The sequence below is a fragment of the Epargyreus clarus genome, unplaced genomic scaffold, assembly GCF_041222505.1.
Source record: "Epargyreus clarus isolate Ecla_fem2 unplaced genomic scaffold, WU_Ecla_fem_2.2 ptg000002l, whole genome shotgun sequence".
NCBI classification, from domain to species: Eukaryota; Metazoa; Arthropoda; class Insecta; order Lepidoptera; family Hesperiidae; genus Epargyreus; species Epargyreus clarus.
In genome coordinates, this window is record NW_027332210.1 from 6,054,770 (window position 1) to 6,118,030 (window position 63,261).

Consider the following 63,261-nt stretch of genomic DNA (forward strand, 5'->3'; position numbering starts at 1 on the left):
TTATAAATTATTATATAAAAATAAGATATTTTAGTCCACATAGAAAACACAAAGGAAACACAATATTCAATTTGATAATTCCTTTAGATTAGAATAAAACAATGTATGAAAATACAGCACCCTTTGTATGAGTTGTTACGTTTTGACAAAAATGACTGTTTTTGACTATGTTTACGTATTTCCCATAAATTTTCCATCAGTTCTGATACAATCCGCCTGGGGCGCTGATTGGAAATGTTTGGGCAAATACGTAAACAAATACCAAAACAGTCATTTTTGTAAAAACGTAAAAACTCATACTAAGGGTAGGTACAGAAATGCAAGGTTTCCGACAACGCAAATATAGAGTTGAAATGTTATGTACGAAAATGACGGCAACATTAATATTTTTATCATTTTCACGTGTTATGTTTTAGTTAATCTACAAACGTAGTTTAGTTACGACGAAAATAGTTACTGAGGCACCCACTACTGTGCAATTTTTTCTCATTTAGTTACCGAGTGTCATCGCTTAAAAATATAGTGAAATTCTTGAATGTGTCACCGAATGTTTTGACTCAACCGGCTGATTTAGCAGTTAGTAATTTGAGATCTATAATATTCATATTCTTGATTTAATTTACTTACTATGTATTTTTATAATGTTGATACCATAAAGTACACATATTTTGATACCTTTATTTCTTCTATTGTTTTTTTAATTACCTCCCATCGCAAAAAATCAGTCCTCTTCCGGCAATTTATCTCCTAAATTGACTTTCTTTTTTTTAGATTTTCAGGTACAATCCCTGGCCTTAATATGATACATTTATATGTCATATTTTTAATTTGGGTGCTCTTGTGTTCGATTTGTCCGTTCCAGGTGTTATGTTACAACAAAGGGAGCCCAAGATGTGGCTTTGAGTTAAGGGTCTTATTGTGAGTAAGCGAGTCACTTTTTACACTTTCATTTTTCATTGGGGTTCCTCAAATTGAAACCTCACGAAAATGACTTCAGGGAAAGCTCGTTAAAAAGCTGTGTCAACGCTTATTCAAGTTCATCGGAATCAGAGGCCGATGTCCTTCAGTTTCATCGCTGAAAATACTTTACGCGGATTTTCCATTACCACACTTTTCGCAGAAAAAAATATTCATAAAAATATATTTCAATTCGTTCACGGAAATTGTTTTTTTGTTTTAGCCGTATTGTTTATTGAGGTTTTGAGGTTATAATGACTTTTTTAGAAATTGCCTATGCTTTAAGGACGATCGAAAACATTGTGAGGAAATCTACGTACTTGAGAGTTCTTATAAAGGTCTCAAATGTGTGTGAAGTCTATCAGTCCACACTTACCCTGCGTGATGGACTATGGTCTGACTATCATTCTGAGAAGAGATCCGTGCCCAGCAGTGATGCTGTATTATGATTTCATGATGTTTAACTTTTTTATGCAATGGAGTTGTTAACTTAACGATAAGGTAGACGGGCTATCTGGTGAAAAGCCGTCGCCTATGGACATTTGCAACACCAGAAAAGTCGCCAATGCAAGACTTTGCCAAGTTCTTTTTTGGTGCACTTGGTCAGAGTTTTAATAATATCAGAAATCCGCCTAGGTTGGATATTGATCATCGAGCTTGGAGTACTATTGTTTTATTATTTATTGTGGATAGTTAAAGTAATTACTTTAAAGTAATTAGGTACCTACTCTCAATTGAGACGCCATTTATTTTGCGGAACTATAAGATATAGAGAAGTAGATATGTTAAATGTAGATATATAGAGATATCTTAACGCAGAATATCTTAATATCTTTATCATCATATTTATCAAAGTTTTAGTAAAAGTAAGTACCCAGGTAAAAGCTTTTTGGTGAGTTAATTTTAGTTACACCTTTAGTCACTCTATTAAGTATATATTCCTGTCACATTGGAAGGAGGGATCCAAAACATCTTTTGTCGTCGGGCTCTTAACGCCCCCTGGTACGTCAGGAATGCCGACCTACACCGTGACCTGGAGCTCGCTCCGATTCAACAAGTCCTCAAACAATTCTCTGAAGCGTTCTTCACTCGCTCAGAAAACCATCCTAACCCTTTTATTAAAAGACTACGCTGCCCCTCTTCCTACACGCTATAACTGCCGCCGGCCAAGAAATATCTTGACCGACGCTCCTAACAAACTCTCCTCGGATCTGGAGAACCTACTGGCCGTCCATAGGGGTGAAAAACTTTCCGTTAATAGTCGTCTCCCGAACGACGTTTGTCTTAGTCATGATCCGTTGACACCTTCAGTCTTGTTGACACCGAAGGTGTCAACGGATCATGACCTAGCGGTCGCTCCCTATGGAGCACCGCTAGCGCCTCTCGTTTCCAGAATGAGAAGTCGCTATCCGATGTGAGCTGTACGGTCCCCTAGGACGTAGCTTGAAAGGAGGTTTTTAGTAGGTTGATCACCCTTCAGGAGGTCCCTTCAGGAGCCCCACACAACCCAGGTACCGTCGTCGCGGCCTGGGAGTGCTTGGATGCATTTTTCCCTCCGCAAAGGGTTAGCCCAGATTTCCACCTACTCATCTGGGCGCAAAAAAAAATGGAAGGAGGGTCGACCTGTTGTTTTGTCTACTCTGTGTTTATTATAATTCTAATTTTAAATACAAACTAAATTAATAAACCAATTAAAAGTATTTACAAATCCTTATTAATTTAGTTTGTATTTAAAGTTCTTATAATGTATAATTAATATCATTTGCATCTGAAGACAATTAAATAGGTTCGTTGAATTTTAATTGTATTGTAATGTATAATTGTGAACTTAAGTTTGTGTATTTTTTTCCTGTTTAAATAAAAAAAGATCATTATCCAAAATAGCAGTTTTTGTATATGTTTCTCACTCGAACATTATTCAAAACGAAAGAGAAGTGTATAGAAATCTCCACATTTTTTATTACACTTTTCACTGAATCAAAAAAATTATCTCGAATAAATGTAGGTGGTAGGTATATAGTAGGCATCGCATGTTTACTCAGTCGGTTGCATGTCTGCAAAAGTAAACTGTTGATGAAGAATAAAAGCAAAGATTTCTGCACTCGATCATGATTTTAGAGAAAACAAACAACACGGAATTAATTTGAAAATAGGTTAGATTCTAAATATATTCTGAAATCGCATCACTGCGCCAAGGAAAGCCCCATTTATATCTACAGGGATTCAACATATCGTGTCAAAAAAACATGCTAGTCCGCTCTGAACATAGAAACGAGTCGCGTCGCAATAGCAAATTGCAGATATTAGCGGGACGAAGACAGTGCGGGACCCCACCGGCACCCGTCTGCTACCCGCTCTCCCCCACGGGTGCATAGCTGCGTTATTGTGCCCTTACATTACGGAGTATATCTATGCTAAATAAACGAGCGCAACAGAGCGGACTAGAAGTTTGGCGCGGACTATACTATTCTTCACAAGCACGGCCCGTGTCAGCACGGTCGCGTTACGGAAAATATAAATATATGATTTTATATTGCCACGGACCGTGTCTAAAATGAATAAAACAATAATAGTCTATAGATATTAGTCGACAAAAACAAAAAAGGGTCCTCCTGTTTAAAGAATTTATCTGTTCCCACCTTCGATCACTAATAAGAACTAGATACACAATCCCATACAAAAATGAACTTAAAAAGTGGCGTCAAATTGACGCTAAAAACAAAGAAAAAAAAATTGACGACCGTGGTTTGTCACTTGGACAAGGAATTAGTGGAGACGAACTGTCATTACTTTTAATATTTTTATTAGGTCGAAGTAATTAATTTTAATGAACATAATAATAATTTATCAATGAAAGTAAGTAATATCCAGTCACAATTTATTATAATAAAAATATAATAAGTTTAAAATTAAAATATAACCAAATACAAGTAATTTAATTAAAAAATCAACAAGCTGTTTACGCCGTTATCCAAAGAAATATATTGCCCACGACTAAATAAATATGTAGTAAACCAACATTTATTTCAATTATTTTTACCTGACTGCCAAGGAAGGGTTATGTTTTTCGCGCGTATCTTGTATGTTTGTGTTTATTTATTTGATCGGATCTAACAAACGGCTGGATAAATGTCGACAATTAAGGTGTCATTATATTCGTCTCAATGACCCGAGTGTCCTTAGATAGGTGTTAGAAAAAAAAAATCAAGATGGCGGATTTTTGGCGCGAAATAGTAATATTTCAAAAAAAGTTAACCGAACCTATCGAGTATGATATCAAATGAAAGGAAATTAAACGGAGATTATAAAAACATATAATTTGTATATATATAAAATAGCAAGGTGACTGACTGATTGACTGACTAAATGATTTTTTCATTTTTCAGAAATCAACGTACAGCCAAAACCGCTTAATTTAGAGTTCTGAAATTTTGCACATGGGTTCGCTATATAGCGTAAATAAGTATTAAGAAAGGCCTTTTGGAAATTCTACCCCTAAGAGGGTAAAACAGGGGATGACAGTTTTTTTCAAATCCTTTAATTTTGAAGCAACTACTGTAAAATTTAGTATTTGGCTTTCTGGATAGGAATAAAGACACACCTATTTATCCCTTTCCGAAAAATCAACCCCATAGAGGGCAAAATAAGGGTTAAAAGTTAATTTGAACAACCGTCAATTTTGACGCAAACACTATGAAATTTTGTATCTGGCTTGTTGGATAAAAATAATGAAATTCTACCCCTAACGATATAAAATAATTACTAGAACTTTGAATTACTGAAGTTATATATTCTATAAATCGTAAATGGTGGATGTTTTTCCGAAATAGTAACACGTTTTAAAAAAGTTAACCAAAACTATGGAGTGGGGTATCAAAATAAAGGAAATTAAAAGGTGATTACACTCATATTATATGATATATACATGTGTATAACACATCGAGGTGACTGTCTGACTAAATGCGTAAGTTGCTGCGCCAGACACCAACGTAAAGGGAAACCGCGGATCTTTAGCGTGCTGGAATTTTACACATAGGTTCTTTATATAGCGTAAATGAGCCCTACGAAGATAAAATAGGATAATATTGTTTGAACATCTTTTGTTTTTGAAGCAGATACCTATTATAAAACTTTTTTTTGGCTTTCTTGCTAAAAAATGATGAAACGCCTATTTCACTGTTTTTGAAAATTCTACTTCAGCCTTTATAGTGCAGTCGGGTTTTTGATTATTTTAATTAAATTACTTGCTTACTTTGTAGTGACAGAAATCCGTTGTATATTTCTTCTTAAATTTAGAGTTTTTTCCAACACCTATCTAAGGACATTTAGATATTTGAGACGAATATAATGACACCTTAACTGTCGAAATTCACCCAGCCATATGTTAGATCCGAGGGAATAAAATGCAGTGCAGCTAAAGTCCGCTTATAAAGATACATACAAGATACGTGCAAAAAACATAACCCTTCCTTGGCAGTCGAGTAAAAATAAAAATATGGAATCAACAGGATGCCATTAATTCCCTTGAATAAAGTGAGTTTATTGGAAAACAGTCTTTTCGATGGATTTTTATTTTTTTTCTGTATCTTTTTTGGCTATGTTAAGCAATCTTATTTTAGTGTATCTTTCGACAATAGACTTTATTATAATAATTCTATGACTATTGTCGCGGCAGTTGGATGAAAAGACATCATAAATATATTAAATAATAATTTACTTAATAATTTAATTTCACTCATTTACTATTTACTCATTGCCTATGTTTAATTATTATACAAAACAAATATTTTTATATAACAAAAAAAAGAAAAATAAAATAATTAAATTAAAGAAAAAAATATAAAACAATAGCGTCTCCATTCAAGTTAGAACAGAGTCACCATGTAACCCGAACAAATCAAGTGGGCTTGCAATAGTAAGAATTGTACGTTTAGTAACAGACTTTACAATTTAAATGGTTTATACATTCTGTTGATTTTTGTTGATAATTTTTAAAACTTAAAAATAAATTATTTACGAACGAAATAGCAGTATTTATAATTGAGTGATAGCAATTACCTACTTATAATAATAATACTTACCGAAAATACGATATTCCATCATTTGTTAGCGTACTAGACGTGTGATTTTTGCAGTTTTGAACGAGCACTGAGGCATGTTTATTCTCCGAACGTTCAAACACTACTAACCTAAAAGCGCACCCAAATGTCTATTTGGGTGCTCTTTTCGTCGCGCCATTTTTTTGTCGCTGATTGTGTATCTAGTTCTTATTAGTGATCGAAGGTTCCCACCTATGCTAAGGAAGGGTGCCGCCTAAATACCTACTTATGCCCTTATTATAAATCAATAGCATAAAAAAAATTACGCTCTAAATGTTTGCTAATTCCTCACTAAATAAACTAATTTAAATTGGCGCTAAACGATAAAATCTTTCACTGCTAAACCATAAAGTATACCAAGATAGATCGTAGAATAATCTCTAATATACGTCTGAGTCTAGATTGGTAATGGTTTTCTGTCAATCAACATTATCAACGCCGCACATCTTAACTGCCTAAGTTCTAAATGTGATCGCTATCTAACATTCGGAAATTAGGAGAACATCGGTACCTATTTTAGGAAATATGAGAGTTTATTTGATGGAGTTTCATACGTCAGTCACCAATAATATTACGGAATACATTAGTTGTTGAAACATACATAGAGACGTGTGTAGTTCGACTACGTAGCCACTACCGCTACACCTTTTTATGCATGGAGAAACCCATCACGGATACCACTTGTCACAGGGACGATGAAGTGGTTAAATCCCCAAGGTGTCCATCGCTACACCTAGTTCTATCTTATAACAACAGTGTTGAGTTGAACAGTTGAGCTCATAGCTGCACAGAGAACAGTTGAGCAGCTATGTTTTGTTTTCAGGTATGTAGGTAAAGGCAGATACACTACCGATCCAATATAGACCTCAGGGGTCGCACCCGTAACTATCTTTATTATAATATTTGGCAACGCTTGACAGATGAATTAGATAAAATCTGTAATATCTGTTAAGCCTATCGTAACAAATAAATAAATAAATCTCAATTAGGACTTCACTCCAAGTTGGGGACATGAGGTGATATGGTGACAAGATCAGATGGATAAAGTCGCTCCTTACACAGTAACTTAAATTTGATAAAAAATATATTTAATCAATAATTAGGTTTTAATTATTTTTACAATATTATAAAGCATTTTTATCATTAGTCGTATCATCGTATGCATAGACGAGTAGGTAATCAAAAATCGTGTGGTATAAAAGCTTAGGTACCTAACACTTATTCGAAATAGTTTCCTAAACTTCTTAAGCTAGTTACCATTTAAGTAGGTAATTACCATTGATTCCGGTTAATGGCAGAGTTTCTTTGTATAGGTACGTGAGCCCATTGCGATTGGAATAAGGAAGCGAGCCAGAGAAATCCCTAACATTACCTACTTTAGTTTTAGTTCTTACGATTTATAGAACTACCGTGTAAAAAGTTGCGCACTGAAGTTGAAAAATGGACTAAATAAATACTCAACTTCGTCTAACAATGGAGTGCGGAATAAGTTAATACGTAAGTACATAAGGTAGGCATATAAATACGTGTTTATTATATTTATTATCAACATGCTACACATACCCCCATGCTACCCGAGGCAGTCAGTAGATTCCGTAGTCCTCATCTGCTCCCGGATCTAAAGGGACAAGTACCCATGCTCCTATGGACTCGGAAAGTATTTGAGGTCATGTATCATTCATTACTCCTATAAAATTGCAGTCATTAAAATTGAAACAATACACACAATGACAAAATAACAGTGTGATATCATGATTTACTTCGAGGAAACATCACAGGGAACGCCAGTTTTATAGCAGCCATCTGTTAAAATAATGTGATCGATAATGAGATATTTATGATTCTCATCGCGATGTTGTAGTTTCAATTACAGGTCATGATTTTTTCAAAAACACTAAGGATTATTTATCTATAAGGTAAATCATTATTTAATAGGTATGTAAGTAAGTAATCAAAAAGAAAATCATAAAAAAAAGAAAAAACATGCCTTCTAACCTCATAGCCCCACACTAGGTTCCGTGTGTCATGGGTGTCATGGATACACAAACACCCATACCCAGAAACAGACACCTAAATTCATCATTTAGATATCTGTCTGGCCGGGGATCGAACCCGGAACCCACCGCGCGTCAGACCGGTATGGTGACTGCTCCGCCACGCGGATCGTACCTCACGAAATATTACGAAACTGTTACTTAAATGTCATTCTACTTAATTGCATTAATAAAATGTATAATATTACCTACTCGTAATGGGTAACACTCAAATAATAGCCTGATACAATAGCAGAATGGTAGAAACTTTGCATATTTTATTGTAGGTATAGGTAGTCGTTTTAATCGTTTATGTAACTTTAGATGTCAGGCGAAACTTGATCACCCGTCTACCAACCATAACCTTGTCCACTTATGAAAAGCTCCATATAATAAAGTCATTAGGCGTTCGAGACCATTTGACCAAGGTTTGTGACTGCCGTGACCATACGTCAAGTAAATCTAGTCAATGAGTTATCTCATCGTAAACCTTAGTTTTGGGTTAGTTTAAAAACATTTGTTCTAAAAAAGTAATGTTATAAAAACACGCCGATCTAAGAGCCGATCTCAAACCTATTATTATTGAAGTTCATTGCGTTTATTTTGAATCTTAGAAAAATCACAGACAAGAATCACAAAGATCTTATAATTTATTGTTATTTATTCAATATTTACTCTATATTTTAAATTTTAAATTTGAAAGTTTTATAACGGCATTTTAATTATAATATATAATAGTACCTATATTAGTTTAGTATTTGCTACTCATTTACTACAAATAAACTCTCTTACACAATATACGTAGATGTTATCCCTAAGTAGTCTGTGATTACATATTACATAGACTACTGGTTAATCTATTGCATAGTCTGTGACAAATGACATAAGTCACTTTGACGTTAATAGTAATATAACAACGTCGACCGCTATCCCTAGTTGACAATTTGACATTGTCAAACCATAGTCAATTTCATTAGGCGTTTTCAATTTCCTTGCTTCAGTTTAATAATATTCCATTTTAAGTAATTATAAATAAAGTAGGAAAATATAAACCGTATTATGAAACGTGTGTACATTTACAAGGACAAATCAGAAGAAGATGGAAAACTTATGGCCGTGGAAGACTCGATGGAAGCGCTAAAAACAAAAATTGCTGCAAGTTTTCTATTGGAAAAAGATACTGTTACGTTGTTTACAGCGAATGGTTGTGAAATTGAGGATGTGAGAGTTATCAGAGATGACGAAAATGTGTATTTATCTCCTGTATGTGAGCATGAGTGTCATGATTATGATAGTGTTCGAAATTCAAGTTTGGGCACAGATGAAGAACGGTCCGTAAAGGGTGTTTCAGACTGGATAACATTGAATGTCGGCGGAAAGCATTTTACAACATCACGTTCCACACTGCTTGTGAAAGAGCCTTTATCGATGTTGGCGCGAATGTTTGCAGATGATAATAATGTTTACTTAATGAATCCTAGTGCTGTGGATTCTACAGGTGCCTACTTAATAGATAGGAGTCCAGAGTATTTTGAGCCTATCCTGAACTATTTGAGGCATGGCGTGGTCATATTGGATAAACATGTTAATCCCAAGGGTGTGTTAGAGGAGGCTGTGTTTTATGGTAAGAATAAAAATTATATTTTTATTATTTACTATCATCATATAACTAACTAACCCTGGACCCCCAGATAAAAAGCTGAATTTAAAGAATATAAAAAATAAGCATGTCTACAAGATCATAGGAGAAAACTTTATATTAATTCATGTAAGATGAACACAGTTGCATTTCATACATAATTTGCAACATTGCCTTAACATGCTACCGTAATTTCACCTTAAATTAGCCTTGGCATCCATTATATTCAAATGGCGAGATCTACAAAGACAATAATGGCACTAAAGTACTCTGAAATCGAATTTTCAGATATAATACTGTGCCATACATATTATGGTTCAGTCTGTGGTATACAGATTATGGTTATCCGTTTAATGTTTTCAATATACTCTAAAATTGCTTCCATAAGTACAATAGAGTCAAAAATGCCCGAAAATCTCAGGCCAGCTATGGAATTTTTGCATACTGAATTTTAAAATGATCATTTTACAAAGACTAAAATGGTATTACAATATAACACATGTTTCAAACAATAGGTTAATTCTATAGTCACTAATATATTTATACAACATCACTTCTAGGTATCGACTCCATGATACCACAATTGAACATTCTGATAGATGAAGCCGAGACCAGTAATAGGAACAGTCAGTCTCTGTCAAGAATGGATGTGGTTAGGTCTATCATCACTACATCTACTAACTCTGAGCTAAGGTTCCAGGGTGTCAACTTAGCTGGTGCAGACTTAAATAGGCTGGACCTAAGGCATATCAATTTTAAGGTAATGATGATTGAATTTTACATTACTTTAAGTTAACTAACACCTATTTCTGCCTAATAATAGCAGTGTTAAGTGTTGCTGTGTTTCAGTTTAAAGGATGTGGTAAGGGAGACATTTGTCTGAGCCCCAACTTAGTTCTTCCGAGTAACTAGGCATCTGTTGCCAACCTCAGATAAGATTGTAATCTTATCTGGGGTTGATTACAGATATTCATAGGTGGCAGCAGCTACTTACATTTAGGTTGACTGCAAGCTCATTTACTACTGCCATGTTATACAAGAACAAAGCCAAAGACTGCTATTACCAATTCCAAAGAGGAATTTAAAAATGATAAAATAGGTGAAATTACAGATGTGTTGTCACAGTAGTTGTTTAACCCATCTGAGCTCTTTCTACTCAATCGTTCACTCTAAAATTTCTTATATGTAACCTCAAAGTGACCCTCATATGAAGAAAACATTGTCTCACAAAGATTACACCATAAAATACAATACTTATCTAATATAATTGTCTTTCCTGATTTCAGTATGCATGCCTGTCTCGATGTAATCTGAGTGGAGCCAACCTGTCCCATTGTTGCTTGGAGAGAGCTGACTTGTCACATGCCAATCTGGAGGGTGCACAGCTACTCGGAGTCAAAGCCTTATGTGCTAATATGGAAGGTATGCAATGGATATATTCTATACAAACAAAGTTAAAAAAACCATGATATGTAATAGACGCAGGAATAGAATTTTGAAAACTTCTTCAGGGCCAACTTTGGCTTTAAAGGTAGCAACACATGTGCTGTCAATCTGAGGTAAGAATTGAATCTTATGGGGCGTTGATTACAGATATCCTTGGGAGGTAGTAGTCACTTACCAGGTGGACTGCATGCTCGTTACACCATATATTTACTAAAATTGTTGTTTTCCCATCTTTATTATTAGTAGGCTTTGCAGAAAGCTTATGCACACAAACGGATTTCAAGTGTCCATAGCACTGTCTCTTGTTGCCAAAATTGGGTATTTTGTGTACAATGTTTTTGAGGCATATATCACAATTTGTCACAATATTTTACAGTCTTATTTCTCTCTATTTTGGAGCTTTCTCTAGACATCTAGTACTATTGCTTATTGAACCTGTGCCCATCATTCATTATAAAAAATCTCCATGCAATGAGTATCTAAATTCAAGGCTATATTTGCTGCACTGAAAATAAAAACCTATGTAAAATGATTCTTAATTATTCATGTATAATATTTTCAGGTGCTAATTTGAAAGGATGTAATATGGAAGACCCTGTAGGGTCTAGAGCTGTGATGGAAGGTGTAAATCTGAAAGGTACTAGTTATGTTGTTATTTAAATTTAAGCAGTTTTCCTATTATGCTATTCAGGTATTATATCTAGTTATTTACAATCTATAATTTATATAAAATGAGTAACCCTATGCATTACAAGTTTAAGCCCAATATTAGTACAGCTAATAATAATGGCAACTTTGGGAATTAAATTAAGATTTGCATATTAAGAATTATCTTATATTAGTAGATGTTAAGTTAGAATTAGTAGATTACATACTATACTGCAATGGAAATAAACTTAAAATAAATATTAATAATCACCAGTAAACACATAAAAGAGGTGGATATTCTAAAGACATGTCACATAAGACATAGTTCTATTAAAATTGGCTTAAAATTATTTCGTTTTTTTTACAGGTGCTAATTTGGAGGGTAGCAATATGGGGGGTGTGAATTTGCGTGTAGCAACACTGAAAAATGCAAACTTACAAAACTGTGATCTCAGGACGGCTGTGTTAGCGGGAGCGGACTTGGAGGTACATTTATTTGAAGTATATGTAAAGAAACTCAAAACAATTTTATTTTTTTAATCACTATATAATTTTATTGTGTCTAATGAAATACTATTTTTGACGTAGTGCAAGATTGATTTAAGATATTGATAAGAATTGACAGTGATAAAGCATTATAAGATTTCGATTAAAGGTTTTTTCTTATTAGACTAGTATAGTGTTTTGGCTGCTAGGTTTAACCAACATTTTTTAAAAATAGTAAACGCCTAAAATATATTTTTAAATTCACCATTTACATATCTAATCTACTAAAACAGGCATGTCTGACCATCAAAGTAGGTAACATATTACTATTTTATGTACTAAGTCTTTATAACATTATTTGTTTTGTTTTTCAGTGCTGTGATTTATCGGGAAGCGATCTACATGAGGCCAATTTGAGAGGTGCCAACTTAAAAGATGCGGCATTCGAACTTATGTTGACACCACTTCATATGTCGCAAACTATACGATAGATTATGAGGCCTATGAGGCGAAGATATTTAAATTATTTATGACATATAATATATTAAATGTTAAACTTGTAGCAAAGCACAAGTAGTTGTATCTCTAAGAAAAGTATTAATGCTCACAAAGTAACATAAGTGACAAAAAATATTCATATAAATGTCCTTACTGTTGGTACTGGTATAGCTTATTTTAATTCCGTACTGAAGGTTTATTGAAGAATTATACTAATAAAGGTATAGAATAATAAATATGTTAAAAATTATGACTTTTATTTATCCACTCCTATCTCAGAACATAAGGAAATGTTTGTTTTCCGATTTTAAATTTAATTTTTATTACATATTTCACCTTATAACATTTTTTTCAATACAATAGACATTGTAAATGAAATAAAGCGCTTTTAAAAGTCAATGCCATCTTGCGGGATCTCTTACACTTACGAAATGTCATTTTTGGGAAAGAAGAGGTATCTGGATGAGGGCAAGCCAAGTTATGCCAAGATTATAAAATACTAAATACTCATAAATGTTACATTGAATAGTTTTTATCAGAATTTATTGAGATAGAGCTCATAAATAAGTTTTAATTTTTTTTACTTGACATTTTTGGTAGAAATGTCAACCAGTCAGTTGTCAATTTTAATGTTGCCAGCTAAATAACTTTTCCGTATTATTTTGCATTGCAAATAATATCAACTCTGTCTCCAATTACTTCCTATTATTTAATATTACGTAATTAGATAAAATTACGTTTCTAAAAATATTGTCTAAATATATCTCACTATCTAATTCTGAGCGATCACTGTATAAAATGTCATAAGATCTGTCTAATTCAATTCTAATAAGTATTTGCCAACAATGATTATTTAGTTTATTTCCTACCAAGTTAGTTGTAGAATAATCGCCAAGTTTAAATGTATGCATTAAGAAATGGGCGGCTAACTATGCATGAACGGATCCTAATATTATAATAACAAATGTATAGTTATACATTTGTTGACTATTAAGTTATTGTAAGTTTGAAAATAAGAATTATATTATTAGAATCTATTTCTAAGTGAAGCAGACATTAATTTATTCCCTAATTAATACATTACATTTGAGTTATTGGAATTTAATACAGTGTAAAATCTTTGTAACGTCATTCTCTATAACGAAAAACTCTCTATAACGTAGAAATAAGTTCAACTGATTGGTTTACATTAAAACCCATACATTGATTCACTCTTTATAACGCAACAGTCACTCTCTATTACGAAGAAATACGTTCATATTTAGACGAGAACAATATCTTTACACTGGAATTGTTTTATAAGCAGCTAAAAAAGTAACCTTTTGAGGTGCCGAAAGTTTTAAGAAAGATTACGGGGTTCATAAACGGACGTTTCGCTTTTGTTCTTGTTATTTGCCTTAACACGTGTGCCATTATTCTTAGATTACATTGTCTGCAGGAATTTATCTGTCTAAGTTACTATACATACCATGGTGACCTATCGCGTATTATCAGTTGTAAATCAACTTTGAAATTGTCAAGATGGCCAGTAAGCATTAAAGAAACGAAAAAGTGTGACAGAAATGATTGCAATTGGTTTTGGGTTGATTTTTTCTCCTCCCTCCCTATAACGAAAACTCTCTATAACGAATAAATATGCTCGGTCCCTTGAAATTCGTTATAAAGAGTTTACACTGTAATATAACATGGCAACTAGTTTAATGTGTCACTAATGTCATGTAACGCAATGACAAAGGTTAGATCATCATCGTACATTCACAGTTACGATGAAGGTTATAAATTATGCTAATTACTTTTTGTACTCATATTCAAAAGACAAATGAATATATAAAAGCAATGCTATTGTTAAAACATTATTAAAATTTACACATGCAATAAAATAGTAAACTAATTGTAAATTTCTTTATAAACTCATTTATATTCAATACAAAAACGTTTCGTTATAACCAATTGAACTCCTTTTTCTTTTTAAGTTTGCATCACTGCGTACTGCGTCGCGAAGTTGGTTGCATTTGTTTTTTATTCGCGTTCTATTTTTGTGTGTGACGGTTCTGTCCGGCGAAAGATTTTATTTTGCAAAGATTTGATGATTTTCGTTTAAATTGCCGTTTATTTTGTTATTTTCCTCCCGATTGCGTTGAGTACCAAGATGCAGAACGGAGACGAAGTGGCAGCGGCGGCCGACGCAAGTGAGTTATGTATTTGTTGTGGAAAAATAATGAAAATAACAATCGGTTACGCTGTTTTCTTTTCTATTTTCGCGTGGAAAATCGGGGTTTTACTGCGAAAAAGGATTGTAAGACGGGTTAACAAGCGTGTATTATTTATTTGCGCTTACCCGCAATATTTTAGCGGATGTAAAAACGGGTAGTGCACGGTCTAGGCTGATTAATGTTTATAATTCGGTCGTACGTAATTTCACCTGCATTTGGTAGTTTCGTGCATTGTTTGCGAATTGGGTGGTTTCCTCGCTTATAATTATTGCTACTGTGGGCAGCTTAATTGGAGTGTGAAACATGACTCACAATCTCGCATTCCACGGCCACTACAGCCCACCTATTATAAAAATGTATTTGATTTAGCGCCTAAGAAGTCTGGTTTCGAAAGCACTTTTTTTAAGACATTCTCGCAACTTATACCAGCACTATGATTCCCGTAATTTTAGCAAAAGAAAGTAATTTTCAATGTACCCTCATTACAAAAAAAAAATGTACAGGTATTTTTAAAAATTAAAATTTTTAATTTTAGAATTTTATCATCTTTCAATTGTTAAAAATTCAAGTTATGCAAGCACTTTCGAATTGAATGCACAAGATACATGTAATTGGTATTATATAAATCACTCTGTAATGTAGTTATAGAGTAATTAGTTTCAACTTCAAATCAATAACATAATAATGAAAATTGTTATGCCAACTTAGTATACAGTTTATTAGAATCCTATTTATCACTTATGAGAATCAATTTAAACTGATTCTAATAAGATTAATTTGAAGGTAGATAAAAATTTAAGATGGTAGAACTTATAGTGTCATTGCTTTTGCACTATATGCTCCTTATTAGTAACCAATGTATCAAATTTTTGCTTACCAAAGAATGAAAATTGACAATTTCTGGCTATTAGAAATTTTGATTATTGATAGGCATTACATTGGATATACTTTCAAGCATTATTTGTACAGCTGTATTCTGATTTGAAAAGTAATAAGGCAGACAAGGGTTTTTTAATTGTATGTGTTGCTATCCTGATGATTAAGTTAGAACCCTTTGCAAGTGCCTTAATCTTCCCGCTCCCTAGAACCTGAGTGGCAGCACAACAGCACTTGGCACTGTACATAAGTGCAACAGTGGTATAGTTCACGCTAGCCTGCTAGTCCGCTCTGAAATTGTTGCAAGCAGGTGTAGTCATACAATTTGCTATGGGTATACCATTTATTTCTATGTTCAGACGGACTATACCTCTAGTGTCAACATTTTGGAGGAGCATTTGTAATAATATGCAGCATTTCAATTTATAAAATGGGTACAAAAATTTGTTACTTAAGTGTCCACTATTATTGCTCTAATTGAAAGAATTGTAATGTAGTTGAGTTCTTGTTTGATATGTACTATAAATCAACAAATGTGACAATGATAGAGCATGTTCCCTTAATAAATTATCTAGTTAAAGGAAACATTTATTTCAAACAAATAAAATAGTAATCAACAAATAATGTAGTTCTTAGATAAGTGCAAATAAAAGTGCTAAAAATATTGTATTGGTAATGAAACCTTTATGTTACTGACCCTTCAAAATTGGAAAAAAATACTGTATTGTAGGGGCTCCTCTCTTGTGGACGCTCCGAGGCAGTAGCCCTGCTTGCATTTGCCCATTGGCCTTGGATAATGCTTGATGTCATGTGAACAATATTACATACCCTTATAATATTTTGTTCTCATCTAATATTTGTCTGCACTTTGTATAGTCAGAGAGTGAGTCAATAATTTGCAGCCTAATATACATAATACTTATTACCTCATACACCTTAGATAATTAAAGAACAGACAAACCTATTATATCTTTAACTAGTTTGCGCTCATGGTTTTACCTGTGTTTGAAATTAGATGTAGCTTTTGGCTAGTAAGTTAGCTTGCGTGGTTGGATAGACTATTTTTTTTTGTATTTGCCGCGTTTTCTGTTAGTCGCATTTTAATATCTTGTAAAATAATTAAAGGTGGTATTCTTACATTCTTACTCATCTACACATAAAATACATGTATTTTACTCATTTATGGTGTTATGGTAATTGTTTGGAAGTGATTCTTGGTTTTTTTTAATAATTAAGTTTTCGTAATAAATATGTCAAGTAAGTGAAGACATGAACGTCAATACTACATACGGACGCGTAATTTTTTTTTTATAAGTATACAATTTCAACTTGTTACTGTGCTTTATGATGTCATAATTTGGATGAGGTAATAATTAAAATGGAATTTACTTGCATCTTGTAAGAATATCCGATTTATTTTTCTCGAAACAAATGACGACATGTATAGTAGAGTATGTCAACATATAAGTTTTACACGTAGGGTTTTGGGTTCGATCTCCGATTAGGTAGGTACCTAAATTATGATTTTAGCTTTTTTATGCTGGGTCCGGGTTTTTATATATTTGTGTGTTTATGGGAACCACGGTAGGAATCATACTGGGAGGCTATGAGAGTAGGAAACATTGATTGAAAGGGTAAACATCCCTCGTGCGTGCCGTTATTGATAATCGATCTCTCCTATGTTTTGCTTATTAAACATCGAAATTACTAATAAATTACGCCCGTTATAAGCTGTTAATTGTTTTCAATCTTTGATATGCAAAAAAAAATATAGATCGATATTTAATAACGGCCGTTAATCGAATTTCAAATATCGTTGTCTCAGTTATGTCAGTGTAAATGAGTATAACGTAATTTGTCGTAGGTACAGCAGCTATTATGTACCCAGCTGTTAATTTATGTATAGAAATGTGAATATGCTAAATGACATGTATTTGTATATTTATAGCAACTTGCCTGTATGTAATAAATAATTGTAATTACAAAGAGATAGAATTGAATTTTAATTAAGTACGTATTTTCCATGGGGCATTCCATATGAGTCCACATGACTTATAATGTATTTGTGATTGGCTCCAGCTAAAACATTTTTTGAAATTACTGACTTGTTTAAGATCACTTACTGATTTCCCTCAAATGAATTTAGCTGGAAAAAACTTAATCAGTAACAATTTCACCCATACTAATTAATATGTAATATAATATGCCTTGTTCTAGGATTCGCCGGTACCCTTCCTTAGTACGTTACATAGTTTTTACGTGTGATTTCGAGGCTATCCTCGATACCGAGTTCATCCATACATCTACATGCAACGCCTCTGGTGGATAATTAAGTAACTAAAATTTATCATTGTAATGTAACGAAAATCGAGTTGTTAAGCTTCCGATTCGATTGATTAAGTACTCGACTTAACACTCATGCTAAGGGTTCTGAACATATAAAATACCCAGAATAGAGAACCGATCAGAGAAACCAAACTAAACTCCGCTATTAAAATGTTTACTTGGCCGGGGATTGAATACGAACCTTATCGCAAACCAGACCGGCACGTAGGACGCGGGATTAGCAGCAGCTTCGAAACCATTTTCAAAGTTGTAATTCCGTTTATTTATTTTTAATTTACTTTAATTAAATTATAGGTTAAGGTAATGTTATAATTGTGTAAAACTATAACAATGTTATTATATTCAATACACATTGTATAAAATAACATTAATAACATTGTTATAGCAAGTTTCTCCGCTATTGTAAAAAGAAACTGGAGCGCGCTGAAAAAATATATTTCACGTCAAATTCCTTTGTATGACGAAATCTGCACGCGACTGGATTGGTGCAATTCGGACCGTTTGTAAATAATTGTTGGTATTCATTGCACTCTGTTTAGTTTGCAGCAGCATAAGCATCACTTGTATATACTTAGTATTTTTTTATAACATAGGGGTAGTAGACGAGCATGCAGGCCACCTGATGGTAAGTGGCTACTGCCGCCCATGGATCTGTAATCAACTTCAGATAGGATAGATCCTACCTGAGGTCGGCCACAGATGCGTCGCTACCCCTGAGGTCTAAGCTAGACGCCACGGAAAAGTATGTCTCCCTTACCACACCCTTCAAACCATAATACAGCAGCGCTTAACACTGCTGTTATGATGTATTAATAGGTGTGGCGTACTTGTATGTAGTATACTATGGAGGACAATGTTTTTCTGCATGTTTTATTTTTGGCACGCCATGCAGCCTAAACTGCTTGACGAATTTTGACATATGAGGTGTCGTTGGTTTCGTTAAATTGTTAGATATAAGCATATTTTTAGCCATCGGGTTTTATGATTGTGTAATTATTCTCTAGTTTCAAATGTGGCCATCATAGTGGAAAATTCATTTTTTATATGGTTACAAAAATACAGTTATACAAAAAGGTCATAATCGTATGTTAAGTTCTATTGTTACTATTTTTTATCTTTTATAATTAAATGTATGCCTTATAATAGCATCGCTTAACGCTGCCCAAAAATGTGTGGTGTCTCCGGAGTCCAACCACAAGTAAAGGGTTATACCACTTTCAAAAAGTTCAGACCTTAGTGATGACAAATTTCCAACATGCCGATAATTTAATCGATTATCCATACAATACATAGTAGTGTTAACTGCATTCACCTATTCATTAGAAAATATTTATTTCGTCTCGGCGCATATTTTCATTTTCATCGCAAGAATTTCATTTAGAAAATGAAATCAATGTGTGACACAAAGATATTATGTTATTTCTTATTATTATATTTTATTATAGTAGAAATAGAATTATTAAAACCTGTCGTTATTTTCTTTATATCTAGGTATATCTAAAGTATAGATTTAATGAATATACGAATGTCCCTATTTCGCAATATGTCCTTATTTCATCTACACTTTAGTATAATCTAGCCTTTACCCTCGACTTCACTCGCGGTCAGAGGTCGATGTTTTTTTATTTATCCCTTGGGAATAGTATTTCGTTTTCCGTATAATATGTATATCTATGTCCTTTTCTAGACCTGATAACGTATCTACAAAGTTTCATGTCAATCGGTTTGGTAGGATATCATAGGAATCAAACAAATAAACTTCACTTTCGCATTTATAATATTAGGAAAACACGATAATTTAGAGATGTGCAAATAAAATATTAGACAGGATATAGTCTTTAAAATAATCCGCAATCAAGACGTGGGATCGTCTAATTAAAAACAGAAAATGTAATGTTAATATGAAATTGATAACCGTGAACATAAAACACAACTTGGCGATGGATAAATTTTATTACTTTAAGAATTGAAATAATATCCAAGCATAACTTTCACGGCATTACGAGCGCGGCTGGTGAAAACTGGCTCGTTCGACACAATTCGGCTCATTTGCCGCGTTACGTTATGAGTGCAGGTTCGGGAAAATGCTGGTTGCACGTAACCAGCTAGATTGTCGGCGAATATTCAGGCTGGTACGATTACTGTGTTTGGTCGACTGAATGTTTGACGGACGAATGTTTGTTAATTAGATTTTGTTTATACATTGTAGGTAAATCATTTGTTTTGTTCTAAAAGAAAATGATTTAAACGCAAACTTTTAAAGTCCTCAGGGGTAGCGGAGCATATGTGGCCGACTTCAGTTGCGTATGTAGGGTTGGTTACAGATGTCCATGGACGGCAGTAGCAACTTATTGTTAGGTGGGAAGCCTGCTCGTCTGCTTCTTCTTTGATAAAATAACAACTTTAAATGACGCCAATCTATCTTAGTTTCCAGGATACCAACGTATCTGTAACTAACTACTTTTTTGAGGATGTTACCTCCGAAGAAGAGTGGTCTTAATCATTTGTTTTTACTCTGTGAAAACCAAGATTATTTTTGAATGTCAAATTACCTTCGGTTTGGGAGGTTTTCGCAATGAAAAAAAATCAGTACTACAAATGGTGCCTCAAAACTTTATAACAATACTTTAAAATACATGTGAAACCCGAATATTTTGTTTGGCTAATTTAGTATCTCATTAAATTCCAGCGAAGACTCCAATCCCGGAAGAGGTGACAAAACAGTCCTTTCGCGTGAAGGTATGGCGACACTTGGAGAAGAATGGGCTGGCTCTCTTCCCGCGTCCAGTCTACAACAGGATCCCAAACTTCAAGGGGGCACAGGAGGCCGCGGCCAACCTGGCGAAACTCGACGTGTTCAAGAACGCGAATAGTGTTAAGGTTAACCCGGATAAACCACAGGAACCAGTCAGGTTAGTTATTTGAAGGTAGTTTGTGACACAGTTTGTAGATTGTGGGCTTGGTTAATAGATTTTCGGAGGTTTTTATATGTTGTTTTTATATTTTTATATTTGATAGGTACCATAATCGAGACTGACAATAGGTAGAGTAGGTGCAGTGCAGTATAATGTAGTGAATTTAGTAGAATTAATATTTTTGTTGAAGATTTAGTGGGATACATTTTCGGGCTATAACGTTAATGGTATTTCATAGTTCGAATTTTGGTAGGACAATGGTAAAATTTCATGACAATCGGTTTTATTGTTAAGACGTCAAAGTGTAGTTAGTAAACAAACAAACAAACTTATATTCGGATTTATAATATTAGTTAGGATGTAATAGTAGGTAAATAAGCATTCATAAAGTCCATCTGGTATCAAATAAATTCTTCAACATCTATATAATCGGTATACTGAGTTAGTCATACCTGACATTGGTCATAGTTGCATTTGTATCCTAGAGCATTAAGTTGGAATCTAAATTGGTATACTATCTCTCTAAATTGAAACACAAGCGCATACGATGCTGTTATAAGTTACTTGCGGCGCACTAAAATTAAACAAAGTAAAGAGACCGTCGATAACTCTTAATTTACAAATTGATACGACTGTATAAACAGAATGCACTCGCATAATAATAATGTTATGTCATTAATCAAGACGATAACCTCGGTAACGCCGCTCGACATGGTGATGCTGTTTTAGGCTTTGATCACATATACAGATATTGTATATGGCAGACAATAAAGACGCAAGTTTGTTACCTACTTTAGCGATAGACACATAGTGAAGGTTAGAAACTGGAGAAAATTGGTGGTTCGAGGTCCGAATCACAGGCACACTTCTACTAATTCTACCATTGAATTTTACGAAACGATTGTATAGATCCCCTATACTGATACGATAGGTGTAAAATTTATTGAAAACCATTTCAAATTAAATCCCTTTTTTAACAGACTTCAAAAAGGAGTTACTGTATTCAACCGTTATGTATGTATGTAAGCTTATACGTATATCCGCGATGTTTGAATAGGTTTTTGGTTGAATGTTTATCTTACAAAACAGGTTTTAGTATATAATAAATTAGGATTTTTTGACAATTTCCGTGGAAAACCAGAAAAACACCATTTCTTAAAATCTTGAACTCGAGTATTTCTAGTCAAATTTCAATTTTATTTTTAACGTTTAAAAACAGGCGCATTTGGACCACTGCGACGGGCGCATAGTAATCTATACTAATACTATAAAGAGGTAAACTTTGTAACTTTGATTGTTTGTTTGTAAGGGCTAATCTTAAAAAATACTGAACCGATGATGAAAATTCTTTCACAATCACAAAGCTACACTATTCAGGAGTGCTATAGGCTATATTTTATTATAATTGAACAAAAAGTAGGCGAAACCGCGGGTACTGCTAGTGTTTAATATCAGCGTCACATTGGCATCGTACATTTGTCGTAGATGTAAATACAGCTTTATTTGTCTCGATAACGCCACGTGGGCACCGTGTATTTGTTTTGACATAATCACAGCTATTTGGTAACTGACGTCGCTATGCTTCTAGGAAGTGGCTGACTATTTGTTCGCTCCGTCCATTGAATAGAATAAGTTTTTGCTTTGGGCGTTTTTTCTTGGTTTAATAACTATAACATTCCTTTAGTATGACCGTTGGAAGTTTCTTTAGGGTTTTTACACGGCTTTTTACAGCGCTATACGGTATTATTGCTGTGTGGAGATTTGTCTGATGCTGGCTGCATTAAAATTGTCTGCAAAGAACATCGTGACTAAAAGTTACTCTTCAAACCATAATACAGTAGTACTTGTACTCTTTGCTTGAAATATAGACTAGGAGCGGTGGTGACATATTCAAAATAGCAATATTGTAAACGTGGTTGAATACCTCGTGATTCGGCCTCCAAAAGCATGAACATATTTCTTATACTACGAATGTTAAGCGCTGCTATGCTCTGTTTTGTAGCAAGACATCTTACATAAGTTAAGTAGGACTCCAATCCCAGTAGCCACTTAACATCAGTTGGATTACATGCTCATTTATTAATTCTGTTGCATAATATTTCGTTTTTATAATATAGCACTAGCAGACGAGCATGCTGTCTACCTGATGGTATGTGGCTACTGCCGCCTATGGACTAGGATTAGATTCCTACCTGAGGTCAGCCACAGATGCGCCGATACCCCTGAGGACTAAGCTTGAATGCCTCGGAAAAATATGTCCCTTACCAAACCAGAACACAGCAGCGCTTAACACTGCTGTTATTAGGAAGAAATAGGTGTGACGGTGGTGTTGCCGCAGTCGAACCACAAAGAGGTCTCTCTTAAAAAAATATCTTAATATCTGCATATCGACCTTAAGGTCACGGCTTAGTTTATAACACTGTAATTCAGATCTCATCATTAAGTAACATGTTCACTTAAAATGCGCCTTTATTTGTCGACAATTGCACCTGATACATGGTATTTCATGTAAAGAAGCGTCAATATAAACATAGTTATTGCTCAATAAGTTAAGGTTATTCGCATGATTGTGGAAGGTGTTTTGTACCTTATTTGTTCAAATGTACACCCACCTGTTTATCAAGGTCTACTTTCTATTGTAACTTTAAGTTTATTCGGCGAATATGCCGCCCACATTGTCAACACAAATTATGATAGCGATTGACGATCATATGATAAATATCTATTATTTCTCATTTAATAGTAGTGATAGCCTAGTGGTTAAGAAACTCGGCCTCTTGGTCGAAGGGGTCCGAGGTTCAAATCCCAGGCACGCACGCACGTCTGAATTTTCAAAGTTATGTGCGTATTAGATATTAATTATCACTTGCTTAAAACGGGGAAGGAAATCATCGTGAGGAAACCTGCATACCTGAGAAATCTTAAGGTTATGTGAAGTCTATCAATACACACTTGGCCAGCGCGGTGTACAATGACCTGATCCTTCTCGTTCTGAGAGGAGACCCGTGCCCAGCAGTGTGACAGTAATGGGTTGATCTAGAATGTTGATTGTAGAATTATGCGTGGTGTCTCTGGGAGTCCACAAAGGATTCTACCACCTTCAAACTATCCTGTCTATCCAATCCTGTAATTCTACCTGTGGTTGATTAATGATATTATAGTACGCGTAAAACTGCTAGTCAGCTCTGCATATAGAAATGAATCACATCGCCATAGCAAATTGTATGATTACACCTGCGCGCAACAACTTCAGAGCGGACTAGCAGTTTGCCGCGGACTATAATGAACAGCCGTTGTCACTCACTATCCGAAGCTATATATTTATTCTAAAAAGCTACATCGATATATTAAAAATTCCATCTTTCCACTTCTTTATTTACAGAGTAATGTGTCTGGAACAGCAGAAAACTCTCTACGTGCCAGTGCCGCGCCTCCAGACCGGATTCCTGAACCGTCTGGTTCTTCCCGAGGGTGAGACAGGGAATGCTGCTATCGCGAAGGCCGTCTCTCGAAATGGCATGGAGACATTTGGAAAATCCATTAGTAAGAGACTAATAAATATCTTTTTTTTATAATATAGAAGTAGCAGACGAGCATACAATCCACCTGATGGTAAGTAGCTACGGCCGTCCATGGACATCTCTAATCAACCACAGATAGGGTTAGATATTCCTATACCTGAGGCCGGCCACAGATACGCCGCTATCCCTGAGGACTAAGCTGGAACTCCTGGGAAAATAATTTATCACTTACACCCTTCAAACCAGAACACAGCAGCGCTTGACATTGCTGTTGTTAGGCAGAAATAGGTATGACGGTGGAGCCAGCGGAGTCGAACCACAAAGGGTTCTACCACCTGTCTATATTATCCTTTTTTTTTTTAAACCTTTACAAGGTATCTGATGCCGTGTGATCGACATTAGACTTATGTGATATTTATGTCAACTAAAGGCCCCAAAGGATCTTATTTAAACTAAACTCTTAAACTAGCACAAACCCGCAAGATAGTAAAAGATATTTATATTATGTATCGTTAAAAAATCCGAAAATCTGTTTACTTTGACTTTAAATAGGATATACTTTAATGAAATTTATTAAAAATGTGTTTGTTTCAGGCATTGAAGACCCTGTTTCCTTGGATTTGGTTGTGATGGGCTCCGTGGCGGTTTCCAAAGAGGGATATCGCATTGGCAAAGGAAAAGGTGAAATACTTTTGTTTTTTTTTCGAGTTATACTTAACGAACTGTAATAAAAAGGTAAGAAAGTGATCTCACTTGGAATACCTTTTTAAAGGTTTTTCTTTGTATAATGTGTATCTAATGTAGAATCACTTAATTAGTTCATTACAACAACTGTGACCAATATTTCAAAAAAACATTTTATTCTCTTACTCTTCTAATTTAAATAGAGCTACTATGCTAAATGCTTTGAAATAGTTAAACATTATGTTTAATATGTTTTTTCTAGGCTATGGGGATTTGGAATTTGGTCTGATGATGCACATGAAGGCGATCAAACCGAGTACGCTGGTCGTGACCACCGTTCACGATTGTCAGGTGGGCGCAACTGTTTTCATAATTCTTATATAATAATAAATTATTGGGTTAATTACTATTTTATTTGGTGTGAAATAATTTTAATTATTTTTTTACAACAAAATGAGAAAACAGTACTGTCAATTTACATGGTCAGGATTACAATGCAAAATTACTTTCAAGAAGGATCTATTTATTTTTTTACTGAAAAACCTGTGTATGTTCCTTTGTGCAATATGGACAGATGCAAAACTTGAAATATTGCCTACTTTTTTACTTTAAATATTACTTTAAAAACAGTTTTATAGATTTTGTGCACTGTTTAAAATTGTGTTCTTAAAAGTTCCTTTTATGTTTATTTTCTAATTACAAACAGTACATAAATAAAATTTTATGTGTGTCAAACTTTATTTACTTGCAATATTTTTATCGATTAAAAAATTGACAAAATGAAGAATATGACAGTCATTAATAATATGTGTTGTATGTTACAGGTGTTCGACACGCTACCAGCTGAACTGTTCGGACCGCATGACGTCCCAATCGATATTATTGTCACGCCAACACAGGTTTGTTTATTCTATATGTTTTATTAAACGACTGCCACATGGGAACGAATGTTTATGAGAGTGTGTGTATGCGTGCGTTTGCGTGGATGAATGTGTGAGTATGTATGGAGATTCACAAGAATAAGAGAAAATAGGAACAGAAATAATAATTCGCTCATGAAATTGACGCCTTATAAATATTGTATGCTTTTCTGTATGGACATTTTTCATGAAATCTTCCTACTCGAGATCAACCACGGATATATTAAAGTAAATTTGTTTAACCATATTAATTAAACTAGAACACATCAGTTTTGATATTGTTTTCATAAGGCAAAACTATTAAGGGTTTATTGTCATAGTCAAATAACTACCAAATTTAAAATACCAAATTGTTCTACATCACTTTATTCCATACCAATAAAACTACGAACATAATATCAATCAATTATTATTTTATAATTGATACTGAACTATGTTAAAGGTGATAGAAACTCAGCGCATGAGCCAACGACCGACGGGCATCATGTGGCACTTGCTCTCCAACCGTCGGATACAGATGATGCCGGTGCTCGGGCAACTGCGCGATATTGAGATGCTGTAAGTATACTTGAAATTATGGGTGTAATTATGTCTCTATTAAGGGGGAGGAACTAATGACTAACAATTTTTTTGATCACATTACTACATAGTATACATATTTTAATAGAACATAATTAAAATGACTCAAAACGAATAAAATGTTGTAATAAATAATTATCCAGTTTAAGTAACTTTTTAAGTGTGGAATTTTAGTGGAAGCACTACTGTGCGTCTAGGTTTTATAGATTAAAAAATAATCATTAATTATTATTATTATTAAATATTTATTACAATACGATACGATAGATGGTTCGATGACGCAGCGCGTCGCCATCTCAAAAACCAATGTGTTTCGCTGCATTGTATATTTCGAACAAATCCTCAAAACGTTCGTAATCATATATTCTCTATCCGTAAACCTACTTCTTTTTGTTATTTGTATGTAAATGACATTTTAGTTTGCAACAAGGATATTAATACAATATTTTGTATCATAGCTCCGGTTGCGACTGTACGCTGAAGGAGGTGGACACAGATGTGGAGGAGCGAGCGGCTGTACGAGCGCGTCGCATCCGTCGTCGCACTCGCTCGCACAAGAGCCAGAGTGAGGGAGAGGTATGTATTATCAGCGCTCCGTGCTTGACATCTGAGGGAGTCACGGAACAGTTCTTGAAGAACGGGCACGTGTAGAATATGAAAAAATATGTAAAAGATAGATGTGAATAACATCAAATGATTTTCAAAATAAAAAAGCTATTTCGCGACCACCCGTGAGTGAAGGCTGGGACGATTGAACCAGCTTGTTTCATCGTGTATGATTGTAGCACAAAAGTGGTAGAGTCCATGTGGTTCACTGGGCTGCTAGCGCTGCTTACCTAATTTCTAGTGTGGAGTTGTTATGCTTTTCAGTGGAGAGAGTGAAATCTGGCTGAGTTACAAATTACGTACCATTATATTATATCGCTGAAGAATATACAATGCATCTGTAATCGATCCCGGGTAGAACTTCTGTTCTATATGGAGTCGGTGACAAATGTCCATGACTAGCATCAGGCCATTTATTATAGTGGAGTACATGCTCATTTCCTACTTAGTTTAATCACGTAAATGTCACCTGATAGTCCTTGAAATTTTTTTTGGTAATATTGTAATATAACGCTTAGATACTCGCATAGTCTAGACAAATAGACCTACTTAGGTGTGTTTGGTATTCACAACGATGAATCACGTGAACCGAACGACTTTCCATCTGTATTGAGAACAGCGTTTACATACTAGTCTGTGTTCAACGAGCTACTCTGCTGATTCTCTATCTCTCTTCACGATTTAAATGAGGCTTGATAATTAAATGACGATAAGCAGTGATAGCCTAGTGGTTAAGAAACTCTCGATCGAGGGGTTCGAGGTTCAAATCCCAGGCACGCACGCACCTCTGAATTTTCAAAGTTATGTGCGTATTAGAAATTAATTATCACTTGCTAAATGGTGAAGGAAAACATCGTGAGGAAACCTGCATGCATACCTGAGAGATTTATAAAAAATCTCGAAAGGTATGTGAAGTCTACCAATACGCACTTGCCGGCGCGGTGGACTATGGCCTAATCCTTCTCATTCTGAGAGGAGACCCGTGCCCAGCAGTGGGACAGTAATGGGTTGTTGATGATGATGATGATGAATTAAATGACGTTTGTTATCCAGGGCGGCAACACGACGGAGGGCGAGGAGGGCAAGGCGGGCAAGCCGCGCCGCGCCGCGCGCCGCCGCAACAGCGCCAAGGGCAAGGACAAGGACGGCAAGGAGGAGCGTCCGCGCAGGCAGAAGCGGCCCCGGCCCGTCATCGACTTCTCTGTTAAGGTAAGTTGTTGCCTAATTACTGAGGATCTGCACTCAAAAATGATAGAATTAAAAGTATTACAATGCAATAGTGGCCCTGGACCGTCATCGACTTCTATGTTAAGGTAAGTTGTTATAGTTGGCGCCAAACTTCTAGTCCGCTCTGAAGTTGCGCGCAGTTTTAGTTTAGCTTATACGTAAGGGCACACTAACGCAGCTTTGTACCCGTGGGCGAGAGCGGGCGGCGAAGAGTGCCGGGAGGGTCCCGCGCTGTCTTCGTCCCGCTAATATGTAGATATTAGCGCGACTCGTTTCTAAATTAGGAGCGGATTGGCAGTTTGGCGCGAACGGATTTGGAGTTTGATCGCAGTACCTCAGTAGGATCTGCGATCAAAAATGTCAAAATGAAAAGTGCTACAACAGTAGGAGTGGCCTTGGACCGTCATGGAATTTCTGTGAAGGTAAACTATGACAATTTACTAACTCAAGACTACAGAATAACTCTGAGTTCAAAAATGTTCGAGGTAAAATGGCTACAAAACGGACAATGTACTACAACAAGCATAGTTCAATATCGAATTCTACATTAAGGTAGGATTTCCAATCATTTGTCTACCAATGAACCTGGATTATGTCTAAAAAAGGTCCGACAAAGCACTACTACGGCAGCAACTATCTGTGGGCGGCAACACGACGGAGGGTAAGGCGAACAAGCCGCGAAACAACAATGTGGCTATTATTTTTTTAAACATTTTTAAAAACCACGACAGTGTGATATGGTAGACATTTTTACAAATTTTAAATATATGTATGTATTTTTCAACAGATTTCGAATATCAGCCCGAATACGAGAGTGCGCGACTTGAAACAGGCCCTGTTTGAACGCGGCGTCAAACCTCAGATTATGGTGTGGAAGGTAATATCTATTTACATATTTTATAATTAAATTATTTAAATTAATTGTTATTTTTATTATATGCTTTAATTATTTCATTTACAGGGCTTCCGTGGTTTCTGCTATTTGCATTTCTTCAAGCCAGGACCTCAAAAGGTAAAATAACTTTTTTAGAAATGTTTATATATTCTGAAGTTTTCTATATTCTAAAATTAATTTTACCAATAACTTTTACTTTTTTTCACTAATTAATTTAATTTTACTAATTAATCTTTATTAATTTAGATATAGGTTACTAAAAGACGACTCTTTATCAATATAACTACATACAATGCACGTACAAGTACGCATATACATTCGTTAACACACACCAGATACATATATAAGCGACAGCGCGCTCTCTATACGTGCACGGACACGTTACATATTATACATTCAATCCCAATTGCTACTTAGTGTAAATGTTTCTTTACAGGGCGAAGGCGACTCCCAGCCGACTATGAACATGGATAGCGTGTTGACCGCGCTAGCTCAGATGTCTGTCGGCGGTAGTGGTGGAGGTGGTACCGGCGCCGCGGGGGCCGAGGAGGACGAGAAGCCGCGCCTGCTGTGCGTGGAGCCCGCGCCGCCGCGGCAGCCGCGCGTTCCACCCGCCGAGGTGGACGTCACGCCCGCGCCCGAGGTGAGTGACGTCACAAGTAGTTCGAAGTGAGGGTGTTGAGCGGTGACATCAACCTGCATGCGGCGCCAGTGACGTCATTGACGGAGGAGTCGAGTCCGCTGTGCGTGTAGCCCGCGCCGCCGAGACAGTGCGTCGTGCCCGAGGTGAGTGACGTCAAGGTGTAGCCCGGGGCGAGCAGTGACGTCATAGACAACGGATGAGAACGACAAGCCGCGCATGCTGTGCGTGGAGCTCGCGCCGCCGCGACAGCCGCACGCCCTGCCCGCCGAGGTGGACGTCACGCTCGCGCCCGAGGTGTGTGACGTCACTGTTATGTAACAGGTGAGTAGCGTCGGCGTAAAGTAGGCGGTGACGTCATAGTGCAGGCGGCACGAGTGACAACAAATAATATTTATGAGCCGCGTCTGCTATGTCTGCAACTTGTTTAGATGTCGTCCAGAAGGTGTAGGTGAGTAACGTCACGGTGATATAACCGGAAATGAAACCGTGGGTAGCGTTAGCGAAAGTGGAGTGTTCATGTCAAGGGCAGACGGTTAACATGGTCATCGTGCTTAAGTCTGTCGGCGGTAGCGGAGGTCACGTTGCCTATCGTTGGAGGTGAGGTTATTAGGGGTGAGCAGTGACGTCACGAGCGGACAGCAGGGATAATAATGTAAATGACATTGTAGGATTCTAAATGTTGGGTTGCCATAGATCTTGCACCAAAAGTGACGTCTCCAAATTTTGTTACCTCATTGATGTTGGGGTAAAAATTGCGGCGGATAGCGTCACGGGAGATTGCTTGCACCGTAATGGCAGTTATTTTGTATCAAATTAATTATCATGCTACGAATACTACAACGATCATAATACAATTGATATATTTATTACTATTAATTAAAAAAAAAATGTTTAATAATGACAAGACATTTTGTGTTAAAAAATAAATTTGTAAATATTAAATTGCAATACCCTAGCAGGGTGCATGCTTGCACTATATTTAATTTGTAAGACCTATGATAATAAGCATGAGCAATAAATAATTTGAATTTGAATAAATTAAATGTCTATTCTCAGTTTTGCTACGTATATGCCGTGTTTGCGAAAAAGTTAGTAAATTTAAATTATCACGTTTCAGGTACATTGACTCCCGACGATCAATTCAATCAACGCCGAGAGTTCAACATTTGATTTACGAACACAATTTCTTAAACACGCATAATATATAGATATATTCAATCACGGAGGCACGCCCGGCTTTATAAATTAAATAACCGTGTTTATATAACGTCATTACTGTCTCTGACATTAGCCCCAAAAAATTGAGAAGCACTTATCAGAAGAAATGTAATACTGTAAGTTAAATCAAACATTTATTGTTTAGGTTTATACTTTTATTCTTAATTTAAAAATAACAAAATAAAGTCAAATTATATTGACATTTGTATAAAGTTGAACTGGAGTCGTTCGCACACATGAACATGTTACACGCACACGTTTACGATTACATATTATAATAATAGCCGGGTGCGACTTCGTGATTGATATGCATCATTTAGATACTCGCGAACGATCCGCCGAGTTGCTCATCATACAATGACGAGTATGTAACCGAATACGGACGCATAATTGATTCGCGCTTAAAGACAGAAACCCGCGGGGAACGGACGATAGTGGCGAATACCAGAATAGATTATTTACATATTGGTATTCGCGGCTATTCGTCTCTATTCGCCGAGTATCTAAATGCTTGCATTGTAATACCCGCTTCACGCACTCAGTCGGGTCTGTCGCATTCCGACACTAATTGTTTAGCTTTAAGGTCGATTTCCTTTGTGCCGGCCCGTGCATTTGCAATGTTTTGCCCACTTGTGTTCATCCGGCCTCATATGGGAGCCATGCACAAGATTGCTTTGAACCGTGTAGCAGTAGTTTTTGTTTGTGGTTCTGGTTCGAACTGGTTCGAACAGGTTTTTTAGTTTTAAACGGCGCCGGCACCGTCGCGTGAGGGAGTGAGATCTATTTATAATACTATATTTATATTTAAAAAGTTAATATATTCTATATGAAAATGTTTTAGTTGTTTCTCTAGTCTAATGTTAGTTGTAAACGGGCGTTATTTTACGGCTCATTGTTCTCATCGCGTTTTTAAACACTTCCATAACTGTAAGGTCCCGGCAGACGTGCTACTTTTAGTATCGCGATCGACGATTTGGCGACTTTTCGGATATTAGATGCACCAATTGAACGCTTCTACCCGCACTCGTTTATACTGGTCGTAGTTACTTTTGGGCCACAAAAGCAACTTGAATACAGTCTCTAAAACACGTGTTTACGATATTGCGATGGAACGCAGTAAGTCGCCAAAACGTTATACAGTAGCCATGTAATCGCAAAAACGCGAAAACGCAAATCGCCGCTGCTAAAAGTACCTTATCTGCTAGGGCCATAACGTAATAAAGAAGCTATATTTTTAGTAGTTAGTAGTGTAGATCACTAAAAAAATACAACGGTTTGAAACTTTTAAGGTGCTTGTAAGGAACGGGGCCCCAAAACGTTGCTTAGAAATTAGTTCGAGAGGATTTGATTAGCGTAAGTGTATTTATTTTGAATTTTAAAACAGGTTTGGGGCCTCGTTTTTATCCTATTGTAGTGTATTTGTGCCAACTTCGTATACTTGCGATATATTTTTAATTATAATATACTACTCTGATTGTAATTATTGATTATTCTCATGTTAGTAGTTGTATTTATTGATTCTTGGTGAATTTTAGAGCAGATTTTAACATATCGATGAGTGTAAGTTGGTATAAATATTATGTGGCGTGTGCGTACGGACGGCGATGCGAAGGCGTTGCGATAAGTTTTTTAGAACACTACTGTCATGTAGAAGTGATTGTGTCTTCCATATAAAATATTTATCTCTTTCTAAAAGAGAATTAAACTTCATGTAGGAAAGGAGTGCCCAAACATAAATTTTAAATATAAACAAATATTAAAAATGAAAGAAAACTTTCATTGTTACGTTCATATTGTTAATTATTCAACAATTGTTGTTAATAAATCTGATGTTAACAATGCGAAATGTGGATATAAGAGTCAGAAAAAGGACTTATTGCTGTTAAATATGGTTTAGCCAAGCTAAACCTATTTTTCCTTATATTGGTTGTGTTTAAAATAACTAAAAATAATGCAGAGACGAAAATGATATTCGTATGCGTTATAAGCTTTTTATAGTACATGATTTATGTACCTTATAAAAATAAAATATATCTATTAAAACTGAAAATAATTAATGTTCTACCTTGAATTTTAAGTATTTACTTCTGTTTAAGTATGGTCTAACTTTGGCCAGTGCGACTGGCCTATAGTTAATATTCTATCGCTTAAAAATCGCCTTGTAATGTCTTCGTGTCGCTATCTGTGTGTATATGCCCTTAGAGTCCTATAGTTTGTATGTCAAAGTTACTTTTTCAGTATTAGGTTATGGTTTAATTTAAGACTCGAAAAGTAATATATTGTTGACATAAGAAAATATATTAAATTATTTTATATGTAGTTGTGAACGATGTTCGCGGTCTATTGGTCTCTAGATTGAATATAAGATATTTTGTATAACAAAAACTGTTTGTATTGATGTATTTTTCGAAATTGTTTGTTATTATCTGGCAGCATTTTACGGTAGCTTCGTTGTTCTAAGCATTTTTATTGTAATTTGTTTTGGTTAGCACATTACCTCTGTTGTTTCACGCAATATTACGCACTTAAGCATATATTTATATTTATGTATATAAATAACTAACTTGTTAACACTGCTGTATATCTTTTGTAATCTTATAACGTTGGGTAGAAGCGTGGATGAGTTTTTGTTTTGTATTTTTTTTTAATAAATTTATTTAACACTTATTTTTTTCTTTTTTTCTTTCCTTTTTTTTTCCTATTTTGTTTCACAACACATTTACATTATATACACGGTTATAATTATAATTACACTGTATTGGGTAAATGTAACAGAATGTTGTGATCTATTTTGTCCTTAGACTTTGAAGATGAACTCAATAAATTCTATTTTTCTAGAGATACAGAGATGTTTTATTTTAGCACTTCAATATTTATTAAGTTAATTTTCTTTGAAAACATTATTTATCTGTAGGTGCCTATGCGCCTTTTACGACACGTTTTTTTGCCACTTGGGCAAAAGATGGCACCACATGTATCAGAAAAAGCGTCCGTGACGTGTGCACGCTTGCGTGTTTGTATTGAATAATCTTATTATATCAACTTTTGATAATATGGTCTAACCGACAAAAAAGGTTCGTAGTTAAAACAATTTTAAATTACGGGATTAAGATAACATTTTTCGCCTGGTAAACTTAAGACGACTTTTAGCGACTTGACATTCATCCTTACGACTATGCTTTTTAGGGTTCGGTACCCAAAAAACTGATGAACATGCGGCCAAAGTCGTAAGTAAAGTTGTCTATTACGATGCTATTACATTAATTTTGATTTTGGCAGCAATAATAGGGAGGTAGATTGAGAATTATGTTGCCCTTAAAAAGAACTTATTGCGTACATACATAGATTAGGTATAATACATATGATTAAAATTAAAATAAAAGCCACCATTTCATTCAGAATTAAATTTATTGAACATTTTGCTATTCATTTTCGTCAGGTTCATTAACGTTTTCATCACGACTGGACTGATAAAAAACTTCTTTTTCATCGTGTCTCAAGTGAGATCTTCCGTTCTTTTCTTTTCCCTTCGATTTCTTATCTCCCTCTCGTTTTCCAACGCGTTTGTCATGAGATTTGTGTTTATTACTCTTTAGTTTCGGTTTCTCGGTTTGTTTCTCGACCTTGTTTTTTTCTTTCCTTGCTATTTGTACTCTCTTGCGGTCTTCTCTACTGGATTCTGAATCGGAATCGGAGTCTGAGGAGCTGGAGTCATCTTTTTTGGATTTAGTATATTTTGTCTTGTCGCTAAAATCATGTTACATTAGAATTTATGTCAATTACAGGTACTAGGCATATGTTGATGCTGTTACAAAATATACTCAATGGTTCTATAGAAACGTTGGTTGTCCATCGCACGTTTTTCTTAATAGGGGGCTTCTAGATTATTTCAAAAAAGTACTTTCAGAAATTGTACTGCGGTCAGGCTAAGTGACAAAAATAATCGAAATTATTGTTCTATTTATTGTTGGATTAATATATTATTTACCTTTTCTGCCTCAATGGGCTGTCTTCGTCTTGTTCATCACTGAAATAATAATATCACATTACGTAAATATGAGATAAAAAAATTAAAAATATCCCAAAAATTAAACATTGTTTCAAATAAACATAACAAACCTATCTTGGTCCCGCTTGTCATCGTCTCTGAAATAATATTACTTTTACTATTATATCTAGATACGTAAGACGGTACACGATACAAAAATCTAGGTAGGTAAGTAAGTATAAATCGAAGAATATAAAATCAGCTAATACCCAACTTATATGTCTGATGGTTTAAATACTACCCTCTTACTTGAGTTAGCCAACCATATTTTCATTTTAAAGCATAAAATTGTTGCTAGATGATATCACAACAAAATCCGACGGCGCTCAATATTGCATAACTTGACAGGCTTTTGGAAGTTACCAAAACCAGGGTTACAATTGTTTTTAAGCTTACTATAGGCTACAAAGCTTAAAACATAATTAGTAATGTAGAAATATACTCCTCTACGCCATCCCAGTTCACGCTCCATTCCTCGTGCGTGATACCAGTGCGGAAAACTCGTCGACAGTTCTCCCTGAAATTTTCACACATGATTTTATTCCGAAAATATGTTGATACCAGTTAAAGTGGATTTAGGGGGAAGATCATTATAAATAAGAGGCATCAGACATAATTTCATCTAATACGTGGCTAATATCAAGCAGTGATTTGCAATTTGGAAATCATTGGTAGATATTCTTCTAAGTAGGTAATTCACCTAGTGATTTCCGTTGACCACGGACTTTGATCATCCTTAGATAGGATTGGAATTCTACTATAGATAAAATTATAACACCTCGTGAAAAAGTACAGACAAGAGTAGGTACGTCCCTAAAACTAGGTACTAAGGATCTTAGCACAACTGTTATAAGGGTGAAATACATGAAGTGACGGTTCTGCTGTATATGAAGTATGTAGGATTCTAACATATTAAGACTTACTCTACATCCTTGTTAATAGCACATGAGATGAACTGTCGATTCTTGAAGACACTAGTGTAGAGGAAGGGTCCGTGGCAGCTGTGGGATTTCGGGTCAATCTTACATGCCGATATAACGCCAATAACTCGTTCCTTGTTTCGATATTTCACGATCAAAGGGCCTCCATGGTCGTTCTGCAAATGTTATTTTATTTACAGGATATTGACCAAAGTTGAACCAAGATTACAGTTAAAAACTATAAATTTAATTTTTAAAAGGGCCTATTAACGAACGATTTGTTGATACGCAATTATTTCATAACTTTATATTTGTAATAGATATAAATTTGGTGGAGTTCAATTTTCCCATTCGTTTTCTTGGATTTACCAACTAATGGTGAAATACCTACTATAATGTTAAAGGAAATGTAAAAAATGTATGATGCATTTATTTCAAGTTTAAATGTATCTATATTAAATAATTATACCTATAGATATCATAAAAAAGACCTTTCAAAAATAACAGTAACCTCACAAAATCCTCCATGGGATGTCATACGCCTCGCAGCGTAGTCGTCGGGATCTCGTAAATGTCTTCCTATATCAATTTGGTAGTCCTCCCCAGGTGCTTCGAGATGACGTCTTGTTTCCACGTCTGTGCAGTTCGCGTATTTTTTCTAAGTACGTGAAAAAAAATTAAGACTTTAATTGAGATATTCCTAAAGAGATTTTCGCGATAAGTATTCCAGGCTAAAATTTCAGAAGTCGTGCATGATACTTTTCGAGCTGTTACTACTTTACTTATCCCTCTCAATCAGAGAAGAGACCCGTGCCCCGCCCAGTAATGGATTGATGATGATGATGACTACTGACTATCGTTTTAAATCTTGGCTAACTGGTGTTAATGAACCGTTTATTCTTGGTAACTGTATTATGCGTTACTTGAGTGAAAGCGTTAAGTTTTCTCAAGTGTAAAGTATCAGAAAAAATATTCGATAACAAATTCTCACATCACATATTTCACTCAATTTCTTCATGACATCCTTAGTGCAAATCATGTATTGTGTGATGATGTTCCGGAACCTCGGGGCCCACTTCTTGGCACATTGCTCGTTGTCCATAACGCACACCTTGGCTTCTTGGAGACACTTCGCGTTTTCTGGTATATGCGCTGTAGATCGGTAGACACCCTAACAAAAGAAAAAGTGTAAATAATATTTGAAGGTTTTAGAATCCTCTTCGGTTCGATTCTGGTAGCACCACCTATTTCTGCCTAATAACAAAGTTAAGCGCTGCTGTGTTCTGGTTTGTGGTAAGGCAAAAAAATCTCTTCTAAAGGTATTCCAGCTTATTCTTCAAGCGTAGCGTCGCGTGTGTGGCCGACCTCAGGAAGAAATTTGATCTCATCTGACATCGAAACCGAAAAAAACACCTGATAGCATTAATGAGACGAAATCAATGATCAGTGAAACAGTGCAAAATACTTAAATGCAAAAAGATAAAAGAATAGAATGTTTATTTTACCAACCTCCCTAAAGTTACTGCCGCTGCCCCACCCAGCAATCCAGCCTTTAGTCCCAGCTTTCTCGAGGTCCCTGCTCACGTTGTTGTAGCAGACCAGACTCGTTGCGAACTCACAGTCACTCTCAACGATACCGAACTTGAACGGCTTGTTGACTTTCACGATGGCAATGTCGTTGGAAGACCATTTGATGCTATCTTGGAAATCAAACTTGTAGTCTAGAAAATAGAGGAAAGTTATAAATTGCGTATTTTATAACTGACCCGGCTAACGTTGTGTTGCCATATGAATAAAAAATGAACAACCCGTATCACTTAGGGGTATGAAATAGTGATAGTGGCTGATTTTCAGACCTACTGAATATGCATATAATATTTGGTGAAATTCGGTAAAGCCAGATAACCATGCCAGAAGCCATGTTTATAGTCAAATATTAACATTGAATAGTTTTTAAAAAATCTGCTTACTCTTAGGAATACACTTCCACACGACCTTCCGTCTGTGTTTACAGACACAATCATTGTTCTTATAATCAAAGCTATCCACAAACTTAGTGGTTCCGGAGACAATGTAGAAGTGGTCAGCGTCTTCAACGCATGCTGCTGATGTCAACACGTAGTAAGGATCAACTATAACACCACCACACAACCAGCCGCGGTACTTATGGGCCTTTGCGGACTCTTTCGTTAGTTGTAGATATACCTGGTAACAAAGGAATGATGTTTTCTAAAAACATGTATTTGAAAAAGTTATTGTACGTTATATTAGTTTAAGTCAAAAATATATTGTTTAGGACGTTTTCATTGTTCCACAGTGGAAACTGATTAGAATTGACTACGCCTTCATATAAGTATTTGCTTTGAGAGTAAAAATTACCAAATCGTGATAAGTAAATCGCTTGATGATAAGTTTTTTTACCTGAAGTTGCTATCCCAACATCTATTTATTGTCTATAATTTTCTATACAAAAAAATATATACGACCGAATTAAGAAACCTCCTCCTTTTTTGAATTCGGATAAAATTACATTTTAATTTACTTATTCATTATTATATGCTATATCTTACCATATAGGGCCTCTTTCCTACGCCCACAGTCTTACTATACAGAATCCTTCTAGTATCTACAATGCTCGTATTTTCGAACTCCCATCCTTCATCTTCTATTTCATTCAGCTTGACATCACTTGAATTGCTCTTCACTTTAGCGTGAGCCCGCTTTCCTGTTTTTGCTGGATTTGAAACGGCTGAACCTAAAAATATTTTAAAAATTATAATGCCTGAAATGAAGAACGTGCGAAAAGGAAAACAATTCTTCCAAAAATCTATGTAAATGAGAAGTGGAGTGCATTCAGATGAATGTCTAGTTGCTGAAGACATACAAGTAGAAGAGGTACAGAGGCAAACAAAGACTATTTTAAACCCGGTTAAGAAGTTAAATTATATGCTATAGCAAATATCATCAATTCCGTTAAAGACTTTATTGACGCAACCCATCTCATTTTCGGAAGTTCATCCCTTACTGTACGGCACAGTAAAGGGATGGTAAAATTGATGCTATGCAATCATTTAACAATTTATATAAGTAACGCTGCATCGCAAAACACTCTTACCTAAAATATATAGAAAAAGAATAACAAAAGAACTAAAGGTCTTCATTTTAGGCAGCCTTTTGTTGGAAGAAATTATATTTCCCAATCCAGCTTATTAATTATTTGGTCAATTTACTATGTTGTTCCACTCAATTGAATTTTATAATACGTTTCCGATAGGTTCATGAAATATTGAAAATTTTATGAAAAGTCATTAATTAAATAACTAAATTTGATTTAAAACAAATTCTTGAATCATTTATTTTAATGTTTAGCTGATTGAAAGAACGGAATTGAGAATATAATATGTATGCAAGTGTCTTCATATTATGAACATTCCTTTTTGCTAAGTCAATTATAAACATGTTCTGAGACAAATATTTATTACACAATAAATGTTGCAACTGTTTAAATATTTATAAGTTCAGGTATAAAATAATCCTGTATCAAGTAAATAATAGTTATAGTTTAAACTAAAAAACCACGCTAAAATCGCATAAGGAAAATCGTTACTACTGATTCCTGACGATCCTGATGAGGGATACAATTATTCAAATCGTGTATTGTCATAGGTTCTTGATAATTGTTTAATATTTTAAATAATCGGACCGTTCCAAGTGGGTCAATATCGAGTTAAAGGATTATGTTACATACATACAGGTCAAAGTAATAAAAGCGTTGTGAAAAGTTCTTATTTTTTTGTTGTTGTGGCAAAATGTTCATGGAATATTTTTAAATTTTATCTTCTCCGGATAAGCTTAAAACTTTGCAAATCTTCGTAACTTCTACACAATTCATAGGATATGGGATTTGGAACATAAAATAAGAGCGAAATCGTACACAATAAATAGTTCAAAGTTTAATTTATTCCATAACTAAAATTTTTAATTTTATGTAACCGTAGCATTAGTTGCTTTAGTTTCGTTGACAGTTTTCATGATGAAGCCGCTCTCGGCAAACACCTTGTCTCCAGGGGTCTCTCCGTGTGTCTGGTCTTCGTTAGCTCGTTGTACAATTTCTGGGACTCGTTCTTGATGTTCTAGCTCATTCTTGGCTGGGCTGTTAACATTTATGAGGTTATTTTAAAAAATCAAATCGTAAAACAGTGTTCGTATTTATTGTTAAGCTGTGTTCAGATTTTTGGACACTTCTAATAATCAAGTTTGGAATGGAATTAAAGTAGGTGTCATTTAATGATTTCTTCTAGAGATAATGAAACTAAAAATATTTTTAAATTTTATGAGTCAGTCGTAGTCATTTTTCAGAAAAGAAGGATTTTGGAGAGAGAACCTAAATTACTACCTAAAATAATATTATAAATATTTCTGAGTTTCTAATACAAATATCAAAATCTTTAAAATATCCAGACTATTAACCATCTAATTGCATGTAAATCATCGTGATTTATTCCTCAATAGTTATTTTTTTTTATTATAAGTTTACCCATCCGGATGATCTTTCCAAGACAACACTTTCTCCTCATGCGTTATTCCTGTTCTAAATTGTCTCCTGCATTTTGGTCTGCAAAAATAATCATTGAGAAAATTATATTAACATATAGCTAATTAAATATTATAAAAATTATATTTGCATTATGTATCGTACATTTTGCTCCATATTATTATCTATATTGACGTTATATAAATGGAACGTGAAGTTTAATTTTGCTCATCTTGTAGAAATATATCTTGTAGTTATAATATCTTATCTTAAAATCTCAAAGGTATGTGACGTCTACCAACACGCACATGGCCAGCGCGGTGGACTACGGCCTAATCCTTCTCATTCTAAGAGGAGACCCGTTTCCAGCAGTGGGAAAATAATGGATTGATGATGACCATGATGATGATAATAACTTATGTGCAATTGAAATACCACCTCGACTCTTAACTAGATTAACTATTTAGTACTTATAAGTTTTAAGTATATAGTTTTGGAACCGTTTAATAAGGCAAATTTAACAATATAACGAATATAATCATCACTTTATGAAAATAATCTCACTCAATGTCCTTGTAGATAGCACATGATATGAATTGTCTGTTCTTGTAGACGCTGGTGTAGAGGAAGGGTCCATAGCATTTATTGGTCCTCTCCTTCACGAGGCACGCTGATATGACACCAATCACGATAGAGTTAACTCCTTCACCATAGATCAATGGACCTCCGTGGTCATTCTGTATAAATAAATCATTGAGGTTATTTAACCATTAATTAATGGAATGATCAATACAGAAGTGGGAGTAAAGTAAAGGCATAAGAAATAAAAAGTATAGAAAGAGTAACTTCATTTTATTTGACAGAAGTAAAGGTAGTTAAATAATAGAAATAAACCGTTTAGAAAGAGTTTATTTTATTTGCAGAAATGATTTTATCCGTTGCCTGAAAGCTGAAAGCATTATTCATACCTAATATATAATTATACTTCAAAATTTATGTCCGCAAAACCGTTAGCATAAATTTGACTTACCTCACAGAAGCCTCCATCAGCTTGTGAAGCATATCGTCGGCCAGTTGTCAAGCTCTCGTTACCACTTGTTTCGTTGTGATAAGCAGAATGTAACACGAGATTCGTTGGTATTTTCTCAGTCCTCTTAACAGGAATTTCTCTTCTTGAATCCTCTTCGTCAGAATATTGAATGTCCGTACAATCAACGTATTTCTCCTGAAAGGAAATTCAAATTTATATAACCAATCTAGAAGTTAATCAGTTAAAGAAAATGATCTAACAGACTAACCAAGCACAGAAAATTATAGGAAACACCCAGTAATGTAGTGTAATAATAATAAATTTCCTTGGATATAAAATCTGGATGCCAGCGTGGAAATTCTGAACTGTACCTACTACCTGTTTATAGCTGTGGATAAACCCTTATATATAAAAATATCTGGTAAACTCAGTAAAGAAGCCAAGAAGATAACGAAAGAAATGTTCAGTATTAGAGCTATTAATGCTGGTCAAACAAAATCTAAAGAAACCACCACACACGTTACATATCTCCGACATGGTCTGTCCGATATCCTTAGTGCATATCATGTAGTTATCAATAATGTTGTGGTAACGGGAACCCCAGCGGCGCTTGCATCTGTTCTTGGGGATAATTTCGACATGAGCGTCCAGCAATGTCTGCTGATTTTCCCTTCTTCTGTTTACCCACTAAAACGTACCGTAAATAAGATTAGTGTTCTCGATACTTAAGCTGAATTGGACGTAGGTACATTAAGCAATTTTTGGACACAATAATATTGTTTGTTGGTGTGATAAAGCAAATTACATCATCGTTGTATACAGCAGATATGTGTCATGTTCTAAGTGGTCTGCAAATCCTTTGATTTGGGTACATTAAGGAAGATGACTATTTTACTCCAGCCTCACGCTACGGATTATTGTTATAAATCTATAATGCTTAAGCTAAACCTTACATCATTATATCTTGCAGTGGTGCCCCATCCAGCAATAGTGACAACGTTTCCAGCATTCTCCAAAGTCTGGCTCTGGTTGTTATAGCAAACCGGTTTGGGGACGAAGTCGCAACCCCTAATCCTACGGTTGAAGTCAAATCCATCCTCAATCTTTACTACAGCAATGTCGTTATTCATCCATCTAATGTTGTCGTTTTCATGCCCGTCGAAGACGTAATCTGAAATTTGGTTTTGAATAATACTTAACTGAAAATACTTAAATCATTTTAAGAAAAGTAATGATTGGGATTACAAAGATTGGGATAGTAAGTTAATTATTTTACTTACTTTTTGGTATACATTTCCAAATAGCTTTCTTGGCGCCGTTTTTAATACATGGGTTATTGTATCTGTCGTCTTCATCTGAGTATCTGGAATCATTTTATTCTTAATAATTCCTATGGACTTATCTCTTTTAATTTTACGTATAAATTTTACTTAAATATTCATCATTAATACAAACTGATTTATTCCAACTGCTTACGTCTGCTTTTACATCTTTTATAGGGATAAGTCTTAAAACCTACAATCTTACTTATAAGTTCCGGAAACTACATAGAAATGTTCAGCGTCCTCAATGCAGGCAGCAGACGTCAGGATGTACTCTTCATGGAGTATCACGCCTCCACAAAGCCAGGTCCTGTAGTTTGGCTTCTTTTTGTTGGTACGCGGAAGTTTTAGATATACCTAAGTAAAAAATATATCATTTTCTAGACTATTCTATCTTTTTCTTATTCTTCATTTTTTAGACTATTCTATCTTACTTAGTTTAACTTAGGTTTAATACTTTAAGTACGTAAATATGTTCTTTACGGTATCTAGATAAGCCGATCTGTAGTCTCTCGGAGCAACAACGAATTTAATATCTATTTAGACTTTTATATCTGGTTTATCACGTCCTCTAAACTAAAATTCTGTATCGTGAATCTTTGTGGCCACGCAGTATTAGGTATAGTTGTGATATCGCGCCATTAGGAGTGCTAACAAACAAGAAGATGCGGTAAATGAGATGTCAATTTTCTTACCATGTAAGGTTTACCGTCAGATACTTCTTCCCCATTTATTATTCTGCGAGTATCATTCAATATCTTCCCTACATCCTCAGGCAGATGTGTTGCAACTTCTATTGCTTCAATATCTACAGCTAATTCAAGAAGTTCATATTGTTATTTATTAGGTATGTTTCACTTAAAATGTATAAAGGAAATATCAATTTATTAGAAAGAATTAAATGGAAATACCTGAAAAATATATAAGAAATCCAAAAAAATAAAAAACATTCCTCATCTTGATGATTTTAAACCGAACATCAGAAGAAATGTGATATCAATGTTTAATTAATTTTTGAATTACACGCTTTGCAAAATTATGATTTGTATTATTTCGAGTGACCTTACTAGTAATTACCATTAACTTCTTCCCGTCATAAAAAGATAAGTAAAATTTCATTGATAAGTAATATATTTTCTGTTTTTCAAATCCACTTTATAAAAGGTTGTAACCTTAGAGAATCACTCATAGGTAGCTGGACTTTACATTTTCCCACAATTTTAACAACTTTTTATCATACAATTTCAGAATATATTGATCAAAGAATAGATTTTATTTTCTTAAATATGGGCTTTGTCACAGCAGCATTTGATAACATGTTTTTAATAATAATATACTCATTACAATAGTATCTCATAAGTAGGGATACGTAATTTTCGCTTATAAAAAATCGCATAAAATTTGTAATAGATCAACAGAAATGTTTCTTGATTAACGACATTAAGTAGTTGTCTGTGAAAATGATTGTATCTATCCATAATTCCATCCTGTGGTAATTCTTTGAAAAATTGTAGTTTTGAGGAGCAAACTAGTGTAGAATTTATGTTTGCCAATGGTGCAGCTGCAGCTATTCATTCTATGTTATCGATGGACAAAATAACTTCCTAATGTTTTGATAGGCTTCATCCGTTCATGCCCAATCATTAGTATAACACAGTAGGCGTATAACTTTCTTATCTTTTCGCTTCAAACTTTATTTTCTAATAATGTAAATAATCGATATTTCGCGGTTAACTGCTAAAATATAAAAAATCGCATTTATTGGGCAAATTAGCATCTTTTCGCATCTATTTCGTGTATTACGTATCCCTACTCATAAGTCATCCAATATGTTCTGTTCAATGGGACCTAAGATTCAAAAAAGGTTTTATTTTTCAACTATGTAGCAAGACGGTCTGATCGTAAAAATAATAAACTTCCATTATTCAATGAGACCATGTTATTATAAATAGTTACTGTAGATTAAATAACATTATATTTTTATTTATTTTTAGATACTTATGACCATTTCGAGCTTTATCAATAATACCCATGTTTATCGGTACTACTTAAAAAATTACAAGTTCAACAAGGATTTTCTTCTATCTATTACAGATCAAATGAGGAATGTTTCGCTAGCAACATTTGAAATATAATATTTTTTATTTTCAATTTTATTATTTTAAAAGTAAATCAAGGTGACGTTACATTATTTACAGGATTTATTTTTATCGTATGATCAAATGCTCGAAGGACGATTCCCTCATGCTGAATAACTTTGTCCGTGGCACTTGGTTCAGTATTGGACTTGTTTCTTCTCTTCTGCTCTTCTTCGTTTCTTCTCATTTGACGTATTTCGTTCTTCGCAGGACTGAAAATAAGCAATCAAATTTAGGCAGACAGCTCTAATATTTGCAGACAAAGGAATAAAACTGAAACTATTTATTTATTAATGCGGTAGTGACTATTATGATCGATTATGTTGATTTATATTATTTTTTACTGTCTGCATTAATTGTTTACTTTCCGTACAAGCGATGAGGGGTCTAAATTAAGTAGACGAACAATAACGTCTTCTAAGAAAAACATTCTGCTACGTTTACCAAAACTACGGCAAAACCCTCTTTCTAAAATTTAAAAAGAGGGTTTTGCCGTAGATTTTATTTCATAAAATTTAGTCAGTGCAGTTTCAAGGGCTGAATAATATTTGGTTGCAAAAGACTCATTATGGGTGGCAATAAATAATAATATAGTTTACCCATCAGGATGATCAATCCAGCTTATTTCAGTTTCAGTGTGAGTTTCACTGGATCGGAACAATTTGTTACAATCCATCCTGAAATAATTCATTACATTTAAGATACATATTTATAAACGTATGTAGCAGACGTTTAATAATTGTATGATATTATTTAACGAGATAATTTTAGTAACATGTGTATTTAAAAGTTCTAAAGTAAATAAGTTTTTTGGCCTTCTTGTACCAAATGCTCGTACATTTAAAAATATCTTACGCAACATCCTAGCAATAAAATAGTAGAAGTTATGAATATTCTGTTTTGGAGACGCTGGTTCAAAGAAATGCCTATAGGTAAGTTGGGGACTAACCTTTTTATATACCATTTTTTTTATGCGGAGAAATCCTCATGGATTCCCTTACGCCCGGGGTGGCGAAACGGATATGTCGGACTCTTACCGACTAAAACTCCGCGGCGTTCCTCTGGACGCTCGATGCCGGGTCACGAGAAGCGTTAGCATTATATTCAAGGCCCGGCTACTTCGGCCGGCGCTGATGTTAACGCCAGCCACGTCCCTCATGAGATGAGCGTGCAGAACGCACACACAACAACTCGAGCCCTAAAACTGGAATTGGATTCCCCCGAATCCGCCTCGGTGGGCTCATGATATATACCTTTTTGTATAACCTAACCTAACCTAACTTAACATTGAGATTAGATTATTATTTAATCTGTTCATTTAATTTGGTCTGACGCGCATAAGGTCCCGGGTTCGATCCCCGGCCAGACAGTATTTAAATGATGAATTTAGATTTTTGTTTCTGGGTCTGGGTGCTTTTGTATTTGTCTATGTGTGTGTCTATGGCATCGACACAGGGAATCGTAGTCTGGGGCTGCGAGTGTAGAAAGCGTTTAAATGTATATGAGTTTTACATGAATAATTTACTATAGCCTGATATACTGAATAAAAATATCTTACGCATGGTCCTTATAAATAGCGCAAGTGATGAGCATTCTGTTTTTGAAGACGCTGGTGTAGAGGAAGGGTCCATAGCAAATGTTAGTATCCTGTTTAACAAGGCAAGCTGATATGATGCCGATGACGACAGCTTCTGTACTTGTACCGTATATTAGGGGACCTCCGTGATCGTTCTGGAAATATTTAAAAACGAAATTAACTAAGCACCAAATACCATAAGTAAATATGACTTTTGTAAAGTCGATTAACATAATAATGATATAAATCATTTAAATTTTGCAGTGTTTAAACAAAATCAATTTTAACTTTTAATTTTCTTTGTTTCGGGCTTGTTTCCATTGTTTATATGGTCTCTTAACCTCTTTTATGTCCCATAAAATCTCATTACAAGTAAATAAATGAACGAAATCTATTTCATTTTTTTTTAATTTCATTGAATAAGTCTACGTTCATATTTATAATTATATGGTTTGCCAAATTCACTATGATTGCTTTAGATTTGCAAATATTTCATACTTTTGCTATCTAATCATATAAGGTTCCTAACCTAACCTAACCAAGTAGACCTTTTGTAAATACAATAGTTACTTCACAAAACCCTCCGCTGCCCATTTTGCGGCGTGAATGATGAGCCGAGTGGAGGACCAGGTTCTTCGGGACTAGCACTCGCCTTTTGGTCTCTTCATCAGAATCTGAGTACATGACGTCTGTGCAGTCTACGTACTTTTCCTGCCAAAGGGATAACAGTTTAACACGTTGTCAATCTTGGATCAAGGGATATCAACTGATATTTTCAACCCGCTTCACACTGACCATGTCGCGGATATTTTATTGGCTGCTATATATTTCCAAACAACACATTCTTAATTGGTAGCAGTCGTAGATGACTTTTCCTTTCCATGTCCTTTCTACTTAGGTACACTATATGATTTTGATCTTAGATCTCTGAATATCCTTGGATTGAATAAATTCTGAGAGGAATTTCCCGGAAAAATAACTACAGGTATTGATATTGAGAGGAGGTTAGTAGGTGCTTGTTGATTTTAAGCAGGCCATCGTATTTATTGACATATTATGTCATGTACCTAATACAAATTAAGTGATGATTTCAAGATTTTCAATATTATTCGGAAATCTATTAGAGGTCCGAAATTCAAATCTGAGTTTCATTTTCAAATCCTACGATCGGACTTCGAATTCTTCAACTCATTGTTGAAGATTCATGATGATACTTACCCGACAAACATCACTTAGTTCCGGTATATTATCTTTGGAGCAAATCATGTAATTATCGATGATGTTGTGGTACCGAGGCCCCCAGCGCTTCTTGCATTGTCTCTTGTTTATGATCTGAACTTTCGATTCTAGGAGGTCTTGGGAAAAGGAAGGACCTCGATTAATGCCCTACAAACAATGTGTTTTAATACTATCAATAGTTCTCGTAGGCCCGTTATGTATCAAGTTTTTACAAACAAAAGATCTGAATTTGACAACGTTGAGTAGGTATAGAAAACGTCAAATATCGATCTTTTGTTTGTAAAAACTTGATAGATAACGGCAAAGCATTAGATAAATTGATAATTAATAACGGGTCTTAATATTTTCATCTATTGGGTACTCATAAGAAACGTCTTTTGTTATTTTTTCTTGCACTGATATATGGCTGTGATTATGTAGAAAACAACGTACCTATGTCTGACCACAGGTCTAACTAATTATATTTACTTAATAATTACTTTCACATCTTATCCGGCTGTTAGTGTTAACTTACTATGAGGTAGTTGGCACGCTCCTTAGATTTTCACACTTTAAACTAAAATCCACTTATACTGTACATGTACATGTACTGTGGATAAACTTAAGAATTAATTATAATAACACATGCATACATCGCTATACTTATCAGTACTGCCCCAGCCAACAACGGTAGCCCGGTTTCCAGGGTTCTCCAGCTGAACACTAAAGTTGTTGTATCTGATGGGTTGTGGAACGAATTCACATCCTTTGACGAGACGGTTGAAGTCAAATTCCTCTTCAACCTAACCATAAAAAATGTTACAATTAAGGTTAGAGACAATAGAATAGGTAATTTGTGAGTGTGAGTGATCTTCCGCTACTCGACAAAAAATGGCACTACTGAATTCTGAATCACACTATTGAAGTTTTTTAAACGATTTGCTTGCTATTATTTCCTATCCGATCCGTTTTCTAGATTATTCTTTATAGGCAGACAATAATTTTAAATATATATAAATATAAATATATACAAAGAATATTTTGAAATTAGACAGAGATTTCCATCAATTCAATGAAATAAGATAACTTAAGCATAATCGCTATTTAGCAATGTAGTAACCTTAACAATTGCTATATCGTTGTTCATCCATCTTAAGTTGTCATTCTCGTGACCATCGAATACGTAGTCTGTAAATAAAGATAATGAACATACCATGAACACCTATAAACTCTTTTTCAAAATTGAACTTTTATCGAACGTCGAACACTTTTATAATTTAAATACTTTATATTTTTTATCATCAATGTTTCCGTATACCAAATTTTTTGATTTTAATTTTTACCTGATCTGGCAGGTTCACCATAGATATAGGTGTAGCGGTGAAACCTTCTTGATCAAACCATAGGTACTTGTTCTACTTTCTTTTTAACCTTCTTCCCAATTTCAAATTTGGTACTTCAGTTTGCCTTATATGAACAGTCTGGTAAGAAACAAAACTTACTTCTTGGTATACATTTCCAAACGGCTTTTCTCGCATTGTTCCTGATACAAAGATTGAATTCTTCATCGTATCTAGGAAAACAAAAAAAAAACAAGTATTAATTAAGTAATTTATTTGGTTTTTCTTTTATTTTATAAAGGTTTAACATCAATTGACTAACAGTATTGTCTATACAAGCGAGTATCCTCTCGAAGTTTGATTAGAGTCACTTTGGTTGGACAAGAGGCTTACCTACTATTACTATAATTATTTCTAGAGTGACACAGTTCTTACGTTTCGGTGGAAGGATGATGATGCTGGTGGACACATGACGCGACAATCTTTTTCAATAAAACCACGCATCTATGATCGATTTCTGGTAATCCCTGTTCTATGGAGACGGTTGCTATCGGCGACAGTACTTACCATCACGTGGAGTATACGCTCGTGCTTACTTCTATATTATAAATACATTACAATATATCCTGAAGGGTGCTACCACCTTGAAATGAATTGATTATTCTTACTTATATGTTCCGGAAACAACATAAAATTGCTTAGCGTCCTCTATGCATGCGGCGGACGTCAGGATGTACTCTTCATGGACGATCACACCTCCACACAGCCAGTGTTTGTACTCCGTATACTTTTTATTAGAAGTTGGTAGCTTCAAATATACCTACAACATGTAATATCAACATTCAGTAGAATGCATTGAATATGATTATGAAGCAATGTCATACACAAACTTAAGCAATTTTGGGTGCGATCAACATCTAGTACAGAAAATGCATGAGTGGCCACTGATGGCCACTGGCTTAAGATTTTCTAGTCTTCAGAAGGTATGCAAACGTGAACTGGTTTGTCGGACTTGTATCTGGCTTTTTATGTATCATCATCGACCCATTATTGTCCCACTGGGCACGGGTCTTCTCTCAGAATGATAAGGATAAAGCCATAGTCCACCGCGCTGGCGTAGCGTATTGTTAGACTTCACATACCTTTGAGTTTTTTTTCTCTTTATAAATCTCTCAGGTATGCAGGTTTCCTCACGATGTTTTCTTTCATCGTTTTAGCAAGTGATAATTAATTCCTAATACGCACATAATATCGAAAAATCAGAGGCGTGCCTGGGATTTGAAGATCGAGTTTCTTAACCACGAGGCTATCACCGCATTTATATGTATATTTAACCATAATTTTGATGGAGATATTATGAGCAATTTGAAAACATCCGACACTGGTTGCCTATTAACCTGTACCTTAACCACACTTATTGCTACCTTCTAACACCCGTGCTTAAGTACTGTTGTGTTCTTGTTTAAATGGTTTGGTAAATAGACATTTCCGAGGCGTTCCAACTTAGTTTTCATGTGTAGCGGCGTATCTGTAGCCGACCTCAGGTAGGAATCTAATTTTATCTGGGCTTGACTATCTTTTCTTGGGTGCCCTTATCATCCCTTACGTGATGGTAAGGAACCACTGCCATAGTGGTCCCTTACCATCACGTAGATGTCATGCTTTTCTCCTCCTATAGTATAAAAAAAGAACTATGGTGGTTATTTACCATATAAGGTCTATTATCGATAACTTTTTCACCATCAATGATCCTCCGAGTTCCATTCAGTATTTCCCTTACGTGAGATATATTCGCATTGTTCAATACGTCGTGTACTTTTGGAGATACTGTTGTAGCTGTTTCTAATGAGAGGACGCCTGAAAATAATTTGTTTTTTTTTTAGGAAAATTACAAGATTTTCTTATGTTTTTGGATGTTTTTTTAAAAATTAGAATAGGTTAAAAGTAAGTATGTTTAAGTGATGTTAAGTAGTCGGCCATGAATGAGTTGCTACCCCTGAAGATTAAGTTAGATAGAACAACAGCGCATATCACTGCTGTCGTAACTTGTAAGTTACAAATTAATCATAACTTGCTTTATCGGTGAATGAAATATCGTGAGGAAATGTGAATACCTGAGGGGTCTTTAAAAAAGAAAAAGGTTTTTAAATGCATGTGAAGTCTGCATTGGTTGTGCATATTAACGCACTTGGCCAATGTGGTGGACTACGGTGTAATCTTTATTATTCTGAAAGCAAACGCGCGCCCAGCATTGGGACAGTAATGTGGGTGGTAGCGGTGGCTACAATGTTGTATCATGAAGGCTCTACCACCTTCGTATAAGGACTGTAAGATAACTCGATTAGTAGGACACGAAATACATACCAAAATCATAACATAATACACTCAAAGAGCAGATCAAACATGCATTGATATAACACACATTCATCATGGTTGTGTCAAGGTAAAGTTAAGTAAATAAAAATAATAATTTCTATTTACGACATGAACAATTTCATGGTGCTGGTTGAGATTAATGTATGAAGTAGTGAAGGTTATGCTACAAGAATATGAAGTACATTTTTTAGCAGAATATATGCTATCTTATGGTCATAGTCTTTATTTCCATAAATTTAATTAAGTATAGAATGTTCTTATCTCATAATTACATAAGTTTTCTCTCATTTTATCTTTAAGGCCTAAGTAACATTTATATTTACTTTATTATCATTACTACACAATTAGATTGTTTCGTACGATTGCCAAGTCAATCTATTTATTTAAAACATAACATATTTTAAATGTTGATATGGTCTCATGATGTCATTAGGTTAGCCAATTATATAATAACTTAGAGGTCCCTTAAGTAGAGACTGAATAAATTAACCGACTTATAATACACATGGATTTCACAACTTTTTACGGTAGAACAACAGTTGCGAGACTTGGTTTTTTTACAAGTTATGTTTTTGATGGCATTATTATATAACAAATGACGTGTCGTTTGATTCGTATGAATTGTGGAAGTGCCGTAGGCTAGATTTTCTCTCTTTAATAAATTATTTTCAAGAAGTAGGGATTTTTTGTTTTTATAATCTCATAACACTTAATTTATTTAAGTATAGGTTAAAATACAAAACACAATAGCATTCAATTTTTTTATTATTCCAATTAAATATTATCCTTTAATTTTAGAAAAACGAGTACTTCTTATTTTACCAACACGAGTAGTGTTCCTTAATTCAATATCTTTTCTTAAATTTAAAGTTTCTTCTGGTTTGCTTTTTGGAGACCTGCAACATGGTTTTGAACACTAAATATATCTAAGTAATAAGTAAATATTATATTTTACGAGTGGTGGAATCCTTTGTAGCGTCGCTGTGGTGCCTCACAACCTTCTGATTTATAAAAGCAGCGGTAGGCGCTTATGTATTCTACTAGTTTGAAGTGTGCGGTAAAGTTAGAATTAAGTAGATAAAACTTAGTGGTAGTAGTCGTAGGTAGTTAAAACTCAGTCTTCGGGTGTAGGAACGAATCTAATCATCATCATATAATCACTAATCTTATCTGGGGTTAATTAAAGGTGTTCATGGACGGCGGTTGCCACTTAACAACAGTCGGAATGCAAGCTCGCTTGCTACTCTTGTAAGTAATACATATAAAATTATTATTATTCGCTTAATATCATAGAACTATCAAAATGTTACATTTGGCTCTAATTCTTAATAATAAGATTTAATTTATTAATTACTTATCAGAATGTTTCGACCAGTCAAATGTAGTTTGTGTAACTTGGTTATTTCCGGACCGTAAATATCTTTTACAAGTTGCCCTGAAACAAAAATGTAATTATTAACAAAGTCAATAAAAAGAGATTGTTATAGTATTACAAGCTTCAATTACAACATAGTGCAACTTTTGAATAGGTACAATAAGTTTTTTAGTTTTTAAACTATCTATCCAATATCTATCCAATGATCTATCCAATGTTTGCCTACCAAAGACATTTGACACTTACTCCATTTTAGAATTGATATTTGGTAGACAAAATTTGGGTAAATTGAGTATTAATGTGTATTAGCGCATTAGTATATCCCTTGTTATCGTGTAAGAATATCAGTTGCAAAGTCTACGTTTTTTTAGGCAATGCGACCCGCAGACAAGCATATTTTGTATATACAAATACAAAACAAACCCCTTTTGTTTCTCGATGGCACAGCTAATCATATGCCGGTTCTTCCACACGCTGGTGTAGAGGAATGGTCCGTAGCACCTCTGGGTGTCGTTGGTGGTGAGGCAAGCGGAGATGATGCCGATCACTACTGCGGTGGGGCCGTGGCCGACGACGAGGGGACCGCCGTGGTCGTTCTGAAGAAAATAATGAAGTTATAACGAAAACTTAGCTAAAAATACTAGACTTGGTCATTCTGAGGATTTTTGAAATCTCTATTAACTAGACATATTTTTTGGGCAATGTGCAGTAATAGTTCAGTACATTTTTTTTTCACCGCGCATAGTCAAAGTTGAGGAAAAAATAGTAAAAAAATTAAAATCTAAAAATAGTCCTATTTTTTTCATGGCTCCCTTACATCTTTTAACAAATTTACATTTCAATATGGTAGACCAACTATCTGATAGTATTTAACAGAAAAAATAAACACTGCATCATCAAATTTGTACACGCGGTTAACGAAAGAAGATGAAAAGGGCTGAATTTTTCAAAAAATATAAAATAATCGATAGTGCAAAAACGGTGACACTTTTACTAAGGTTTTTTTTTTCTCTGACAAGTCAGACCCTAACCTATGTTCTCTCCAAGTTTGTTGTGGTACTTACGGGACACCCTGTATAATAAAGTTATGGAGAAAGTTTAAGTGTCTTGAATTTTCTTATTTCTGAAATATAAACAAAAAACCCATAGACCAATGAGTTAAGAAAATAAAAATGTATAAGTAGAGGGGAAGAATGATATTTTATTAGACAGTTTATATGGAGGAACTTAAAACGCATTATCATTTGGCGTTGATCAAAGATCGTGATCATCTATCTCACCTCACAAAATCCTCCCGAAGACTTAGCTACCCTCCTCCATTTGTCGTGCGCTGCTGTGTGAACTTCCAGTCTGTTCGGATTAACAATAAACCTTCGAGACACGTATGTATCATCTTCCTCGTCGGAGTACACCAATTCTTTGCAATTTACTTCCTGCTCCTGTGATATTGTAAATTTTTGTCAAAATATGGTATTTTAAGTGTTTTGTGTATCTACCTAAGAGTCGACGTCATAATTGGTACTTTATCAATATCTATAAGAGTATTACAATTAATAATTAAAAACGTACTAGAATTGGCCAGAACATCTTTTACAACTACGCACTAATCTTTTATTTACAAAAAATGTATAATTGTTATTATCAAAACAGCATTTAACGTGTATAATATAAAACTACTAGTTGACCCGGCAGACGTTGTGTTGCCATATAAATAAAAAAGTTAAGGGTGAACAACCCTTATCACTTAGGGGTATGAAAACTAGATAGTAGCCGATTTTCAGACCTACTGAATATGCATATAAAATTTGGTGAAAAATGGTAAACCCGTTTCGGAGGAGTACGGTAACTAACATTGTGGCACGAGAATTTTATATATAAGATTTTCAGACAGCAACTGACTGTTTTCAAACAGAAATTCCTTTCAGTCCATGAGCACTAAATTGCAGTGAATAGCTGAGGGAATATAATTGCAGTCAAACTACAAAATCAGGTGTAAATAACTTTAAAAACAGTTAAGCTCTGACCGAGGGATCTAAATAAAACGTACACTACAAATCTGACTGATAGAGTCGGAGTCCACGCCGTCCTTCGCACAAATCATGCTCTCGTCGATGATGTAGTGGTAACGGTCGGGCCACCGCTTCTTGCAGTTCTTCTTCGATATGAGAATCACGTCTGTTTCCAGTAGATCCGGAGAATTCATTGTGGCTCTTCCGAATGACTGTAGCATGAATAAGTAATATAAGCATAAGTAAGTAGTATAATATTAGAAAAATCTTTGTTTTAGAAAGTCATTCTTCGTCATGGCGGTGACTGAATTAAGGTCACATTTTATTTTTTAATTAGACATTATATTTTTTTTTATCTACCAGGCAAGTTCTTTTTGGTATTGTGATTATGATGGATTAATCTGGTGATGTTATGTATATGATAAATGATCCATCAATGATTCTGAGAAGATGACAATTTGTTCCACGTCCCTCGATAGTTGCTCCCTGGCAATGAAACTTTTTTCCCTTATAATGCATGTATATTTTTAGGTTTATTATAGCAAATATTGTAGAATTTTATTAAAGATATTATGTTAAAGAGTCACTTGTATAACTAGCGATAGGCACTTAGGAAATGTTATCTTTGAACTATAACTTACATCTCCAAATCTATCTGTTGAACCCCATCCAGCAATAGACCCAACAGTTCTTGAAGCTTCTAACTCTGCACTCTGGTTATTATATGCAATTTTTTGCGGGATGAAGTCGCAGCCACGGACACGCTTTTTGAAGTTGAAGTCGTCTTCAACCTTCACGATCGCTATGTCGTTGATCATCCAGCGAATGTTGCCGAGTTCCTCGCCGTCGTAGACGTAATCTGTAAATGTCTTTTTATTAATAGAATTAAAGAGATATGCTGTCGGACTATAACTATGATTGGAAGTAACCGTTCCATGAGTGCTCCATCTATTCCTGTTCTATCAGTGTGAAGCTTAAAGGATAAATTTAACTCAAAAGAAAAAAAATATTCATATAAGTTTTTAGATTTCAAAACTCACAATATCTCCACTTCCTATATCGAAGCTTGTAAATAAAACCGTATTGTCTCCCTTGAGCAGCGCCGTAATCAGTATGACATTATACTGTTATACGACATCATAACTGGGAAAATAGATTGTAACGAACTTTTATCCCTTATTGACCTCAAGGTACCGTCAAAGCATTCTAGACATATTAAGCCATTATTTAATATTCCTCGTGCAAGAACCAATTATACACAAAATTCAGTTTTCTGCCGCATTATAGATACATATAACAAACATTATTCAAACTTAGACTTCTTTTATTTAAACAAAACCTCACTGAAGAACGCAATTATAAATATGCATCTAACATTATAATGACAGACATACCCACATTGATATACACCACATACACAGACACAAACATACACACACACACACACACACGCACACATGCGCATGTACATACACCTAACACACCTACACACACTATTTAAGTCAAACACAACCTTTAACTTGTTACTTGTTTATTAATAGTTTATTGTACCAACTTGTAATTTTAATTTCTCATAGTTATTATTTAGTGTAATCCATTTTTGGCCATATTATATGTAACAAATTGTAATCTTCTTTTACTGATGTGTAACGCTGTTGGATTGCCAAACAAATGAATAAATAAATAAACTCTAGTTCTATCAATTTATTAGACCTAACTCTGACTTGACTCACCTAACTCTGACTCCCTATACTGGTCTATTTAAAATAGTGGTCACATACTATTAAGTGAAATGCATGCTTGTTCGCTACGTCTATATTAAAAAAAGAAAACAATCTACTGGTCTGTCTTTCTCTCTCCGACTGAAAGGGGTCCATAGGTTATTCCACTGTTCCAATGTTAATTGATGTCAACATCTTCATCATATATTACTTAAGACTCTTTATGTAAATGTAATAGACATTAGTGGATGATAAGGAGTGATGATTATGATTATGAGTGTAAATAAGAAAAAATAAATTTACTTTTGGGGACACATTTCCAAGTTGCTCGTTTTGCGCCGTTTGTGATACATTCGTTAGTTTCGCCTTCTGGGATCCACCTGGGTCAATAAGTAATTGTTTTATTTAGATTAGTACAAACCCAAAAGTTGATGTTATATTCTAAGTAGGTACCATGTAATAAATTGCTATTTTTATTACTTACTAGCTGACCCGGCAAACGTTGTGCTGCCATATAAATAAAAAAATGTTCAAGGTGAACAACCCTTATCACTTAGGGCTATGAAAAATAGATAGTAGTCGATTCTCAGACCTACTGAATATCCATATAAGATTTGGTGAAAATTGGTAAAGCCGTTTCGGAGGAGTACGGTAACTAACATTGTGACACGAGAGTTTTATATATAAGATTACACGAGTGAAATTTTCAAGTGTATGGATGGTGATATCCGTAACTACAAGAATTAGCGAATAATGCTAAAACGAAGCCGATGATTAAAACTATAACGGCATCATTAGATTTAAAAAATATTTTTCAAGCCGGGAGTCAAACAGGTTCATTAAAAAACATATACATCTTGTATTATTCCACCATCAGATATGTAATTTATAAGGATCATATTCTGGAAAGTAAATAGGCTCGACTTGGCGGAGGCACTGCCGTGCCTCCAGATAAATGACAAACTAAAGGAAAAATCTGTAAAATTACAAGCAATCCAAAGCGGCAGCGACAATCTCGTATTCATTAAAGATATAAGAGTAATACCTACTACCAAAACTTAAATAAAAATAAAATGGTTATACCTATGAGTTCCAGAAACGACATAAAAGTTCTTAGCGTCCTCAATGCAAGCAGCAGAAGTTAGTATGTACTGCTCATCTATGATGACGCCGCCACATAACCAGTTCGGGTCTTTATCTTTCGTCTCAGCTAACGCTGGTCTGAGGTATACCTGAAAAAATACCTCACTTCATAATATAGAAAGTATATAAAATATATACTGTTTATTCGGTAATCAAACTGATTTTTTACAATATAGGAGTAGCAGACGAGCATGCAGTCCGCCTGATCATAAGTGGCCACTGCCGCCAAAAGACATCTGTAATCAACTCCAGATAAGATCACATTCCTACCTGAGTTCGGCCATAGAGGTACCCTTCGCGCGAGTACTATTTTACGGTAAAGTCTGTCTCCCTTACCACACCCTTCAAACCGGAAAACAGCAGCGCTTAACACTGCTGTTATTAGGTAGAAATAGGTGTGGCGGTGGTGCCGCCGGAGTCGAACCACAAAGGGTTCTACCACCTTCAAAACTGCTGCTGAACAAAGCAACGCTTAACATTACGCAGAAGTAGGTGTAGCGGTGGTGGGGCCACACACGAATCGTAGGGTTTTCTACCACCGTTACAACTTTTCGTACGTTGCAATGTTATTATTGTTGTTATGCAATATTGCTTACCATATATGGTCTCGTATCCACTGCTTCATTACCCCTTAGTATTCTTCTGGTGTTGCTTATCAATTCTGATTGGTTTAAAAATTGTTCGAAGGATTTTGAAGACACTGCGTAGTTGAACAACAAAACTCCAAGTTTAATAAGTTATAACAAAAAACTTAATGAACACGTAATGTAAAAAGATTGATAAGGTGGGAATAGCAAATTTTCCGAGTTATATATTATAGCCAGTTCTATATTATGCTAAATTTGTAGGGATTATATAAAATTGTAGGCATGTACACACACACACATACGCACACACACATACTCCTTGATTTCTTAACCTACAATTCACTAAAGAAAGTTTTACGGAGAACGTATTAATTATAAACAAGTGCAAAAATAAACGTACCTACCCAAATTAAAACAAATTAAAATAACTGGACAAAAAGTTAGCACATATTTCAAAAGAGTCATCGCCAAACGCTAAGAAAATTAAAAACTAAATTAAAGCGCCTGGCTGTTAGCAATTTTCCGCCTGAATGAACACTGATTGTGTTGACATTTTCAGGGTATAACTTGTACTATGTAAAATAAAGAAATGCATTCGTGATAACAATAATGTAATGTTTGTAATAAGTTGTTACAGTAACTTTTATGTCACATTCTTTGTAGGTAAATCTTATAAAATGTGCATATTTTCAAAATAATACAATGATAGGCAACCCGTAACATTAGCTTAATATAAAATAGATGGCTGATGTTATGCCTTTATGCTTTCACTTATGTAATTTAAACTGTTTTTCGATTGTATGTCAAAAAGCATCAAAAAATAATAATTACAATTTTTTCAAAAAGCAAATACTTCACTTTTGCTATGCCAAGACTGACGTTGTAGAGTTGTTAAACAAAAACTTTTATGTAAAATATTTTTTAACATTTTTTTCAATCCATATTAAATAATAAATCATTACTAATAGATATTACTACCAGAAATAAATTAAAATACTAAATAAATGTACTAAATTAATACCGTAATCAGCGCCATCTAACGACAATATATGAAACTTCTTATAGTTTATACTATTCGACACTAGATGTCACTAGTTCTTTTTCAAGTTCATGCTACTGTACAATAGATGTCAGCAAGTTGCAAATTTTAACGTTCACTAAAAATAATTATCAATTTGCTAGAATTGATGACGTAATAATTAAAACTAAGTAAAATAAGTTATATTCATGAATATTACTTATTTCACTTGCTTCGGGGGGGGGGGGGGGGGACTTTGTTTCTTTTTTTATTAATTGGTGTTCTGTCGAATTTATTATTTTATCAGTATTAATCATATTATCAACATAATGCAGTAAGCGAGTTTAGTAAGTAGGTACGGACTCTATTTAATCGGGACGCGAAAGCGATGTCGCCTGCCACGTATCAAATCAATCTATAGTAAATATTATACATAGAATTGCTTATTATATTTACGTAGTCATTTGGCGACGGGTTGGCTACGGCGTCAATTTGGAACTGTAGCTCCCAGTGTAGAATCTGACTGCGCTTGAGTTCTGAATTTAACGGTGGAAAGGAATAAATAAAGCTAAGTTAGGTTAAGTTATGCGCTACTGTGTTCTGGTTTGAACGGTGTGGTAAAGGAGATACTTTTTCCGAGGCGTTCCAGCTCAGTTCCGCTCAGTAGCGACGCATCGGTGGCCGAATTCAGGCAGAAATAGTAGGAGTAGGAATATCTAATGTTATATATACATTTTTTTCATTTTTTTTTCTTTTCGAGGGGGAAACCTTCAAAAGGTACCCGACGACGTGAGAGCGACGCCGGATTATGTGGGATTTTTACCGCACTAAAAACCCCCCCGGTGGCCATCCCCGGCGCTTGGTGGAGAACTCCGGGATCTCCAACGGAACACAACCGGAGTCCTCCAAGCGCGATGCCCGGATCACGGATGGTGATTACGACGGTATGCGACCACACATACCGCCGTCCTTCCCGAGGTAGCATACTTGACGGTTCGAGCTCCCACTCTTGCCGCCTGCAACCCCGGAAGCTCCCTTTTAGTCGCCTCTTACGACAGGCAGGGGACACCGTAGCCCTATTCTAGTCCCGGAACTACAGGGACAATCTAATCTTATCTAGGGTTGATTACAGATGTCCATGGTCAGCAGTAGGCACTTACCATCAGGTGGACTGCATGCTCGTCTGATATTCCTATATTAATATAAAAAATAAGCGCGTACACGCAGGCGGAGCTGCGCAGTAAACTATATTTTGAGACAGGTATAGTTCGTGCCAAACTGCTAGTCCGCTCTGAAGTTGTTGCGAGCAGGTGTATTCATACAATTTGCTATGGCGACGCGATTCATTTCTATACCTATTCAAAGCGGACTAGCAGTTTTACGCGGATTATATTAAGTAAATTGCATTGGCAGTATTGCTATCAGAAATGCCATTTAGCTCGTAACTCGACAGTAATTGTTACGCCTGCCTGTGAGTTAGACAATAAACTTATCTTAGAACGAATTTATTGATTAGCTTCGGTATTTTGACTTTAGTGAGGTTTCAACTTGGGAATTAATTACTGAAATGAATATTACGTACGTCTGCTATATTAGGTATTGTAATATTAATGTAACTTGGTGTAGGTATCTACCTACCTGTAAAATATTTTTTATTGAAAACTTTTTTTTTATAATATAGGAGTAGCAGACGAGCAGTGGACTGCATGTCCACCTGATGGTAAGTGGCTACTGCCGCCCATGGACATCTGTAATCAACCCCAGATAGGATTAGATATTCCTACCTAAGGTCGGCCACAAATGCGCCGCTACCCCTGAGGACTAAGCTGGAACGTCTCGAAAAAGTCTGCCTCCCTTACCACACCCTTCAAACCGGAACACAGCAGCGCCTTAAACGGCGGTGGCGCCTCCGGAGTCGAACCACAAAGGGTTCTACCACCTTCAGTTGACGCATATAGAATTATTATATAGTAATTTAGGTACCTACAAGGTTGTAGACGAAAATCTCCCGCGCTGACCAAGTGCTAATTAGGAAAGGCGATGCTTTCCGAAAAAGATCGATTCGAATCGAAGTGTAATAGATCGATTCACAAAATTGAGGCCCAAAGAATCTGTTCTCCAAAAATCGATCGATCTTTTCCAGCTAAAAGGGCGAAAATAGCGAAAAAAAGGTCATCAGGACCAAACAAGCACTGAAATATGCATCAGTCGGCAAAAAATGTCTATAACACAATCAACCAACTTCGAAAAGATCGACTCACACGTCTACATAATATTAAAATGTTTTAATTCTGTGATAATATTAGGCAAAAAATATATATTACTAAACATATAAAACCTTTGGAATTATATTCTACTGTACATTTAGTATGAGTTTTTAGGTTTTGACAGAAATGACTGTTTTTTTTGTTTACGTATTTCCCATATATTTCCAATCAGTTCTAATACAATCCGTTAGGGGCGTTTGAAAATGTATAGGCAAATACGCAAACAAATACCAAAACATTCATTTTTGTAAAAAAGTAAAAACTCATACTAAGGGTACTGGTCCCCAAACATAGAGCTGAGCTCGGTCACTACGGAACCCTCTTATATAGTGCTAAAGGAACTTGATATTTTAGGGTTATACAAAAATTATATTGTTATGAATAAATATCAAGAATCCGGGGGGTATTCACCAAGCGAGAAGCTGCCCGGGCAAAGAGGGAAACCGTGTGACCGGAAATTCTATGCCCACCGCCCTTATGTTGACATAGACTTAGCATATGAGAGACCAGGAGGGTATGAAGTCCCCATTCTTCTTTCTTTTCATATTTTTTCAGTCCTATTAGTTCAGACATAAGATCAGTTGTTAACAAGGTTATCTGGCCCATAGAAAAAACAAAACTATTTTAATTATCGAACAGATTTGTAAGCGGACGTGTTTTAATTAAGCTATTTATTTGCGTGGCCTATGGGTACGGGCTTAAATGGCGTTTTAAATGCCAATTAATTAATGAATGATATAAATACAAATGGCATTTTTGTCACCTACCTACATATTAATGTTTTATTAATAGTATTTGATTACGTTTTTAATAATACGCTATTAACTAAAAAAAATCTAATGAATAATGAAATAACCTAATGAATATTAGAAAACATATATAAAGTATTTATGCAACCTGACAACGCATAAGTTAGAACCGGCGCAAGAGCAAACGACATAACTCAATTATTTAGTAATTATCTACGCCAACACATCGTGCACCGTTCTGGCATTCCGAACCAAAATAAATTCAATAATTATTGTAGAAGCAATCGCCTTTTCTCATTTTATCGTACAATACCATAATCTAACACCCTTTACCACTTGAGCTGTCCAACTCAATACTATAAAGTAGCTATCTTCAACAATACATTATCCCCACTTATCTATGACCATAACACGACTTGGGATCTATTTTATTATAAAGTG

At 35.0% G+C, this 63,261-nt stretch overlaps 3 protein-coding genes and 1 long non-coding RNA gene across 4 annotated transcripts; 3 read left to right on the forward strand and 1 right to left on the reverse strand.

Annotated features, from left to right (window-relative positions):
- The first annotated feature begins 3,600 nt into the window (after positions 1–3,600).
- LOC140746652 (uncharacterized) lies at positions 3,601–5,171 on the forward strand. The gene is made up of 2 exons (XR_012102791.1): positions 3,601–4,144; positions 4,192–5,171. It is a non-coding gene; the product is annotated as an uncharacterized LOC140746652 (long non-coding RNA).
- A 3,853-nt stretch (positions 5,172–9,024) lies between these two features.
- LOC140746656 (BTB/POZ domain-containing protein KCTD9) lies at positions 9,025–13,056 on the forward strand. The gene is made up of 6 exons (XM_073078771.1): positions 9,025–9,713; positions 10,289–10,488; positions 11,015–11,150; positions 11,737–11,811; positions 12,190–12,308; positions 12,683–13,056. Exons 1-6 carry the CDS (start codon positions 9,149–9,151, stop codon positions 12,797–12,799), a joined length of 1,212 nt encoding a protein of 403 aa, XP_072934872.1. The 5' UTR covers positions 9,025–9,148; the 3' UTR covers positions 12,800–13,056.
- Positions 13,057–14,788: 1,732 nt separating this feature from the next.
- On the forward strand, positions 14,789–34,116 carry lost (methenyltetrahydrofolate synthase domain-containing protein lost). Its single transcript, XM_073078774.1, has 13 exons — positions 14,789–14,995; positions 20,931–21,153; positions 24,539–24,699; positions 25,272–25,358; positions 25,624–25,712; positions 26,186–26,260; positions 26,724–26,839; positions 27,319–27,436; positions 28,520–28,675; positions 29,481–29,570; positions 29,655–29,705; positions 30,025–30,231; positions 31,349–34,116. The coding sequence occupies exons 1-13, from the start codon at positions 14,956–14,958 to the stop codon at positions 31,355–31,357; spliced, it is 1,422 nt and encodes a 473-aa protein (XP_072934875.1). The 5' UTR covers positions 14,789–14,955; the 3' UTR covers positions 31,358–34,116.
- Positions 34,117–34,844: 728 nt separating this feature from the next.
- Positions 34,845–59,399, reverse strand: LOC140744563 (uncharacterized). The gene is made up of 40 exons (XM_073076208.1): positions 59,191–59,399; positions 58,796–58,899; positions 58,140–58,288; positions 57,360–57,436; positions 55,977–56,194; positions 55,374–55,547; positions 53,750–53,922; positions 53,306–53,386; positions 52,774–52,847; positions 51,284–51,432; positions 50,244–50,395; positions 49,738–49,808; positions 49,356–49,423; positions 48,889–49,038; positions 48,236–48,403; positions 47,588–47,728; positions 47,000–47,172; positions 46,041–46,118; positions 45,482–45,653; positions 44,215–44,269; positions 43,999–44,117; positions 43,509–43,660; positions 43,262–43,344; positions 42,935–43,152; positions 42,501–42,668; positions 41,982–42,176; positions 41,516–41,688; positions 40,955–41,032; positions 40,411–40,570; positions 40,039–40,042; positions 38,988–39,172; positions 38,388–38,622; positions 37,927–38,138; positions 37,409–37,588; positions 36,929–37,075; positions 36,421–36,593; positions 35,940–36,014; positions 35,569–35,595; positions 35,438–35,476; positions 34,845–35,196 (listed from the first exon to the last, which is right to left on the reverse strand). The coding sequence occupies exons 1-40, from the start codon at positions 59,249–59,251 to the stop codon at positions 34,872–34,874; spliced, it is 5,436 nt and encodes a 1,811-aa protein (XP_072932309.1). The 5' UTR covers positions 59,252–59,399; the 3' UTR covers positions 34,845–34,871.
- Between the last annotated feature and the right edge of the window lie 3,862 nt (positions 59,400–63,261).

Coding starts and splice junctions, on each gene's coding strand:
- LOC140744563 (XM_073076208.1), bottom strand. CDS start 59,251: ATGACTCTTTTGAAATATGTGCTAACTTTTTGTCCAGTTATTTTAATT. Junction 49,809..50,243: donor GTTGTTTCCGGAACATATAA/GTAAGAATAATC, acceptor TTGTTTTCCTAG/ATACGATGAAGAATTCAATC. Junction 37,076..37,408: donor AATTGAGTGAAATATGTGAT/GTGAGAATTTGT, acceptor TCACGTACTTAG/AAAAAATACGCGAACTGCAC.
- lost (XM_073078774.1), top strand. CDS start 14,956: ATGCAGAACGGAGACGAAGTGGCAGCGGCGGCCGACGCAA. Junction 14,996..20,930: donor GGCAGCGGCGGCCGACGCAA/GTGAGTTATGTA, acceptor ATTAAATTCCAG/CGAAGACTCCAATCCCGGAA. Junction 29,706..30,024: donor TCAAGCCAGGACCTCAAAAG/GTAAAATAACTT, acceptor GTTTCTTTACAG/GGCGAAGGCGACTCCCAGCC.
- LOC140746656 (XM_073078771.1), top strand. CDS start 9,149: ATGAAACGTGTGTACATTTACAAGGACAAATCAGAAGAAGATGGAAAA. Junction 10,489..11,014: donor TAAGGCATATCAATTTTAAG/GTAATGATGATT, acceptor TCCTGATTTCAG/TATGCATGCCTGTCTCGATG. Junction 11,151..11,736: donor CTTATGTGCTAATATGGAAG/GTATGCAATGGA, acceptor TAATATTTTCAG/GTGCTAATTTGAAAGGATGT.